The sequence below is a fragment of the Sinohyriopsis cumingii genome, chromosome 9, assembly GCF_028554795.1.
Source record: "Sinohyriopsis cumingii isolate HCF-2022 chromosome 9, ASM2855479v2, whole genome shotgun sequence".
NCBI lineage: Eukaryota > Metazoa > Mollusca > Bivalvia > Unionida > Unionidae > Sinohyriopsis > Sinohyriopsis cumingii.
In genome coordinates this window covers 12,530,997-12,589,691 of record NC_142969.1, presented here as the reverse complement: position 1 = coordinate 12,589,691, position 58,695 = coordinate 12,530,997, and the positions used below count along the sequence as shown (strand labels likewise).

The 58,695-nt window shown below is 36.1% G+C and overlaps 1 protein-coding gene across 1 annotated transcript; it reads right to left on the bottom strand.

Moving 5' to 3' along the window:
- Positions 1-15,879: 15,879 nt before the first annotated feature.
- Positions 15,880-57,686, bottom strand: LOC149791278 (RING finger protein 32-like). Its single transcript, XM_089969788.1, has 9 exons — positions 57,482-57,686; positions 51,153-51,309; positions 49,662-49,745; positions 45,272-45,414; positions 40,649-40,681; positions 39,485-39,609; positions 30,837-30,945; positions 25,512-25,676; positions 15,880-18,162 (listed from the first exon to the last, which is right to left on the bottom strand). Exons 1-9 carry the CDS (start codon positions 57,536-57,538, stop codon positions 17,713-17,715), a joined length of 1,323 nt encoding a protein of 440 aa, XP_089825914.1. The 5' UTR covers positions 57,539-57,686; the 3' UTR covers positions 15,880-17,712.
- Positions 57,687-58,695: the final 1,009 nt, after the last annotated feature.

Genomic DNA, 58,695 nt, shown 5'->3' with positions numbered 1-58,695 from the left:
TGGATAAATATTGTACTGATTATTTTTGTATTATGAATTTAAATGTAAAATGTTTCATACGACAGTGACCGGCCTGGTGTGCAGCGGAAATCGGTAAATGCAATGGAACTATCTTATTTTGTGGTCCCTCTCTGAAGTATATTAAAAAATATTAAGAAATATATTTTAAAAAGTATTCATAAATCCAAGTAGGAAAAAACCTCCTATATTGAAGTTATCACCAGAAAAAATATTTTGTTCGGATAATGGGGAAACAGTGTTAATATACAACTTGTAGATTTATTTCATTTTACTTCCATTGCGTTCCATTTTCCATTGTGTATTTAATTTTAAGTCATACCATCGACCGGTACCAGTTTCTTTTCGAGGACATTCCGATTTGGTCTGTTCACCTCCGGTTAAGGAAACGTAAGCGTCGCATTGCATCATTTCTGCGCAACCTTAAATTCTTCAAGATATTGTCGTTAGTGCTTGTAATATCAGATAAGCACTATTAAAAAAAGGAAATAACATAGAAAATATTTTTTCTCTCTCTCTCTCTATTAATATACTTCCATTTCAAAGGCTCTCGATTATGCAAGCAAGAAAACAAAGTTATTGTTTAAACTAAGTCAGCCAGTAGACCTATGGCAGATTTTTTTCAACACTATCAAAACTATCAAACATTAATGCACATACATTTACACATGGCTTTATTGATTTATCATACAGATTGTGTTTATTGAACTGCATTTACCAAATAAATAGTGTGCCAGGAGGAATAACACAATGTTAAAACTAACTTTACTTTATCATTGTTTTTTATTATTATCGTGCGAGTAAATTCTCTAACCAGTCAACCGAGGTATTTAATTTTCATTCAAACCTGTGAAAATTTTACAAATAGTATTGAACATATATATTGCATTTAATGACAGAGATATAAAAAAAAAATATTCGTCAATCCGAGCAGGAAAAACCACCTATATTCCATTTTGTGATTGTCGCCCGTTAAATAAGAACTTATTTACTTCCCAGTGAAGGAATGTTGTATTTCGTTTTAAGTGAATGCGATTTCGGAAATCCTTACATAAGCATATTGCTAATGTAGGCCACAGACCCACAATACCAGTTACATAAGCATACTGGTGATGTAGGCCACAGACCCACAATAATACAGTTACATAAGCATATTGGTAATGTCGGCCACAGGTCCAAAATACCAGTTACATAAGCATATTGGTGATGTAGGCCACAGACCCACAATACCAGTTACATAAGCATACTGGTAATGTAGGCTACAGACCCACAATACCAGTTACATAAGCATACTGGTAATGTAGGCAACAGGCCCGCAATACCAGTTACATAAGCATATTGGTAATGTAGGCAACATGCCCACAATACTAATGTTATATAAGCATATTGGTAATGTAGGACACAGGCCCACAATACCAGTTACATAAGCATATTGGTAATGTAGGACACAGGCCCACAATACCAGTTACATAAGCATATTAGTAATGTGGGTCACAGGCCCACAATACCAGTTACATAAGCATACTGGTAATGTCGGCCACAGGCCCGCAATACCAGTTACATAAGCATATTGGTAATGTAGGCAACAGGCCCGCAATACCAGTTACATAAGCATATTGGTAATGTAGGTCACAGGCCCACAATACTACAGTTACATAAGCATATTAGTAATGTGGGTCACAGACCCACAATACCACTTACATAAGATTATTGGTAATGAAAGCCATCCCGTAATACTACAGTGACACGATAATACTGGTAATATATACACATGCCCATAATACTACAGTAACATATCAATATTACAATGATGTAGGGGTCCATATAAAAATAAATTTAACACAATGAAGTGAAAAAGGATTAAATGAACAATCCAGAACCTACAATAGGAATATATAGGAACAATAAACAAAACTAGCAAGTAGTGTTATTATGGAGGTTTTGAATTTTTATTACTTTTCTAGGTCACAACCTCTGTCCCACATGACTTTTGCTCATTAGAGTAAGCAACCACACACCCTGTTCAGCCAGTGGACTATTAGCATTAAATAGTTCAAGAAAGTGAAGTTGCCCTTGCAAGCAGAGAGTCGCTTGGTGACGCGAAGCAATTATAGGCAAAATCCTACATTGCTCAATATTCCATCCACGTCCTCAATCGTAATCTAGTTCCCATTGCTAGATTTACAATCACAGAATCAGACAGTCGTTGATGAGCGGCATCGTTAATAATGTTACCAACCGCAGCCGGCATTGTTTCAGTCGATGGTAGAGTAACCGCTTTTGGTGATGTTCTAGTTATTAATCACCGTAGTCGATCTCGAAGTTATTGAGCCTCTTGCAATCCCGGTTTTTTCATCCGATCCACAGCAATGTTTTTAATACTGTCATAGACTCGCATTGCAAGTTATTTAGTAGTTGGTGCAGCGCGTAAAGACAATCCCGCAAGCAACGTTGGTGCACCTGTAAATAATTCATGGACAACGGCACCGAGGCCAGTTCCATACAATGTAGCGTGAACGGGTTTTCTTGCATTTAGAACACGTACGGGTTTTATACGTCCACGTACGACGGTCACTATTTATTAAATGTTAGATTGATCTCTAATGTACAGTTGTATCTAATTGTTTCACTCCGAAGATCTATAACGTGTCCGTCTTGTTCCACAAGGGTAAAACGAAAGTGTCTACTGATTAATATTACATGGAAGACACACAGGTGCCAAACGAATGTGTCAACTGATTACTATTACATGGAAGACACACAGGTGCCAAACGAATGTGTCTACTGATTACTATTACATGGAAGACACACAGATGCCAAACGAATAATGGATATCAAATCATCTGCCTCCATAGTTGGTGAAAACCCAAGTAGTTTACAATCATGAACTGCCATGCACGTCGTTTCAGTTCTGCTTTCATAATTATTAGTATTTTGGGAATATCTTCGAACAAATCAAGAACTGTATTCAACGACGACTCTGCACTGTTAAAAAAAATGCAGAGATTCAATTGCGATGACGGCACTGATAGTGGGCTCAAGTTCACGTATAAAATTTTAGAGTCTTTAACGGTTGACACCGAAATTCTTAATCGGGCCTCATGACTGATTGATGCAATATCATACACACCTATAGGAAGTTCTACCATACCCCAAGATGTTCCACGATCTTGTGAAAACACAAATGCGTTATTCACGTCTGTCAAACATTTTAGTAGTTTACTTTTACTTCGATATGTGCATATTTCTAAGGTCTACAAGTGAAGACGTACAGTCACAGTGATGGAGAAATGTACAGATTCACTTATAAAACCAAATTCATAATCAGAACAATATTTTATGTGGCAATTGAAGCAATTATATCATTTTCAGTACATGTGAAATTTCCCTCTTGATCTTACTGCATTTTGTAATTTGTGATATATACATCTATAGAGTATGTTTTACATATATCAGTCAGTGAGATAATGAATTGATTACAAACACTACCTTTTGATTTTTGTTCCATATCAAGTTCATTGGACTAATAGAAAGCATTTTCTTCAAAATTAAAATCTGAAAGATCATTAACCATATTAAAAAAAAGAAATCTTTAAGACTACCATTTCTACAATCGAGGTCTTGACCACATAAAAAAACAGCTTCAAGATACCAAGTCTCTATTATTATTTTTTTTGACATTACTCTTTCTTCAAATAAATTGATCCCATTTTCTTCATCATCAGTCAAGTCGTAAATTGGAGACCTTTATCGTCATAAATATGACAGCAAAATGTCAGAACTTTGTCCAGATCTAAATGATCTTTTTTAAAGTCCTTCAGCTCTAAATAATGCATTTACACAGTAATTTATTTTCCTGTTTTATTTTTTTACTTAACCGTTTTCTTTCATTAATCTCGCCATCCTGCTCTGCTCTCTTTTATTACGTCAAAGAAGGCCTGGTTAGGCATCTTCATAAACCGAAACTGCCAATGGCAGTCAGGTGGATCGCTTTACGAAAATCTTCCTAGAGAGTAATTTTATTCAGAGCGTATTAATTGGGGTTAGCATATAAAAATTATTGTAAATTTGTTGGAATAAAAAAACAAGGAGATGATAAGAATTGGACACAATGTGTTGTGGGTAATTTTGAGACCTACGTTGAGATCCACGTAGTGATGATTCTTGAATATTATCAAGAACATTACAATATGACAGATGTTATAAAAAAGTTATTAAAAAAACAACACAATCTGATTTTGGATAAGAATTATGTTGTAGGTTTATCATCCCTATTTGTGTACTACACAATCTGCAAAAAAACAAAAACCACTGACCCAGACCCGTTATGATATAATGTGCTGGTAGCTCACGATCAACACTGTTGCAGCTACTTAAGACATTTAGGTGAATAACGGAGACCCTGATCTACCAGAAATCAACTTTGTACAATGTAGATTGTGTCAATAGGATGGCCGTTTGTCCGGTGTTATACTGGGCAGTACAATTTTCAGCTCGTCTGTCCACTTCTTAACATGACCATATTTTGCGTGTGTGCAAAAAGAAGTGTCGAATATTTTTGAGCTCCATCAGATGCCCCCTACGTCTCACGGGGGCTCGTACCGTTGCTTACAACTGGCCTGTAATACATGTACAATGTAAAAACTACAAGGGAGGACACTTCTCTCCATTCTTGCGCGACCCAATTAAGAATAACGCTGTTATTTTGAAGCTACATTTCGCGTAGCGGAATATATTTGATACCGATGTTTTAGCTCAGGCATTCGACTTTGTATGCATATCCAAAGTTTGGCTTACTATAATAACTTTAAGGAATGCCCGACCATTTTCCAACGCTACTGCTCGACATGGTCGTGATAGCGCCCGCTTAATATACAAATGAGATCCCTCTGAATGGAATACTGTCCTCTCAATGGTTAAAAGAAAATGACGTCCTGCATTTATTTATAACTTAGTTTCAGTTGGCCAATGAGAAGGTAGTATTCTATTCAGCGCCTTGTTCTTGTATATTAAGCGGGCGCTTAATGTAGCTTGAAATAACAGCGTTCATTCTTAATTGGGTCGCGTGAGAAAGGAGAAAACTGTAAGCAACAATACGAGCCCCTGTGCTACATGTGAAAGATGCTATTAATTGTTCTCCAATTCTATACTATGCACCTCAAAGTTAATCGTTTTGTCAGATTTGTTTATATATATATATATATATATATATATATATATATATATATATATATATATATATATATATATATATATAGAGAGAGAGAGAGAGAGAGAGAGAGAGAGAGAGAGAGAGAGAGAGAGAATTTTTTTATATAGTGTTGATCATAATTTGTCTAAACCCATAATCAAAAGAACAAAAAAATGTGGTATATGTATTTGTTAATTTTCTAAAAACACTAATAAAATAAACAATATCCGTCTTCAGCTAGAGCTCAAGTTTTATTTACTCCCCCCTTGATAAAAATAAAAACTTTCTATACAAAAGAGAACCGCATGTTCCATAAACAGTGAACAATTCAATTGACGTTCTCCGTATGTACTGGTTACATATTATTACGGCACACTTTTCCTTCGTGAATAATAATGAGATCTGGTACGTTTGATGTACCTTGCTCAATTTTACAGCGTAGTGCATCAGTAGCTGAGCCACTCCCTGTGTCATTGTTTGAAAATTAAGGCTAAATGAAGAAAATCGTGAATGATAAAAATGTCACTTTTGAGCGTGAATGAAGAGTGATAATTATTTTACTACATTCACAAAAGCATATAGACGGAGATTCCAGTGATATAGATTCCATTAATGTTTTCAACCTGAAACAGTCAGTTAACCAACCCACCCATAAACATGGTCACGTTTTAGACTGGATTCTTCATGGACCTGATGATAACATTCTACGGTCTATCCTGGTCTCCCATGAACTTGCATCAGATCACCTCTGCATTATATGCCATTTTGACGTATCAGTCCCTAACCCTCCACCTTTATCTGCTATTAAGAGAAACCTCTGTATGATAAATAGAACTAAACTAATGCATGACATCCAAGAAAAACTAACAACTTGCTTACATCCTACAGCAGAACAACTCGATAACTGCCTGCGTTCATTGCTCGACAAATATGCTCCATCTACCATGTGCAGAGTATCAAGTCAAAAGTGTTCTCCATGGTATAGCAGTGTTAGGGACCAGCTTCGCACTGCTAAAAGAGACCGCCGTAAAGCTCACAGGCTTTGGCTTTCCACCAGACTCACTATTCATAAGCAAATCTATGAAGCCGCTAAGAAGAATGTCACAAATATAGTTCATGCAGCGAAATCAGCCCATTACACTACTAAGATCATGGAAAGTTCCAGCTGCAAAGAGCTCTTCGAGATTACTAACAAGCTAATGTCAAGGAACAAATTTACACCACTTTCAACTACATTCTCTCCAGTCGACCTTCCGGACATGTTTGCAAATTTCTTCCGTGACAAAGTACAAACCATTAGAGATAAGCTTGACACCACAATTTCAATTGACTCGTCGTCGCCATACAGTTGGGATACATACTTTGAGCGGCAACCATTAGCAGCATTTGAACCTGTCTCTATGGATTTCGTATGTACAATCCTGATGAAGAGTGCATCAAAGTCATGTGAACTTGATCCAATTCCAACATCAATGCTGCTTGAGTGCTTAGATCCAGTATTGCCTTCACTAACTGATGTTATTAATACCTCTTTCATCAGGGGAATTCCCATCAATTTTCAAAACTGCCATTGTAAAGCACCTGCCGAAGAAACCAACACTAGACCATAACGATTTAAAGAACTACCGCCCAGTTTCTAATCTCCCATTCATGTCAAAAATCTTAGGAAAGGTTGTTCTATCCCAGCTTGTATCTCATCTGAATTCAAACCGTTTATTTAGCAATCTACAATCTTCATATCTCCCTTGCCAACGTACTGAAACTACTCTTCTAAAAGTAGTTAATGACATTCTCTCTGCTTTGGATAGCGGAAAGATTACAGTCCTCACCCTCCTTAATTTGTCTGCAGCATTTGACACAATAGACCATGATATATTACTTCACCGTCTCCAGCATGTATTTGGCATTCCTGATACAGCCTTACCGTGGTTCAAGTCCTACTTGGTCAACAGGACACAAATTGTGTCTGCAAATGGAATACACTCCAGCCCAGTTGATCTATGGTGTGGTGTTCCACAGGGGTCTGTTGTTGGACCTGTTCTCTTCATTCTATACACTCAGCCGCTCTCAAGTGTCATAGATCATCATCCAGTGTCTCACCAATTGTACGCTGATGACACCCAAATATGCAAATCTAGCCACCCAACTGAAGTTGATGCTACCATCCAAGGTGTAGAGAGGTGTATTTCTGATGTGAAATCATGGATGACATGTAACAAGCTGCAGATGAGCTGAGACGCATCAGTTACATTCGCAAATATCTTTCAGTTGATGCCACTAAAACACGTGTGTTCATTAGTACTTTCAGGACTGGACTATTGTAACTCAATTCTGTCTGGTTCATCTCAATATATACTCCAAAAACTTGAAAAAGTTCAAAACACAGCTGCTCGGATCATACTTAGAGTACCACGATCAGAGCACACCTGCCCGCTGCTCTGTACCCTACACTGGCTATCCATTCGATCCAGAATCAAACAAAAATTTGTTCTCTGTGCTACGTTTCACTGACGGACTCTAGTCCAACATACCTATCCGACCTCACCCGTGTGTACACACCAGCAAGATACTTACGCTCCTCTTCTGACAATCGTATACTCATTATTTCCACTATGAAAACAAAGTCATATGGACAGCGTTCTTTTGCATACCAGGGCCCAGCAACGTGGAATGAATTGCCCACTGAACTTAGACACAAAGACACAGTAATCACATTCAACAGTGCATTCAAAACTCACTTATTTCGACTGCAAGAACAAACCTAAAGACCTAATGTTTCCTACCTTAAATATTCACAGCATGTTTTTTTCTCTCTACGTTTTCTAATTTGATGGTGTTTGTGTTTGTAATCATATCATAATATATGTTCTTTTATCTTATAGGTGTTGTCTAATGTTGTAAAGTGCTTAGAGCTTCTAAAGATTAGGCGCTATACAAAGTCCTCATTATTGTTATTATTATTATTATTATTATTATTATTATTATTATTATATGACCAGGATGAAGAAAGCCATGGAAAAATGAGCATGCCTGAGAGCAGTATGTTTGAGGCCCGCCAAGAGGCTCGCAGTTATCAAATATTGTGTAAGGTTCGCGATATTTAGTTACTCAGTCTTGACTGTAAGTTAGCACAAACAGACATGTAATCATTTTATTTAAATATAATTCTAATGGATTATATATCCACAGTTATGAGGGGACACAACAAATGCTAGTGGCGTTTGGTAATTACAGATAAAATATGTGACAGGAACTACATTTACGCGTTTTGCGGATTTCACAGACTAAAACGAATACAAGGCCGTAGTCTGCCTGTTTTCTGACGCTGATACGTGGTAGTGAGTAAGTTACGAACCCATCTAAGTGGGTCTTGCATTGCTCATAGAGAAGACCAAAACTGTTCCTACATTTAAATGCGTGTGCGATACATATATGGTCTTGTTGTTACAAAAACTGTCCTAGTGTATCCCTTGTAGAAAATATTCTGTTGCAGTAATACACATAAAGAGGACACAACCAGTACGTTTATTGTGCGACGAGTTCATAGCATTACGCCGAGAACCGCAGGGCTCTGCAGCAGTTACTGCAAAATCTGGACCACTGAAGGGCTGTAAATCGGCATGAGATGAAAGTTAAACTCAGCAGAGACAGCTGAAAATGAATTTGGCCACTTGTGTGCTATTGGAATCGAGAAACCCAATGTAAGCGAGAAGGATGAGTGGATGGTAGTCAACAATCATGACCCAGTGAAGACATAACAACCTCAAGAATGTTAAGGTGGTTGAGAATTTACGTTATACGAAGTCTGGACGTCGTAATGATATGATACAAATGATTACGAAACTACTTGCCTGCTGAAGGCAATAGAGTATGGTCTCACCTCATTCGACAGCCTGATCCTGACAACCTTGCTCTTTTGAAGGATGGTAACTGAACTGTATTGTGCAGCACATGGTAGTACACTTTGCAAATGACAACAGGAACTTATAGCCTAGCCCACAGCAGCTAGCGAAAAGTAAGAATCGAGTCCACCAGAGAGGTACAACCACCAGGGACGTGGTCAGTTGGAGAAAAAAAAAATATTCCCAAGCATTCAATTATCTTAAATGTCATTGCTGGTAGTGACATTTCCAGAAAAGTGGAGAGAAGTTAGACAAGTTCATCGCCCACATATGCCACGCCTGATTAAATACTTCCACCTTGTGGCGTTGTGCAGTGTTTAGTACAACGGTGGCTATATCTGGGACGCAATTCACAGGATTACGGAAGGCAAGCCAGTGGTAGTTTGGGTTCTTGGCGATTTTCGGCGGAAACAGATGAGACTTGGACCCCATGCTTGTGGAGAAGAAGGCGTTTGGCAATAGTCGGTACCTAGGAATCCGTGAGGAGCACATGGGGATTTTTGTGGCCTACAGTAATTTCACAGATAACCCCGACGAGTTGTCTACCAAAGGCCTTTGCTACTGCTAGTGTTGCCCCCTTTCTCCTCCGCGGCTATGTTGGAGGACATCCAGCCGGCATGCGTGGAAATTATATATATTAACTCTGGAACAGTCCCAAAGGAATTAATATTAATGTTTCTAAAATTGTGAATTTTGAAATGACCACCTGCTTTTGAAATGACCATCAGGCAAGTTTTGGGCATGGGAAAGTCTTATCCTATTATTTTGTTACGGTTTGGTCACCTGTGCAACGAGATGATCCGGGTGCCTATGAACGGACCACTCATTCAAGACCTCATGGGATTTGCACAGCTGCTCTAGGGCCTTTGCTCCCGACTGTCACCCAGTTTTCCTTGCCTGGGTTGGTCATCAGTTAGGCAAACCTGCCTGTAATAACACAGCTGGACTTCTATTGCGCTGTTGCAGTTTACGGTTGATACGGACGTGATAACGCACCTTGAGGTGACTCAGTTCATTATTTTCCACAAGAAGCTGACCAGAGTCGAGCTGCCAGGAGACAAGGAAATGGGTCGCATTACAATCAGAAAATTTATAACTAGAGGAGCATACAACCTATTGATGCCATTCACGAAAGAAACACGTCACTAATGGACAGATGATACACGCACCACTGTTTCGTGATTGGCATCAATATGTCTCTTGCCTGTGCCCAATAAGTCACATGGCCAGAGTATGATTGCACAATTCTCTGTATGTGGTGGTTGCCGTCAACACCCCAACTCACATCCATGTCATGTTTTGCCAAGTGTTGCAGCATGGCACCCACATACTGCTGGTGGGGCAACCTGATTGTGCCTCAAAATGACACATATTTTTTCAAGGAGAGAAAACCACCATTGATGGTCTTCATTTCTGTGGGTTAATGTGTTCCAAGTCAGACGACATTCCTTCATCTCTTTCTTCACAGCCCTTCTCCATGCTGACGCCTCTATAGTCACCAATCTATTGTCCAGCCGAGGGCTGTCCTAGACAGTTCATCTAGTGACATTTGGCACATATGTCCCAGCCATCATTTTCTTTTCCTTAAAATCTTTAGAAGAGATGTTGATTCATTTCATTGACAAAAATCTTAATTTTTTTACCCTGTTAGGCCATGAGAGGCAGAGAATCTTCCTCAGGCACTTGTGTTGAAGGTTTCAAACCTTGCTGCTACCCTTGATGTTAGCTTCCGTCATTTTAAGACACACATCAGCAATGTGAGGACACTGCTTTGGTAAATCCTAAAGTTGGTTTGATGCCAGTTATTTGGACGTACATATGTATCTCCATATGGAATGAGATTCATAAAAGATTTTAGTACAGCTATAATTCCAGCGGTAACAATTGAGGTTTTACCTGGTAATCTTGCTCCAGGTAGTGCCTTTGGATATTGCAACTGAAGCTCTAACCTTATCTCAACCCTTCCAGCATTCTGTATAAAGAAATGTATGGACATTATAGCAGGCATTGATACAGTCATAGACATTGAGTTTGCTTGGAACGATATTGAACTTCCCTTCAGAAAGTCTAAGATGAACAAAATTGGATCGTGTACAACCATTCTATCCTATTTATCTAATCCTGCATGGGACTGGTCTTCGGACTCAAATACCAAACCTTTTATGCTTAGAAACTAAATTTCATTTCACCTTTTTGACATGAACTTATCCTCACCTAGAAGGACCAAACTTCGGCTCTGAAATCACCACGATGGTGGTATGCGCATGTGCCGAGTTGTCCAACGTTGGCCACTTGCAAGCCCCCAGATACCTCAACAGCGAATTATGTGTGTATGAACATTCACCACAGAAAATAACTACAGTATTTCAAACCAGAGTGTACGATTCGTGAAGGATTTATCACTTTTAGTGAGCGAACTCACGTTCTATAGTGTGAAGTCACCGTGATACCAGAAGTCGGCTTATGTACATTCGTGCATTCAATCAAAGTCCAACAACACCTATGTTACCGCCTATGCATTATGTATGTATACCTGTAGTTATATGTCTAATTGCTTGAAACATCAATGCTCATATCCTATTACTATTAATGTCAATCCTCTTGAGAGTTATCCTTTCCCCAACAACTGCTTGCCACCAACGAGGTATCCATCTCTGGATTTTTCCTGGTATGTTTCCATGCAGCTTTCAATCACAGAGGAAATGCGCCTAAAAGATGTATGACTGGTCACTTACTCTATATACTCCCTTTAGTTATCCTGAAAACCGCTCCGGTGGCCTAGTGGTTATAGTGTCCACCTCGAATGCGGGAGTTCGTGGGTTCGATCTCCGGCCGAGTCATACCAAAGACACTACAAAAATGGTACAAACAGCTGCCTCGCTTGGCGCTCAGCATTTAAAGGTTAGTGTTAGGACTGGTCAGCGCGGTGTCAGGATAATGTGACTGTTTGGGACATCATGCTACATGTCTGCGGCTTTATGCCCCAGTGCTAGACATCACTATAAACTACCGTGCTGCAGACATCGTAGCAATATTACTGATTTTTTATATAAAGTTACGTTAAAAATCCAAATCACACACACAGTCATACTTATCCTGAATACATCTTATCAAACCCAGAGTAGTGAAATATCTATGCGATATATGCGGAAAGGCATGCACATGGTCAAAGAAGAGACCATCAGTTGCCTGTACATGCTGTGAGAACTGGTTCCATATAAACTGCCTGAAAATGTGTACTGCTGTATATAAACCCCTTTAACATTCAGATGTGAGTTGGTATTGCTGTAACTGCGCCGTGCCAGACTTCAACACAAGCCTTTTTGAGGAGTTAAAAAGCATCCCTATTTCATGTAGCAAACCCAGTTCCTCAGTCAACCAAATCATCAATCTCATCCTTCAACTTGAGCATTATCATTGGTCTGCCAAAATCTTCATCTTTGCCAAATACTCCTAGAAAGCCAGACCCCATATCCAAGAAAAGACTAAGAGTCCTGGGCATTAACTTTCAAAGCGTGTGTGCCAAACGAAAAACTTTCTGGACCATGCTAGAGTATTACGATCCTGACATCATACTTGCTAGCGAGATGTGGTTAAACCCTTCTATTGCTAAGAATGAACTTTTGCCAGATACATACAGATGTGTTGCTAGAATAGAAAGATCCATTAGTTCCAATGGCGGAGTGGTTATCATCGCTAGATCCAACACTGACACAACTGAAATTGCCATTCAGACTACTGGTAAATCTGGAGTTTGTAGCAGCTGCTTTTACATGCACAAACTTGAAAAAAACACTCATTGTTGAAAGTATTTATAGACCCACTGATAACAATATCGACTGCACAGAAGATCTATGTGAAGACCTCCACTCTCAATACAAGGACCATACATTGTGGATGGAGGAGATGCAAACCTACCTGATATTAACTGGGCAGATGACTCCATATCAGGCCACAATTACTCAATACCTATACGAAGCCTTCATTAATGTAGTGAACGACATTGGGTGGAAACAAATCGTTGACACAAATCGTTGACTTCCCCTATAAGATACAACATACTTGACATATTTTTGACCAACCACCCATCCCTAGTAATAAAGTGTTCCCCTATATCTGGGATCAGTGACCATAGCATAGTAATGATTGACACAAACGTTATTCCAGACAGAAAGAGACTCATCTACTTGTGGAAGAAAGCATATATCACTTCCATGTTTGTCAAGCTCACAGAATTTTCATCTACATTTATATCCAACCGATACTTAACCACAACTATAAACAGTCTTTGACTGAAATTTAAACAAACATGTATATGGGTGACTACTACCCATGTCCCCTCAAAGATGAAATCTTGTAGATTCAGTCAATGATGGTGTAACTGTCAGGTAGAAGGTTCTCCAGGAAGAAGAGAAAGGAATATAAGAGAGTAAGAAAGATAAACCATACAAAGAACTGTGATAAATACTGTCATATACAAAAAATTACTCAAACAGTCGGCCAGAATGCTTACAATGAGTATGTCAGTGATATGATCAGCGACACAAGAAATGGCAAGAAATTATACTCTTTATTGAAAAGTAAACAATGTTATGGTTCAGTGTGTCTACCCACTGAAGAAGGATGGTACAATCCATTCCAGTGCATCTGACAAGTTAGAATGCCCAGTCCTCATCAATCATCACTATTGAAGACACCACAAACATTACTAGCAACACTATGGCTGCCCCTCCCATCCAGATTAATGAAAAAAGGAGTTCTTAAGCTCCTCTAAAACCTTAACCCACATAAAGTGACTGGACCTGACCAGATTTTGTCAAGATTCTTGAAAGATATGGCACCATCAATATCTCCAGCCCTATCTTTCCAATTTTAAGCCTCATTAGTGCAGGACCTGACTCCAGATGACTGGAAAGAAGCATTAATCAGCCCATTGTTCAAGAAAGGCGACAAAAGTAAAGCCTTGAACTACAGACCAGTTTCCCTGACATCTATTTGCTGATGTCATGGAGTACATCATCCATAGTCACCTGATGCAGTTCTTCAAAAGTAACAACATCCTATATGAAAGACAACATGGCTTCAAAAGAAGAGATCATGCGAGAGCCAACTTATAATCATACTCCAGGACCTTGCAGCCGGTCTTAACAACAAACAACAGATAGATGCGATCCTGCTGGACTTCAACAAAGCCTTTCATAAAGTCCCTCATAAGCACCTTGCAGTGAAGCTTCATCACTATGGTGTCTGGGAAAAGACCCTTGATTGGACAAACAGCTGTTTTGATGGAAGAAACCAACAGGTTGTGCTAGAAAGCCAGTCATCTTCATCAGACCCCATCACTTCAGGCATACCCCAAAAACGGAAATGGGTCCTCTGCTCTCCTTGATCAACATCAATGATTTGCCATTGCGAGTCAATTCCCAAGTCTGACTTTTTGCTGACGACAGCTTGCTGTATAGAGTAATCGACTCGGACCAGGATGCAGATCTGTTACAAGCAGATCTAGACCAGCTACAACGATAGGAAAAAGACTGGCAAACAGAGGTCAATCCTGACAAATTTGAGGTTATCCGAATCACCAACAAGAGACTTATTGTCCCAGCCATATACATCATCCATGGTCAAAAACTGACAATGACATCCTAGGTAAAAAAAATTGGAAGTCACCATCGATAGCACCTTATCATGTAACAGCCAAATTGACCGTGTTACAAAGAAGGCAAACAACACCATAATGCTTCTTCATAGAAATCTGTCTACATGCCCCCGACAAGTGAAGTGCTATGAATCCTTAGTACACCCACAGTTGGAGTATGCGTCAACTGTTTTGGGGATGTATCTACCAAAACAAACATTTTCAAACTTGAAGCAGTACAACACAGGGCAGCAGGGTTTACTATTGGTGATTATCGACAGACCAGTAGTGTTTCCACCATGCTCCAACAACTGGGATGGGAAGAGCTTCGAGCTCAATGCCAACAAACAAAAGCTGTTATGATGTAACGGATTGTACACCAGCTAGTACACATCCTAGCAGCATAATACCTCCAACAGACAGGATCCTACACTAGAGAACATTTAAGCAATTTTTCTCATCCCCTTTACCAGAGTCAACGCATACAAGACTCCTTCTTCAATCAGGAATCTGGAACTCCTTACCAGCCACCCCAGTCAATGCCAATTCCATCAATGCTTTCAGAGCCGTGGTTGGCATGGGTATCGCTTAGTTCCAGACCAGGGATGTTTTTAGCTGCATGTGGACCTCCCACCACATGTACATAGTTGACACCATGTACAATTATGTTCTAGAGGAACCCAGCATATTATTGGAAGAAGAAGAAGCACTCCCCAGCAGCACAATAATATTCCATTTATGTCAGTTCGAAAATTACCTCAACTAATCTTCTCATTTTTCTGTCAATTAAAATATAAGGGATGTATCATCACAGGCAATGTTGAAGGGGCCATAACTCTTTAGTATAGAAAATCAAAATTGACTATCATACATTTTCTTGACTGCAATCATATTAACCTATATAATTTAAATTATATTAATTATAAACATTATGTTAATTATAAATATTATATTAATTATAAATATATTAAATAAGATGTTCTGACCAAAAATAAAATAAAATATACAAATAACAGATGCTCAAAGAAAACTACAGAAAAGATAACTTGATGTTATTGCCAATACCTGCACATATCAAAATATTATGTTTGTGGGGTGAGGAGTAGAAAAAGGACAGTTGTAACATTCACTTCTTATCAAATATTTATTTCTTTTTTTTGGAGTTAACAAGAATCAATAAATGAATATCACAGCAAATTAACATGCCATCACAATCTTTTGTCAACTAAAGTTTGCTTACTTAAATATAACATTGCAGGAAATTGAAAAAACAACAAAAGAGAATAGCTTACCTTTCATTTTCTAATGCCTACTTTACCAAACACAAAACTTGGAAAGATTCAAAAACTTACAAAAAACAATTGTTTCAAACTTGTAAACAGTTTTGAGAGGGTGGTGAATTTTTCTTTAAAATTTACTAGATACAATCATTTCAAAATTACTGAAATACTTGATAATCTAAGCATAGAAAAACAAGTTATGAATGTTTATTTTAAACATTCTCCTAGAAATTATAAAATACAATAAACAAATAAGAAACAAATAATAAATACATAGAACCTAATGAATAATACAGTGCTCAAAAAATCCAATAGCCCAGGGACCCTCAAATTTTAGATCAGGCCTGTTCTGTGTTCTAAGTGAGGTGCCCATTCGGCTTGTAAAAAAAAATCATATTTGCCTGAGGAAATTTTGATCGTGCTGATGAAATGTGTAAATGTACTTTCAAGAAATTGACATATCTGCCTTAATACTGGCAACCTAAATCAGATCACCACTGTCCTACGTGAAATTGAGATCTGATTTTAATCAAATTGAAGCATGTCAAGTCATGCTAAAAATATGAATTTGTACTCCGAAACCCACTTCCAGAAAAACAATTCTCAGTAATCTTCAAATACCAACAAAAAAAACCCAACCACTTTCAGTATATTCCGATAACATGAAGCATGTATAAATGGTGAACAGTCATGACTGGAGCTGATGTAAAATTATCTCTTAGGCAGTTTAAATAGTGGCAATTAAAGACAAAGAGGTCAGGTACTTAATTGGCTGACAATAGCTAGTGAGATGTGTTTGAATGCTGCAGTGGGTGAGCCCAATGAGTGAATTTGCATTGATAGGATCAGGAAGTGGAACAACCCATTATAGGTAAATCAGAAATGCTAGATGCATGTACAATATCAAAAGTTATTACATGTCACTACCTTGAATGAGAATGTTTAAGCCATATGTATTATATTTTTTATAAGTTTGTGAACAGCGAAAATGTTTATTTGAAGACAGATTTCACTGCAAAGCATGATCATTTCAGTTGTCGGAATAGTGTTAAAAAGTAATTCATTTCTGAAGTGGAATTAGGAAGCAATTAAATATTAGCAAAGCCCCCCCCACCTCCAATTTCAGAATTCTTGGTTGATGGAGTTTTACTTTTACGAAGCATGACAGCCAAAAAAAAAAGGATAAGGGAATGGGTCTATTAATTCTTGCACAAGCTGCAAACAACACATCAACATATTTCAGCATGGTTCTGATCAGGATTCACTCAGAGAATCCAGCACAGGAGTTAGAACACAAGGACCATCCATTCCCTAGTGAATGTAGTAATGAACACTAATGACACTTGCATTACCTTCAAGCCCCTTAGAACCCATTTGAACTTATATATTAAGTTTAGCTATTGCAACGTTGTTTGACAATATTAAAAAAGGGGAAAATCTGGGGCATGCTGAACTGTAGTATGGGCTTGTGGAATTTCAGTCAGGGTTTGTGGGTTTAGTTAAGTCACCAGCCCTAGGCCTGTGTCTAAATTTTTTTTTCTTTGAGCACTGATGAGTTACTAACAGTTATATTTGTGACTTTTGTTTATGCATTTGATTTCTGCATGCTGTCATTGTCAGGTTCTCAATCTAAAAACTGTCTGACAGCTGTCAGCAGGTGCGTGAAACATGGCAATTAGTCAATTACATGAAAATAATTCTCTTTTGATACAATGACCTACACACGGGACATGTATGTTTGCTTTCTCCTACATTTAGTTCCTCAAACATTTGCAAGCATGTAGCATGAAACACATGGGAACAAGAGACTAATACTGTCTGCCTATTTTTAGTCTCTCTTGATTCTGTACTCTCTGCAGCAGACTGGTTCACATTTGTATGTTCACAAGCATGCTCATTTGTTTGAAATGATGATGAGTCAGTCTGCTTTCTCTTGTCCAGTGATTTAGCACTGGACTGAGGCTTTATTAATGTTGTTTTCAGTGTCTGTGGTACATTCTGTCTGGGTTTTGTTGCACTGTTTAACTCTTTTATATTAGTTGTCTCCTTATCAATGGAACTTTTCTCTATGTAGCTTTTAAGAACTAAGGGTGTTAGGCATATTGGGCAATCTGAGTCTCCTCTTGTCACAGCCTGCAAAAAATTAAAAACATTTATGAATGCATACAATTTTAATATGACTCACTCACGAAGCCATGTCTTACCATCACATGGCATGGCAAAACTTTCTACAGGTCATTTCACCCATATATTTAAACACACACTCACCCTCCAACAGTGAGTGAAAATCAGTAAAATTCTACAATTTCATCCTTATTACTGATGAATACTAAATACAAAAGTTAAAATGACAATAGCCAAGGCATATCAAGTGAGATCCAAATATGAAATAAGAGGCATGATAATACTCACATGACTTATATAGAATAGATGACCATGTCATAAGCTGGTTTATGTAGTACTGTAAAAACATAGTTTATGTAAGCTATCATATAAAGTTGATTTGACCTATTTTACTATATCCTGATTGAAATTCTTGCACAAGTTAAAGGCATAATTAATTTGCATAATCCCTTAATTAATAAATAATTTGCATGATCCCTTGCTCATAATTTAAATCATCCAAGATCAAATGCAAGATCACCTCATTCATCATCGCACATAATCAAACTCATGCAAAATCTTCAAGACATACACCAATATTCCAGGTCTGATCAAATTCCAGTCAGAATGATGGCTTCCAGAATGGTATCAAGTTCCAATCAGATGCATGATCTCTTCATTAGTATGCGTAGATCTTGCTTATCAAACTTATTCAAGAACTTGATGATATAAGCATATATTCCAAATTTTCTTTAAAAAAAAGTTAATAAAACTTCATGAGTAGTAACAAAAGGTTATCCAATCAAATGCATCATCATCCTATTGATATGCATGGGTCTTGTTCATTACAGAAACTCAACTGAGATTCCAAGAGTCTCAGCAAAAAATATGGTCTCAAGAATGCGTTGTTGACAGTACAGACAATACCATAAATTTACTTGGCCTTACAACTTTTCTCCAAAGTTACTTTCTTTTAGAGTTACCAAGCAGAGTATGTAGAGTTAATGGCATACAGTTCTTCTGCACAAAATAAGTTCCACAAAATGTACCATATATTCATGACATGTTTTCTAACAGTGATGAAGAAACTGTGGGATAACTTAACTATAACTTTAGCATTAAAAATTTACTCCATGGAAAATCATATGAAGCCACTGAGTGTGACAATACTGTGAGAAGAAAATGAACCTCCAAAGAGGAATGCCCTCAACACAGACAAAACAATGCTCACAGTTTGTCAATGGCCATCAAGAGTCAACTATGATTTTCTGACTCCAAAAAATCAACAGGTTTCTTCATAACCCAAGTGCAAACCACCTACAAAGCCTCAAGGTAATTCACGTAGAACTTATGTCTACAACAGACATAAGTGCAGAAACCATTTTGTTCAGTACAAGCTACATAAACATTTGACTATTTTATATCCCAAAATTAATAGGTTCTTTCCTTATACTAGGTGAAAGCAATTCACAAAGTTTGGAAAAGTAGATGATGGAAAACTAAAGTTTCTGTGCAAAAACCATTCATCTTTTTTCAGTGATCTTGACCTTTAACCTTTTTACCCTGAAACCAACTAGCATTCTTCCTTACTCACAGCCTGCCTCAAAATGTTTAACTGTAGATAACGGAGAACTCAAGTTACTGTACAGAAACCATTTTCCTTCTCTCAGATGCAGAGAATTTTACTTTTGAGTTCCTGAGCAAAAACAAAAAGGGTTTTTCCTGACTCCAAGTGCATGCCATCAATAAAGTTTGGTATCTGTAAAGGGTGGACACCTAAACTTATTGTTTGGAAACTAAATTTGTATTGGATCATCTGGACAGACAGACAGACAGACATCATAACATAGTAAGTAGGTGGCATATGAAATGAAGTGTAACAAAAATGAGACAACCCCAAATTTTGGGCTGCAAGGTGGTACTGAGAGTGTGGACTGTGCTCAAATAAAAATAATAATGAAAGCCATGCATGCCAATTTGCACCTTTAATGCCAAAAAAGAAATATATCAGTCAGGAAGAATCTTACAAGAACACATAGTTGCCAGGCAACATTTTGGCATCATCTTCATTGTAACAACATAATATTGATGACATCAAGACTCAAGAGATGAACTCAAAACATATCTGCAAACAAACTGCAAGGGGACATGGTTTATGCCAGATGAATATCTACAGTCTCTATGCTGAAACAGTCTGGGCAGGCTGAAACTAAGTACCTAAATGCACATGTTGGGTACACTGTGTAACGTATCATCTGGGTATGGCTATAATGACGAGTATTTTTAAAAAAATTGTTGCACAGTGTGAATTACTTCTAATACAGTAAATCATTTCCCTGACAATACTTAACCAAACTGACTGGATCGATGGACAAGGACATTCATTAGAAACTACACTAATCATTTCAACATGAAAAAGTAGGACAATCTAACATGCTTTTAATGGTTGTAATAATTATTCATAGACATCTATCCACTTATGAGGCATGGTGACAAACGATGCAACAGTGTAACATAAAAAGAATATCTACCTGTTTTATATGCATAGTTTTGCATGTATTAATTGCAAATGCAAAGACATATTGTGATGCTACAACTGACTGTATACATAGCTCCTCTATGTATGTCTCTCTCACTGACTTCTTTGTTTCAAGTCTGTATGTAATATTTACCTGATAAATTGCAAGGAATCTGTTTTATCATGTTAAGAAGGCAGACTTCATTTGCACATGTATCCAATCAGAAGGATTTGTTTCTTTTTGTTCAACCTATTTAGTCCTACTTCTTTTTCTGCTAATTAAATCAATGACATATGTATCACATTGATTTTATCAAATCTTTTCTAAGAAATTGGAATTTCACCATAACTGAACAGCATCATGACATGGATGACATATCAGTGTCATACTCACTGAACTACAACTTTAATTTGTTTCTTGATGAGTCATCAACAATTGCCGGTAAACTATATTAAATTTCAAGCAATTTTTATAACAATTGTATATAAACCATAAAATAAAACTTGCTTGAAACTTTTTATAAAACTTAAGCATCACTATCTGAATACAGCATGTGTTAATTATTGTCCACAGTGATCCACCAAGGTTTTCAACTAATGCGCAACCTCGTGTTTTGATGCGTGGAATTAAAAATAACCCATTTTTTGAAGTGTGGAAGTTTCAACTTGTACATGTTTTTGATGCATGTAGATTTGGTCTGGAACATAATCTTAATTACCCTTGAGTTGCTTCCAGCTTAGTTTCATACTAAGAATATGCTGTCCATAACAAATTTACTGTAGGAGGTTCTGATTGATATCTGCTCGACAATAGTTTAGACCATGACAACCAATAATATCGCACCAATGGAAGAAATATATGAACTGGGCTAACAGATTACTGGAGTCAGGTTTAGATTCAAAAGAATTAGGTTGGATTGTTTTGAGATTTTGTTTGAAGTTTATGACACAGGAAGAGGAAACAATTGACATGAATGGAATGCCTTTCAATCAAATATTAGCATTGGTATGTTTGGACATCAAATTGTAATTAACTGGTCAGAACTGGAGTGTATCATTATGGCGAAGCCGGTTGTCAGTGGAAGTGGACCAACTTTAATTGTTTTATTGGCAATTTGCTTCATTTAGTGGGATGTTTAAAAGTTCAGAATCATTTATGACTTCACTGGATTCATTTCTGATCAAATATCAGCATTTGTTTGATTGCACTTCAAATTATAATTAGTTAGACAAAACAGGAATATATGATTTCTCACTAAGCCAGTTTTCAGCATGGGATTGGTTTTTATTGGCAATTAATTAAATGCTTGAATCGGCAAAATGTTTAAAACCTAAAACGTATTAATTAATGGATCATTCCGAGAAAAAAATGAATGGGCATAACACTCAGTGCATCTCAACTTTAAAATCACAATGGTGCAACGAAGTTTATTTTCTTTTATGTCTCTGTCTTGGAAAGATCTGCCAGTGACAAATTGTCTGACCCTGAGACTCCAAAGAAACAGAAAGATAGTGTCAGCTCTGATGAGAAGAAGAGTCAATCTTCAAAATTTGTTAGAAAATATATAAAAAGTGAACTGACAATTCTGTGTCATAGATTCTTAATATCTGAATAATATATAACCTTTCACAGTTGTATGGGTATATGTTCGCATAAAAAATGATTTGAGCAGTTGATAAGAGAATATGTGGAAAAGTTGAAAATATAAAAAAATAAAAACATAATCCTTGTGTCTGTTTCATATACAAAATATACACACAGTAACATATTGTAAGAAAGAGAAACACTTTTACAAAAATGAGATTGTATATTTCTTACAAAATACTGTACAGGTATTTCTCATTATTCAGCACAAGATGAGAAATCTTACACATCATTTGTTTCCACAAATAATGAGGAATCACAGCTATGGGCTCATGACTGTCCAAAATAATTGACTCTTGAGATTTTAGTTTTGACTCTTGAGATTTTCATTTTGACTACTGAGATTTCGGGGTTAAGGGTCAACTGACTCTTCAATTTGGAAATCTATTGAGATCCCTGATCCACTGTGGCCATAAGTGGTTGGCCCCATCCACCAAACATCTGCATGAACATGCATGGATGATATGTGAGGCAGCCCCACAATTTTCATTGGTAAAGATTTGATTTGTGTGGATTTGTTTTGCTGCATGAAAATTCATGGTTCCATAAATCCTTTCCATGTATTGGTCAGTGCATGCAATTCATGCACAGAACATATTGAACCCACAAAGACTGTACAGTAATGCTCCATGTAAAACATTTGTACGAAATTTAATTTTCTATTTTATGTTAATTTTGTACAGGAAGAAAGTGGCCAAGTCCAACAATCTGGGACAATAATTCTACTAAATGATGATGGTAGGTGCAAGAATAACTATCAATACTTAGCTGCCAACCTTCCAGGCTCACATTTGGTGAAAATATTCATAAAAAGTAGTGAATTTGGACATGAATTAGTGAAAAATACCATGACAATAACTCCATTAACTCTGACCGTCAATACTACTCTATATCAAGATCGCAATATAAAACTAAAACACTAACATATATGCAGAAATATTTATTTATCAAGACATGATACTGTGGCAGACTTGAACTTCCTCAACTGATTGATCCTAAATTTGTTTTCTAAACAGTTCAGACTTCTTGCCTGCTGGTTGATCTTGGTGACTAAAATTGCTGACAAATTTTCTGTGGCTAAGGAGGCTATGACGTCTGTCTTATTTTTCCTCACAAAAGAAAATACTCTTTCGCTGTCACTGTTGCTGTGAGGAATGCAAAGGAGCTACAGCACTTCTGGTTCTTCCACGGGAAAATTTGGAAGTTATTTTTGAGTCCGGGAACATTTGTTGGAACAAATGTTAAGCATTGTCTCCAGCTGATAAAGATCAATTGTGTTCGACAAGAAAACTCACAAATAATGCTTCAGCGTTGGTAGCTTGCAGGTCTTCCACCGATGGCTTAAAATATTCCAGAGCTGAAATCTGAGAATTCTTAATTTTCCTAACTTCTACGTGTTTTTTGCAACCGATGTGCTTCCTCACATCGTCTGTGCGATGGCACACACTGAGTGCAAAAAGCATGATGAATATCAATGTTTAATGGCAAAATGCACGGCCAATTTTTGATATATTCCAAATTAAACTTCACTTTTTGAGCAATACATTTCTTTTTCCTTGGTGGTGAAGACATTTTCAAGATCTTACATGCGATGCTAAACGGTAACTCAAATCAGTGTTGGTGACACATGCGCAGAGCAAAATTCCAGTTAGGCCCCAGTTTCTCTCAAAAGGATTTGTAAAACTACTCTTATACATATAGATTAAAATAGGCTAAAATGCTTGCTACTGGGCCAACTGTACTAATCGGCTGTACATCTACTAATATCGCGACCAGCAGTACCGGACCGTTTCGGCAACTGCGAATATCACGACTAGCGCTTAACGGGAAATCAGTTATTTTATTAAAGATTTAAAATAACTGAGAATTCAAGATTTCGTGAATTTTTGGCTTGCGGCGTGAATCGGTGAATCGCTGAAAAAGTTGTGAAATTCACGTCAAATTCGTGAGGGTTGGCAGCTATGTCAATAAGTTTTTAAAGAAAATTATTAGCAAAAGACAAATGACAGTCTAAAAAATGAAGCTCAAATTATATATGAAGCAAACTGACAACTCAAAACTGAATACTTCCAAAACCAAAACCATCTGTAAATAGTTTAGTCAAGAAACAAAATTATGCAAAAGACTAAGAGCAATGATGATGAAAGTTAACTCGTTTAAATTCTGGATATTCAGACATGATTTTGGTCTTCCAACAAAAAAAGATGAATTTTTTTTAAGGGGGGTTTGAGGGTCCTCTCCCAATGGGATCTTGAGGAGCAGTGCAAATATATTATACTTCTCTCTTTCATAACAAATCTGTAAAATAAACACCCAATTACATCAACTAACTTATATACAAATAATCCCACACATTCACTTGTTTTTTTATCTCCAATGGACATAACCTGTTGATATGCCAGTTAATGTGCAATCGTTTCTTTTCCTTCTCAATGAGAGCCTTTTTCCTTTCAAGCTGGTGCTTGTATTGGCGACATGCAGTGCGCATATTCTAACAGAGGGCTACATCTGTTCTCTCATGCAAAAAATCTTTCTTCTTATAGTAATTAACTGCTCTTTTTCCAGATGCCTTCTGAGTTTCAATTTTTACATATGCAGCTTCTTTTGTAGGTGCTGTTCCAAACTCTTCCAACTGCAATTACCGTAATTCAGATCTTTCTTGCAGAGGTCACAAAATGACAGTCCTCTAGTGTTCAGTTTTCTTAAAAACTGACCAACTAAATTTCTGTCAACGTTTTGCTCCAGCCATTCCCATTTCCAAACGTTTTTTAAAATTTCATCTAAACTTTTCGTGTCATGTTCTCTCTCAACAACTCAGGACGCCATGTTTTGCAAGCATGCTTGTTCTTTCCATTGCCATCAGTTTCCATTACACGAAGATTCACTGATGAATTTAAACCTTTGACCAATCAGAATACTCTTTACAAGAGACGTGTGCTAACTAACATATGGAACAAATAATTTACAAGGGTCATTGCGGAATGTGACCGGAAAGACCATTTGGAAAAAACCAGATCGAAGATGATATAAAAAATGGACTATATCAGGAAAAATTTGATTCAAGTCAGGAGAAAAGTAGAATTCCGCTTTAAAACTAAGGAAACTCATGTCTGGATATTAAAATATACTTAGTTTTTCTAAGGAATAAATAAAAAACTACAGTTGGATTCAGAACCAGGAGATCAGAAAAAATATTGGATCCATGAAATGTATTACCTTCAGCTGAATTTCTTCCCATTCCTCCTCACTCATCTGATGAAACATGGCATCAAAATGGCGGAAAACATCTCGGCTGGCTGCCAAACTATGATCAATATCACGTAGAAAATCATTTACATGGAAATCACATGACCTTACAATTCTGTCAGTAATGGACTTCAACTGAAAGTGAATTAGAAATTATTTATAGTTAAAGCATAAACTTAGATTCTGTTACCACAGAATTATTACTAAAACATGACAGGAATGAATTTATTCTAGTTCTATGATGCCAGAATATGAAAAACAAAAAAAGACCAAAATCTGGAAATCATGGCAGCCTCTAAAGTAAGTCAGCTATAAAAAAAACAAGCTACTAGATCATACATACTTGCTCACAAGTTGAGGTCAACTGCAAACTGCATTGATCCAGATCTGCCATCACATACTGCACATGCAACTCTGTGACTCTGCAGTTTGTTAGAGCTAATAAATAGAACAAACAGCATAGACCCTGATCTGCCCTGCATTATACAACAGCATAGACCCTGATCTGCCCTGCATTATACAACAGCATAGACCCTGATCTGCCCTGCATTATACAACAGCATAAACCCTGATCTGCCCTGCATTATACAACAGCATAGACCCTGATCTGCCCTGCATTATACAACAGCATAGACCGTGATCTGTCCTGCATTATACAACAGCATAGACCCTGATCTCCCCTGCATTATACAACAGCACAGACCCTGTTCTGCCCTGCATTATACAACAATATAGACCCTGATCTTCGATGCATTATACAACAACATAGACCCTGATCTCCCCTGCATTATACAACAGCATAGACCCTGATCTGTCCTGCATTATACAACAGCATAGACCCTGATCTGCCCTGCATTATACAACAACACAGACCCTGATCTTCGATGCATTATACAACAGCACAGACCCTGATCTCCCCTGCATTATACAACAATATAGACCCTGATCTTCGATGCATTATACAACAGCATAGACCCTGATTTGCCCTGCATTATACAACAGCACAGACCCTGTTCTGCCCTGCATTATACAACAATATAGACCCTGATCTTCGATGCATTATACAACAACATAGACCCTGATCTCCCCTGCATTATACAACAGCATAGACCCTGATCTGCCCTGCATTATACAACAGCACAGACCCTGATCTGCCCTGCATTATACAACAACACAGACCCTGATCTTCGATGCATTATACAACAGCACAGACCCTGATCTCCCCTGCATTATACAACAATATAGACCCTGATCTTCGATGCATTATACAACAGCATAGACCCTGATTTGCCCTGCATTATACAACAGCATAGACCCTGATCTGCCCTGCATTATACAACAACAGATCAATGTCTATTTTGTTTGCAGTTGGACCTGACTTACAGCTGATGTACATGTAACAGGAGGGTAGACAAATTCTAACTATCACGGCTGAGAATCGAACTCGGCTGGTCTGTTTCACATTCGGGGCACACATACCAATGAACTAAGAGGTCCAGACCAGCTAAGCTGGTTAAGAGTTGGCCTCATATACCTAGACTGCTACATAAATATGTTACAGTGAAGCTTGTCAAAAGCAACCCTTAAAATAACCACACAATTTTTAGCAAATTAAGAAACAGGATATGATAAATAACTGATGTTCACAAATGTATTAAGCTGTCAGCTAAGGCAAGTTTCAATGCATTCAGATTTAAACAAACATCAAACATATTCATGGAAGAAATGTAATACAGTTTGAAATAAGCTAAAAACCTAGTTATAAAGTCACGCAGACCTAAAGTTAAAATATACTTATCTCTTCATCCTAAAGCTATCAGGAAACATGACTTGGATAAGAGTGACTTTAGCAAGAGTATCGGCTAGACGTTTGAAGACATTAAAATCAAGCCATGTTAAAACCCTGGATTGGTTCCATTTGGGAACAGAGAGGGATTTTGGGCAATCGTGTCCAAAAAGGACTAAAAGATCTGTTAGGTCTATGTCATACCCAAAATCATGTCTGCCATGATGCTGGAATGTGTCCAATATCATGAGACAGTTGTCTTTGATAGAGACTGGGGCCAACTGTTTCTCCTCAAAGAGCCAGAGAAAAAGTTGTCCAGTTGAGGGATTGAGGTACACAGAGGGACAATGTTGTTAGTATAGCACCAGTCCCTGAAAACACACCACTTCTATGCCTTCAGAGTGGAGGGCCTTCATGTTCTTGAATTTTCTCCAGAATTGAAGGTTTGAATTGTTTGTCTTGCAAGGCTATCCTGATAAGAACAAGCAAAGTGAGAAATAGAAGAAGACAGTCTGGGCAGGCCATATTGCCATATACCAAAACAGCATATTATTATTACTGTGTACCCCTCACCAGATATCCCTTTATAAGGCCATATTGCCAGATACCAAAACAGCATATTATTGCTATTTTGTACCCCTCACCAGATATCCCTTTATAAGGCCATATTGCCAGATACCAAAACAGCATATTACGTGTCAACTTGTACAGTTTACCTGTAATTTGTACAGTTTTTTCCCCTTTTCATCAGTGTATGGCCGTACAACCGTTTTGTACGGTTTTTTTTGAAAACTTTTTAAATTTAATTATTTTTTTTTAAATTCTCGTTTTGTGTGCATCCAGGACTCTTGGCATAATTTTTTTAGCATGATAATTCAGTGACACTATGGTGGCCCGAAACAACCAATCAAATCATACTCAAAACCGCACGTTTCCTTTGATAATGAAATGAGTTTCATTCATGGTTCAACTCTAGTGTGTGATGATCTTCTTTATCGCTCGGAGATTAGAGGCTCACTCGGATTTCTAATATTGACTACCTGTGGAATAAGCATGTTTTCTTATTTTATACATTATTGTTTTATTATTTATACTTATTACTATCCAATACATAAAGTTTGCATCAATTTTCATACTTTACATAGTGTAGCAATCATGCTGGTGTAACCATAATTCGTCTGACTTTTCTGTGTGGAGATAAAGTCGATTTATTAAAAATTTTAACAATATACTAATTAAAAATAAATACTCTACTGATTTTAGCACCAGCATTTTATCAAGCTGTTATAGTTTTGAGTCAGATAGGTAATGCAAACAGGAAGATGCACTGCCAAAATGACAGACGTAGTACAGATACTGAGTGACTCAAAAATATGTAACACTGCCAATTTATATCAAGTTTGTGACCGAAATCGGCACAACATATAGTAAGTTCATTTTGCAAACACCAGATACGCAATTTTAATAGAATCGATCAACAGCTTACAAGGTATAAACTTCCAGACTGCTACTTTGTAAAACAATTATTTCTAGATTTAAATTTTGTGATAGCTCCTGGCGTAATGTCTTGGGGTTTATGGGGACAAATATAAATTCGTAATATATTTGTAATCGAGAGAACTTCCTCTATCACATGTCAAATCTAAATATTTAAAATTTTTAAATTTTATTTCTCTGATCTAGTTGAAATATTCCATCCATCAAATGGCTGAGCCTAACTCAAAGAAACGCACGCTTGAAGACACTGACTGAGGTCATGCCAAGTTTCAGGCTGATTGGATTGAAGTCCTCCCTGGCATTGTAGATGTATCCAAGTTAGGATCTTCACATGCTTTTTATAAAATATGCAGTAAAGACATTAAAGTGGTGGTGTCGAGCATACATGATCAAGAGGAACACTTCAGGACAAAATTGCATGAAAGGAATTTTGAAATGAAGAAGGCAGCATCCATCAAAAGCTTCTTTGCTTAACCAAAGCAGGAAGATGATAGTGTTATAAGTAAAAAGAATGAAATCAAGTTTCAGAAATCTAAATAATTATGTAAATATGTGTCATAATAATTTGTGTATAGCATTTGTTGTTTTAAAACTGTTAATCTTATATAATGTATGAATACATTTTTTCATGTAAGGTTTTTTTGGTCTCTGTAAGGTATTTATTGGTCTGGCATACAGGTTTTCATCTCAGAGGGTTGACACCTTTGATATTATTACTATTTTGTGCCCCTCACCAGATATCCCTTTATAAGGCCATATTGCCAGATACCAAAACAGCATATTATTACTATTTTGTACACCTCAACAGATATCCCTTTATAAGGCCACATTGCCAGATACCAAAACAGCACATTATTACTATTTGCACACAACCAGATGCCACCCTTTTTGTAAGGCCACATTTACTGTGACCAAAACAGCATATTTTCTGGACACCTTACCTGAGGCAAGCCCTTTTATGAAGTAGGAAACTTTCTATCCTATCTGTAATTTAGAAGAAGGTATAGCAGGTTTTTTTTGTACTTTTAGTAGAAGCAGCCATATTTTATAGAACATTGACATCATCTGTATAAATGTGAAAGGTCTTCAAGCCTGAATACTTTTTCAGTGTAAGTGTTGATATTTGATGGTGAATTGACCACCAATTATACAAATTTGAAATGGATGCATTCTATCAAGTTTGCTCAAATTCTATTCAGTGGTTTTGAAAAATAAGTCATTGAAAGGTATTTCTATTTTTAGCAAAACTGGGCATATTTGAGGTCAGACCTCAATAATGTGTATACATATTTACGGTCTTCATGAAAGGTTGATTTCTATCAAGTTTGGTAAAGTTTTATTCAACAGTTTTGAAGAAGTCATTGAAAGTTTTTCTATTTTAGTCATGGTAGCCATAACTGATGGTAGATTGGCATCTTTTGTAAAAATCTGAAAGATCTTCAGACAAGGATGCTTTCTATCAAGTTTGATTAAATTTTAATCAGTTATTTTGGAGAAGTTATTTAAATGATTTTCTATTTTTAGTAAGGGTGGTCATGTCTAAAAGCAGATCAACATTGTTTGTATAAATCTGAAAGGCCTTTATGCCAAGATGTTCCTTGGCAAGTTTGGTTGAAATTGGTCAGGCAATTTTGAAAAAGAAGTTGAAAATAGCAACTGTTGACAGATGCCAGATGGATGATGCATGAATGAGGAATAACACTTGGCCCGAGCAGATTTCATTATTTTACAATTCTGCACATGCATCTTGCTGGTGGAATGACTTTTGAGGGCATCTTCTCCCATAACTGTTTTGTTTCTAACAAATTTAAATCTGTAGTTACAACATGTACCCACATCAAACTTATCTACATTTATAACAAATACAGGGGCATCTCACAATTGGTCTCATGCTGACTATAAGGTTCTCTTGTATTTTGGAACTTAGAATTATGGGTCTCCAAATGTGGTCTTATATTTTTTTTTAAAATTCCACCATGGATGGATGTTCTGAATTCGATGTTCATACTCACTTTTTCTTCATAAAATTTCTGCCTCAATTTTGGGTCCTTTGGCGGATTTGCTTCCCTTAACTTTTGATACCAGCAGCGTACCACATATCCTCTCCATGCGGCCTGAATTCTGAAAAAAATTAACAATTTAAGCATTCTGAGGTATACTTATCAAAAATCACCATGTTTTTTTTAGTATATATCCCCAACATCCTCACCCTTTCCACATCTCTAACCCAGGGATCATTAACCCAAAAAGCCACACATACAGTATGTGTCTCATTATGCTGTGACTCCACATTTAAAATTTGTTGCAACGATATTCAAACAATGTCTGTGTAACTATGATTTATGTATATTTGACCTCTCACCTGCTCACAGGACCAAAGTGAAGATGTACAAACAATTAAATCCCTGTCACAGATTGTTAACACATGGGCAACCTATACAAAACGTTTGGTGACTTTCCACCCAATAGTTTAGTAGATGTGATTATGACAAGACAGACAGCTGGAAGATATCAGAATAAAGTGTGCGGATGACACAATATTAAAATGATTAGGATTATGATAAATTAATATTTGGAAATAATGACCTTCTGTCTAAAGATGTTTCAGTCAGATTTTCTGACACAAACTGAGTTTTTCCTACATTCAGTGGAACCAAGAAAATAGATATCTAGCATGGTAAAGCCAACACTGATTTTCTCAAGTCCTAAAATACATGGCCATTGATCCAATATCATCTCATTATAATGATGATACTTGTTTTTTATATCATGAGTAGTATTGTTAAATATCATTCACCTGTACTGAGTATTATGAATTACCTGTATAGAGTTGTTGTTGTTGTTGTTGTTGTGGGGTTTAACGCCATTTTTAAGCACACGATAGGCTATACATGGCGGCCAGTATTAATGGGGGAGGAAGAACCCGGAAAAGCCCGGAAAGAACCACCGACCCACGAGAAGCTACTGGCAAGCTTTCTCACATGCCCACATTGGCTGAATCTTAGACTCGAACCACCGCAGAAAGAGGTGAGATGGCAGTGATCCGTAACGAAGAGCGCTTTAGACCACTCGGCCACTTGGGGGCCCCCCCTGTATAGAGTATTATGAATTACCTGTATAGAGTATTATGAATTACTTGTACAGAGTATTATGAATTACCTGTAGAGAGTCTTAAGAATTACCTGTAAAGAGCATTGTGAATTACCTGTATAGAGTATTATCTGTATACAGGGTTCCTGCAGATTTAACAAAAACAAATTCCATGACTTTTCCAAAACTTTTCCACGGTCATTTCACAAAACTCAAGGACCACACTATCTTGCATTGTGAAGTAAATTAATATAAATAATGACATCTATCAATGAAAAATAACAAATAAGTTAACAACAAATATTTTTAATATGTCCATTTTAAATTTACCTGGGCTTGCACACCTTGACTTTATGTAGCAATTCATGTCATAATCCAATGTTCAATGTATTTTGTATTCAAAAGAAAAAAATAAACAAATCCTATGTAGTCTTTGTATGTGTTCCTATTTACAATACTAACAAAACACATCGCTTTCCAGTTGCTTTCTTGTATTTAGCAAGAAGCAAACTTTTTCTGCTCTATCTCCTTTTCAAGGTCCTTCAGAGTCTCTTGTTTCACTTTTGCAGTCTTTCTGAGAGAATTGGACGCAGTTAGCAGGCTTAGGCTATTGTCCTTTTCGGCTTTTTCAGCATTTTCATCTGCCAATTTGAGCAAATGCTGGATGTCATCCATTAATCGTATTCTTTTATTTAACATGTCACCCAACTCAAGATCTGCTTTTCTTTTTCTGCTCCTCTCACACTCCTCCATCTTTTTCTTCTCCTCATCCAAGTATAGTCTGATTGTGTGTCTAGCATTTGAAGCAGAACTTAACATTTCTTTACTAATATTTACATTTTCAATGCCTCCTACGCTCCGAATACTATCAATAATGATTCTTCTTGAAATGAGAGACAGCTGCTTTTGATTATCTCGTATGGCTTCTTTGTTAATGGAGAATCCTCGTTCAACATCTGCCTGGCCATGAGACAGAGTTAAAAGGTGTTTTGCAATTGGCCACAAGACAGCATATTCCTTTTTGTCTGCCATCAAGGAAAGAAAAAACGAATCTAAGCGGTCTTTCTGTCTGGAGAACTGAGCAAATTTCACAGAGTCTTCCGATTTCAAACAATTTTCCAAAAAGACTTTGTAGTTTTTAACCAGGGCATCACATTGGTTTGGATCTATTCTTCCACTGTTGACTAGAATTTTGACGAGTGATTGGAATGACTGAATGCTGGTCTTTATATCCTTCATCATTTTCTCTGGGTTCAAGAATGTCATATTTATTACAAGGGCAAAAGTCACTGGTGACTTTGTCAGCAATTTTGTGACAACAGCTTGGAGGAATTTCCTGCAGTCAAGATGGAAAGCCAAAATGTCCCTATCTGTCAATTTCCCTGATTTTTTTAAGTCAGCAAACACAGTCTTTGTCACAAAGCCAATTTCAATACTTGCAGAGTCTTTAAGGTGTTTGCAATTTGTTAAATCAAATTTAATGAGCTTTGATGCCTCTGTGATACAGTCCAGATGATCTTGAGCTACAAATCACTCCATAAGACCCCTGATCATTTTGAAAATGTCTTCTGCAAGGAAAGGCAGCAATGGAGCATCTCCTTGAAATTCCTGTAAAAATGGCTCCATCTCTCTAGCCACTGAAAGGAAAAACTGTGCTTGAGGAACGAAGAGACGAGACTTAACCACTTCCTTGAGACTCTCAAATGATTTTTGGATGCTTTTAAAGTGAATCAATATATGTTGCTAGATATGGAAGGAGGGACAGGAATTTCTCTACAACTGTGATGTTCTCAAGCCACCTGTGCTTACAGAATTTTGGTGGCAGCTCCTTGATACCAGATGCCTTCTGATAGTCCTCTATTCTGGCTGGAGAATCTTTAAAGAAGTAATAGAGATTGCTAAGTGTCTCCTCCAGATTCCACTCTGTGGCAGCGCAACCATCCCTGAACGCAATATGAATTATATGTAGGGGCCCCGAGTGGCCGAGTGGTCTAAAGCGCTCACCGTTACGGATCACTGCCATCTCACCTCTGTCTGCGTGGGTTCGAGTCGCGGGTTCGGCCTATGTGGGTATGTGAGAAAGCTTGCCAGTAGCTTCTCGAGGGTCGGTGGTTCTTTCCGGTTTTTTCTGGGTTCTTCCTCCATCATTAATACTGGCCGCCATGCATAGCCTTTCTTGTGCTGAAAAATGGCGTTAAACCCCACAACAACAACAATTATATGTAGGCTGCAAGATCCTGTTGGCAACAACGACTTTCCAGGGTGTGAACGATTAAGCTCTGCATTCAACATGTCAAACGTTTTCCAGTTAACATTAGGTCCATCCATTGAAATTTGTAGGAGGTTCCTGGTTCCAAGATCTTGGATGATTGGACACAACTTGCCAAACAGATCTTCTGCTGTGGCATGTCCCAAAAACTCTGATGTCAAAAATCTTGTTTGCACTCTTTCTGCACCCTGTTCCCAAAACCTGACATGAATTTCACATTGCTTTTGATGCAATTGTTTGTTCAAACTTTCATCGAACTGCAAAACATATCCATTACACTTGTGTATGCTCTCTTTTAAGGTTGATGCAAAGTATGGAGCTAGGCCATGAATAGCAAATATAACATGTTTTGTCCTCACCGCAAGTGAATTTGTGTGCAATTGCATAAAAGGAGCTGTGGGTATTCACTGTCCTTAGGGTCCAAAATATTTCTGCCTTTAATACATCATTTGATGATGTATATGAAGTTAATGTTGGGGCAGGCTTTGGCATAACTTTAGGTGATGGTGAGGCTGAATTTGAAATAAAACCAGAGATTGTGTTGTTCTGAGCAGATTTCATTATTTTACAATTCTGCACATGCTTCTTGCTGGTGGAATGACTTTTGAGGGCAGCTTCTCCCATATTTGCAATATCTATAATTTTGCTACAAGCTCTGCATTTAGCAGTCCTTTTGTCTGAAGCATTCTTCTCCACCCATTTTTCATAGTTTGGGTTGGTCAGCCAACTGTTATTGAATGTGCACATACCAGGCATGTTGGACTAAACCTAAAGCAATATAAAATGAAAGATTTTAAGACTTCACTATCATCATGAGATATTGTGTATTGTATTATGTGTTCAGAATTTTCTAACAGCCCAGTGTTCATTAAGTAATTCATTTTCATCACCTATTGCCTGACCAGACTTACAATCTAAGATTTATTCATTTTCATATTACATAGAGTCTTGGAGATTTAAAATTAAATCCAATTTCAGACAATGACAATTCTTTTCTTTAACTTTAAAAAAAAAAATTTCATTAAATATACTAATAACAGCAACACTAAAAAAGTCGTCAAAGTTTACCAGATACAGAAAAATGATTGATTAAAGTTAAACTATATTGACAGTAAACATGTTTCATCCTAACCTAACAACCCTCTTGAAAAATGGAAGTCAAAATTCCCACACTGTAATATTAGAGGAATTTACTGAAGCCTTCTTGAAGATTTTTGAATTCTGAATTCGAACAGTTTTCTTGCTCTAATACACGATGTATTATAGTATTTATTATTTATTTTTATTGAGGATTTTGCAAAATCGGGATATTCAATTGGGTGACCTAGACAGGTCTAATATTAAAATGATTCTCTGAATTTTTTTTCAGATGGGTTCTCAGGTTATCTAAAAACGGCTTCTGAAAAAAAACTACAATTTTCAATATTCTGAAACTAGAACTAAAGTAACAGCCCAAAACAAGAATATCAAATCGACAATAATGATTATAATCATGATGTACCCTCCAACTTAATAAATGACTGACTATGCTGCATGAGATGTTACGACAGACCCGAAAAACAAGTGAGGAATATAAATGAAATCAAATTAGTACTTACCTTGTACGTTATATCGAAGAAATAACAGACTTTTTAGGAAGAAATTAACTTCATTTTGACAGGTCGTCAAGTGGTAATTACTCAAAGCGGCACGGCTGACCATTTGAATTTTCCAATCGAACTACACCGGAAACCACATGATATCTACTGTTAGGGGAACTTACTCTTGTTATATGAAATGAAACCATTTATCTATCGTATTTTTTTTATCGTGTTTTATTTAACTGGTGCTCTGTGCTCTAAGAAATTTGAAGTAATCAATTTCTTTAACTCCCTTGTCAGAAATTCCATGACTTTTCCAAAAACTTTGCAAGATTTTGACAAATTCCATTACTTTTCAAGGCCCTTGAAATTTATTTTTTAAATTCCAAAACTTTTCCAGGAATCCATGACCTGCGGGAACCCTGTGTATAGAGTATTATCAAGGCATGTGCAACTTATGGCCCACAAGTCACATCCAGCCCATGGCCAGGCTCTACACTATCAAAAACCACCACCCCATAATTATATAGAACAGCCTATATTTAATCCAAGCAGAAACCATAAAGGATAAATAATATTAACGTGTTTAATCAAACAGATAGTCCACCGACGTTGAATGTATGGCTGCATCAAAGAAATAAGCTGCATAACTTTCAAAAGTTTGTCTGTCAGTCAAACAGGTCACATGTCAGACAAATTATTAATCAAGGTTTCACCCCACCCCCCACTATTTCCTATGCATACATACATTATCAGTAGAACCCCCCTCCATTCGTACATACTAAATGGACGGCCCTTAAGATGATCAATTCATCAGATGTGTTATCATCTCATTAAAATTTATAAATCCTGCTCATAATAAAATTCTTTGACAATCTTGATGATATTAAGTCTATTTACTTTGACAATCTTGATGATATTAAGTCTAATTACTTTGACAATCTTGATGATATTAAGTCTATTTACTTTGACAATCTTGATATTAAGTCTAATTACTTTGACAATCTTGATGATATTAAGTCTATTTACTTTGACAATCTTGATGATATTAAGTCTAATTACTTTGACAATCTTGATGATATTAAGTCTATTTACTTTGACAATCTTGATATTAAGTCTAATTACTTTGACAATCTTGATGATATTAAGTCTATTTACTTTGACAATCTTGATGATATTAAGTCTATTTACTTATCTAAAAAGATCAGTTATAGTCTCTAAAACGGTAACCAGTTCAGTTAATCTGAAGCACGATCATCTCATAAATAACTAAGAAATTAATCTTGCTCATTTTTGAGTGCTCCCTCCCTATAATTCCATTCATTATTATCAAAAGGCAGGTATAGTCATGGATCCCATTATGTAGTAGTAAAATCACATGACTAGTATACTTCATTGTAAGGCAGTATTCTAAATGGCACTCATAGACAGCACTGTAATGATGGAGGGCTGTATAAAACCAGTATCAGATCTTGTCATATGAGTTATTGGATATTCAAGGTTTTATCAAAATCAGATGAGAAATAAGACCTCCAGAGTAGTACCAAGGTCAGCCAAGCACATGCTAAATTACTTCATTAATATGCATAAATCAGAATCATTGTCAAAGTCATCCAAGATCCAAATGATATTAAACTATCTTTCATGTTGGATCAAAATTGGGTCAGTAACATGGCCTCCAGAATAGTAATAAGCTCATCCAATCATTTGCACAATGACTTGACTAATATTGGAAGATCTTGCTGCCAATCAAACTTATCCTTGAGTGTGTGTGTGTTTTGGATTTTTAACGTAGCTTTAACAGTTTTTCAGTCATATTGCTACAATGTCTGCAAAGTGACAGTTTATAGTGATGTCTCGCACAGGGGCATCATACCACAGACATGTAGCATGATGTCTCACCCAGTCACATTATCCTGACACATGGCCGACCATCGAGGGAGGCAGCTGCAAGTATAAGTCTTTGGTATGACTCGGCCGGGGGGTTGAACAAGCAACCTCCCACATCTGTGGCTGATGCTCTATCCACAAAGCCATTGCATCAGTCTAAACTTGTCAACATATGCCTACATACCAAATCTGACTAACATAGAGTAGTAATAAGCAATTGTTGTTTAATGAATGATGCATGCTCAGTGTTGCAGATGAAAGAAAGTTTAACAGGGCAAACCACCATAAAAATAACAATCAGGAGAAAGGTGGAACTCACCAACTGACCACGGCCATTACAAAATGCTGGATCTGCTTCACTATTATTAAGTACTCCTGAAAGTGGGACAGATATAAGGTGAACTTATGACTTGAATGAAATTTTACATTTTTCAAAGTAAAATAAGAGGCTGAATTATGCAAAATCAGAGGGGCACAATAAAGGGCATCATAACAACTAGCACAATATCAAATGGAGGGGCACTCATCAGGGTTCTGTGCCTCTCTAAATACAGCAAGATGAAACACTGATGATGCTTGATGAACAATGTATGGTGAGACATACCATTATCTCACTTATGGCAAGGAAGTTACAAAATTGGTATCTCACAAACGATAGTAAAAACTTGATCCTATTCTTCATTAATTCAAATTGGTCATTGTTTTTGAAAATCTGACATCTTACAGTTATTAACAACTCATTACAATTATTTATATAAGTTCTTATTACTTTTTAATTTACTTCTAACAAAATAAAAAGTACATGCCAATAATGGATGGTGCTGAACTTGCATTACATGTAGCACATGACATAATTATCAAAAACATGGCTTCCAGCATGGTAACAAGTTTAGCCAATCTTGTACAAGATCACCTAATTAATATCAGTGGATCATTATCAAGCTAATTCAAGATCTCTCAATGATCTAAGACCATATTTCAAGTCAATCAAAATCCGACTAGAATTAAGGCTTCCAGAATGGTAACAAGATGAGCCACTCAGATACAAGATCACCTCATCTATATGTGAGGACCTCACTTATCCAGGAATCTCTCACCTCATTTATATGTGAGGACCCCACTTATCCAGGATTCTGTCACCTCTTTTATATGTGGCTCTCACTTATCCGCAATCATGCCACCTCATTTATATGAGAACCTCACTTATCCAGGATTCAGTCACTTATATGTGAAGACCTCAATTATCCATGATCCTGTCACTTTATTTATTGTGAGGACCTCACTTATCCAGGATCCTGATCATATAAACATACATTCCAAGTTTGATCAAAAGCGAATAATTGAAAATATGGCTTCCATAGTGGTAACAGGCTCAACCAATCAGATGTAAGATCACATGATTAATATGCACAGATCTCCGATTCAAACTCATCCAAGAGCTTCATAATAAAAACTTATGTTCCATATCTGATCAAAACTGGATCAAGTACATCACCTCCAGAGTGGTAACTAGCAAACGTTGATGGATGGACAACAGACTCAGGGAAACACTGTAAAGCCCCCTTTTACTTAATAGCCAGGTGAGCTAAGACATCACTTTTGTAGGTATTGTTACATAATTTATGTACTGAATGATTATGTATGAATAATGATCATAAATATTTGATTAGCACATAGACAAATACATCCAACAATTGGACTCAAACCAAGCCTTCTACTTCCATCAAGTGTCTGCACACAGCTAAACTGCATACAATTCCTTATCGTTACTGTTGTTGTTGAACTGTACTCCCCTTACTCGAATGTACTTGAAAAACAGAGAGTGACCAACCTGACCGCACACTTGTGTTTATAGGTTTTGGCTCCTTCATGAATGACTCTTGTCTGGTATTGTTCTTTCCTGCACATAGGACAGGTTTTTCTTCCTGAATATCTCTCAAAGGCTTGAAGGCAGGCCTGTAAAAATGATGGCAAAAGATGTCAGAGCATGTGTTCAGGAGGAAAATGCAAAGATTACAGAAATTATCTATGTATATAAAACCCCACTGCAAACAAAATAAATCTATATCTAATTCTACAAGTGAGGGTCTACACTTCAACAAGACTTCCTGCATGGCTCCACGAGATCTGCACAATACCAGGGTTGGTAAACTTGCATACCACTCTCTATTTACTAACAGTGCTTTGGTAAAACTTTGCAGACACTTGCAATTCTTTAAAACAAAAAATGAAAACTTAAAATTTACATCATTCAACATCACATTATAAATGGACATATATTGCTAAAGGCACGTCTCAGTCAACCAGAGAAACTGAAATGTGAATTCATCTCAATATCTTAATGATGTATTATATCACCTCATCTCATCAGCCAATCAAATCACTTTTTGAAATTTTGAAAAGCGCCATTTTGGCACTACAATGAAAACTCTGAGTTTACCAGACCATCATTTGACAGAGATCTCTCGGAATCACATGACAGTCTGGTTGCATGAGACTAGCTCAACAACAGTTGCCACAAGAAACCAGTTACTTAATGGTCATTATATATAATTCAGTGAGATAGTTTTTCAACTTCCAGGCACTAAATGTACCTTACATTACACAAAGAAGTTTTTGCTCTGCTAGTTTAAAATACACTGCACAGACAATAAGGAACAATTATGCATATGGCAGCACGGACTTTCCACCTACTTGGCTACCAGAATTATGCATGAGGCAGCCCAGACCTAGCACCAACTGGGCCACCAGAATTAAGCATAAGGTAGCCCAGACCTTCCACCAACTGGGATACCATTATTAAGCAAAAGGCAGCCCAGACCAGCACTTACTGGGCTACCAGTAGTTAACAAAAAGGAGCCTAGACCTTCCACCTACTGGTCTACCAGATTAGGCATATTGTAATTCCAATCCAGCCCTCTGGTAGCCCCTGTGTTACATGGCACATGATTTGTTGGACCCTGAACTTAAACTAAAACTTTAAACTATATCTTACCTTATGAAAGACATGGGAACAAGAGAGGAGGACCTGAAAAAAAGTAAAAAGTACACTAAAAAGTTGCAAATATAATCAGAAACAGATGGAAAAACTGTACACAGTAAAAGAATTTAATAAGCTGGAGCTCTAAGCTAGTTCTAAATTATGCATTTTTGCCACAATGTATAGCAATATATATTAAGCTGTTGCCAACCATGATATGAGGACCTAGAAATATCACACAGAATTAAATGCAATCAATGTTAGACCATGCAAACTTTCCATTACCTAGAAATAAAACAAATTTAGATCTGTCTATGTACCCCACTGCAGTCCCAATTAATAACCTAGATCTGTGCATGTACCCCACTGCAGTCCCAATTAATAACCTAGATCTGTGCATGTACCCCACTACAGTCCCAATTAATAACCTAGATCTGTGCCTGTACCCCACTACAGTCCCAATTAATAACCTAGATCTGTGTATGTACCCCACTACAGTCCCAATTAATAACCTAAGTTCAAAGCTTTCAAAAATTCATCAATCAGATTTTTAAAATCTACAAATTATTGCGAAAAAATCTAATAAGATCTATAAAAATCAATGAAAATCTGTAAATCTATAAAAATCTGTAAATCTATGAAAATCTGTAAATCTATGAAAATCTGTAAATCTATAAAAATCTGTAAAACTATGAAAATCTGTAAATCTATGAAAATCTAGTCAGATTATTTATATACACATACAACCATGCCTACTAAATTTTACTTTTATAAGTTAAAATTTCTGGCACAACTTCGCTAACAAGGTTTTATCCATCAAAAACAATTTAATTTGAAATTTTTAAAAAATGGAAATATTTATTACAGAGCTGTCAAAATTTTGGGAAATTTCTACTGTCAATCCTAACAATCAGTTTACCGGGTAACCGATCAAAGGAAAAAGATATTAAATATGACCCTGAACTGCTTTGTTGCAAGTTCACACATGCCAACCCCCAAGAGAGGTATAAGTGTAATTTATTACTAATACAAGTGGCAAAAAAGCGTAATCTGAGCATAAAAAAAGCAATCTATATGTTACATGCCATAATTACAGAAAACTATGAAAAATGTACATATTTATTTTATTTAACGTAAATTTATTTTTGCTACTTACCTGGATCTCCGGTTAAAATTTTTATCACAAATCGGCTAAATCCATGGGGATTAGTAGTTAATACAAGAGTATAGACACAAATTAAATGGATACATTATTTATTAATAACACTCATTTTAACTAGCCTACAGCAACTTTTGCTAATAGTCGAAAAGTCCACAAATGATGACTGTTGTAGTCTCCTTGACCTGCCATGGTGTGTCCCTTAATGATGGTCCAGTGCAACTTGTTTTTAAGTTTAACAAAATCCCTTTTCTCTAACATTTTTCAGTCACATAATATCCAACAGTCACATCGATACAGCCCATTTTTGATGCTTTTTATGATATCTGGCGCCATTTATTTTCAATTTAGACTGGTCAGCTAAGTATGTGGTATCAAAATAGAATGAATCTGTGACAAGTAGTTTCATATTCAAGAATCCCACCTGATCTCTTGAAACTGTTTCATGTAAAATTAAGCAAAAAATACCATATTTATATTTATTTGGTCAATATTTTCAGATTTTTTTCAGTATCACTAAATAAAAAAAGATTTCCCTTATATTTAAATATTTTAGTGAAAAATTTAATTCTGTATAGTTGTCCATTTCATATATATTTTCCTAACATGTTACGGTAACCAAGTTTTTTTCTTGTTGCCTTTGCCTTGACAAAAATATCTGTCTTGGGTTTCCTGCTAATAAAAAAGGTCCAGTAAACGAATATGTGAACAGCAGCCCTGACTTGAACAGCTAATACTCACTCCTGGGCACCAGACTTGAGGCAAAAATGGCATTAGTTAAACTGGACATTTATACTGTGCATTCTTTTATTTTGAATTGTAGTACATATTTACATTTTATTTTGTCAAATATTTTGCTGTTGCTGTTGACGAAAGGTATTGACCAAGTTAATGTCATCAGGATCTCAAAACAAGCACATTTAAGTCACAAGAATAATGGCACATGAACCACGGACAGACACAAAATTTGGACAGTCTAGCTTTAAATATCAGCGTTGATTCTTAAATAGGTTGTGCGAGAAAGGAGAGCAGTGTCCCCTCTTGTATTATTTTATACAGTACGACATGTATGACAAGTAAATTGTAAGCAACCATAGGAGGCCCTGTGATGATAAATAAATGCACACATGACACGAGCCTCAAACTGTAATCGTTATTCTGTGTCTCAATCTGAACATGGAATACTTTTTTTTTAAACGGGTACCTGGTTGTTCTTTTTATTACCCAGGTTATTATCAACGGGTGGGTACCGGAGTATCTGGGTACCCGTTGGCAGCTTTATTAGTGACATGACAATCTAATCAGGAAGCTAGATTAAGACCAACAAAAGTTTATTTTTACAAGCAAAATTTTTTCTCCTCATCTATACTAAGTAGGCTTTAAACCACCAAACTAAAGCTCAAGAACACAACAATTTATTAAAAAAATAAAATTTCTTTCATGGCATCAAAATCTTATCAGGTCATCCACATATGCATACAGATATGTATACCATACTTTACTGGTCAACACTTTTGGAGTAATCAAGCTACCAAACTACCTGGGATAAATGTACACATGTATGGACTGAGATACTGAATCAAGCTACCAAACTACCTGAAATGAATGTACACATGTATGGACCGAGATACTGAATCAAGCTACCAAACTACCTGCAATGAATGTACACATGTATGGACGAGATACTGAATCAAGCTACCAAACTACCTGCAATGAATGTACACATGTATGGAACAAGATACTGAATCAAGCTACCAAACTACCTGCAATGAATGTACACATGTATGGACCGAGATACTGAATCAAGCTACCAAACTACCTGCAATGAATGTACACATGTATGGACCGAGATACTGAATCAAGCTACCAAACTAACTGCAATGAATGTACACATATACGGAAAGAGATACAGCTCAAGATGCCTCCTCTGCAAGCTAATTGGCCGCAACAAAAAGTTTTTTCAGTTGAATAGATCAGAATAAACGTATCTAACTTTTTAAAATAATAACTATAGTGTACTGACCCATCAAGTTAATCATACTACACATGGTAAACAGATGCATGAAAATGAAATGTATACCATGATATTTAAAGAGCCCCAACACAGGCCTAACTTACATTATAACCTTTCCACATGTGCTAGTTAATCAACCCCAACAAAAGCCTAACTTGCAGTATAACCTTTCCACTAGTTAATCATCCCTGACAAAAGCCAAAGTTGTATCAAAGCATTTCCACATGCACTAGTTAATCATCAAACAAAAGCCAAAGTTGTATCAAAGCATTTCCACATGCACTAGTTAATCATCAAAAAAAGCCAAAGCTGTAACAAAGCATTTCCACAGGCACTAGTTAATCATCAAAAAAAAGCCAAAGTTGTATCAAAGCATTTCCACATGCACTAGTTAATCATCAAAATAAAGCCTAACCTGCATCAAAACCTTTTCACGTGCACAAGTTTATAAGTCATAACAAAAGCCTGACTTGCATCAAAACCTTTTCACATGCACAAGTTTATAAGTCATAACAAAAGCCTGACTTGCATTAAAACCTTTTCACATGCACAAGTTTATAAGTCATAACAAAAGCCTGACTTGCATCAAAACCTTTTCAAATGCACAAGTTTACAAGTCATAACAAAAGCCTGACTTGCATCAAAACCTTTTCACATGCACAAGTTTATAAGTCATAACAAAAGCCTGACTTGCATCAAAACCTTTTCACATGTACTAACTGATCAGTCCCAACAAGTGCCAACTTGCATCAATACCTTTTTACATGTACTAGCTAATCAGTCCAAACAAATCTAATATGTGCACTAGTTCATCAGCCCCAACAAAAGCTTAACTTGTATCTAAACCTTTTCACATGCAATAGTAGTTAATCAACTCCAACAAATGTCAACATTATTTACTTGCCCATAAGGTGAGTCCCATTGCAGACTGCACAGACCCAGATCTGCCTTCGCATAATGCACTAGCAGATCTAGGTCGATGCAATTTGTTAGGAGTAAGCAGTAAAATAAACAAGACAGACACTGATCTGATGGTGCATTATGCATTGACAGATTCGAGTCTATGACATTTGCAGTTGGACATTACTTATAAACAAGTATATATACTAACCTGCATCAAAACCTTTCCACACACAACACATCTTACTGAGAATTAGATGCATGCAGTTGCAGAAAAGTAACCAAGCTAGCTTTCATGCATTACATACATTATCTCTTGCTGGAAATCATGTAACCTGTCTTTTTAAAATCATTAAAAGTGCACACAGTCATCTAAATATGTTCAAAAACTTGAATATCCCACATTCCTTTCAATCTGATTGTACATTATAAATGTTGAGTTTTATTAAATATTTAGCAAGGTTATCCTTTGATTAAATACAAACACACTATGTACTTCTCATTTTCGATTGTTATATTTTGGTTTTGTCTTTGATCCTGAATCTTGTTCCAATGTCACACTCACCTGATCTTGAAAACCGAAATCCTCTTTACAAATGACACATGGCATATCCGAGTCATTTCTGTCATTTGACTTAGCTTTTATACCCTGCCACTCTAATTCTGTAAGAAGCTGAGCAGGAGCATCCACCAACCCAAGTTTTTGAGCTGAAAATAAAAAACAAAACAGCACTTTTAAAGCCTGAATAAACAGGTCTAATGTTACTAGTACATAACTAAACCCTGAAAAGAAAAAAAGAAAATAAGAATAAGCCAAAGATATATTTCATTACTTTATATATATATATATATATATATATATATATATATATATATATATATATATATATATATATACAAGTAAACCACCAATTTTCCAGCACCCTTGGTTCCAAAAGCCTTGCCAGATTAACCAAAGTCACGCATCGCAGACCGTTTTTCTCCACACACTTTATGCATGGAAATTCCATGATGCTTCTTGAATCTTTGAAGCCATCCTTCACTATAGTCACACTCTTGTTCAACTTTAAGTTCTTTATGAAACAACTGAGCCTGGTCCATTACCATCCTGCCCTACAAGTTCACTCCGTCACTCCAACATTGTCAAAACCATTCCATCATCACTCGGTCATGCTCAGTACTCTTACCATCTTTCAGAGTTTTTCTAATGTTCATTCGCTTCTTGGAAAAACTGTCTGATAGAATTTCAATATTTTGTCCCTCTGCTTCTTTATATTGTAAACAGTTGATGAATACCATATGTGTCACACAGCTTTTGCATGGAAACACCACGGTCCAGTTTTTTCAACAGTTCTACTTTATTCTGTATCAATATTGACTGGTGTTTAGGCTTGACACCACCACTGACACTTGAATCTTTCTTAGAAGCCATAGCTAGGGTTAAATGTAAGTAAAATAAGCTAAGAATCGCACAAAATACAAGTATCACCACCAACAACAGCAGCATAAACAATCCAAGTGAGTGCGTGCCCAGTAAACTAATTTTACAGTGTCAGGAATTTCAAGTGCCCTCTCATAATTTGTCCGAATTAAGAGGTGCCAGACTATCCATTGCCGGAAAATCAGTGGTTTACCTGTATAAAATTGAAGATGACAAATATTTAAACTTTACAACAATCCAGCAGTAAAAGAATAAATATATTTAATTAGAACCTAGAAATACATACAGCACATTCACTAATTTTTGGGGTTGGGTTGGGACAATCTTTATGGACTGAGGTTGCTACAATCAGATAATAATAAAACCAACAATGATCCTTCTGGAGTCACATGGACTCAAATCCATGAAGTTAAAAATCAACAAAAAATTACCCTTCCTTGCATCTATACAACCCCAAACCATTAAGTTAAAAGCCAATAAACAATGGTCTTTCTGTGGAATGACCCAGATTCCAATCTTCTTTGGAATCATAACAACCTCAATCTTCTGTAAACTCACCACTACCCCAACCTTCCGTGGAATCATCCAAACCTCAATCTTCTGTAAAATCAACCCTACCCCAACCTTCCGTGGAATCATCCAAACCTCAATCTTCTGTAAAATCTCTCCTACCCCAACCTTTTGTGAAATCATCCAAACCCGAATTTTTGTAAAATCATCCCTACCCCAACCTTCTGTGGAATTATCCAAACCTCAATCTTCTGTAAGGGGGCACTCACCAGTTATTATGTACTTTTTAGAGAGTGATGTATGTAAGATGAAGTTGTTTTTCATTTTGAACATGCACAGTGGAGAGAATGTTGGCATACCTCTATGCTACTTTGATGTAATGTGGCTGACATTTCTTTGGATATGGTACTTTTAGAAATTGTAAATGATCTAAGCACACTGCTAACTAAAATGACTGCTCCCTTGTGCTCCAAAAATCAGCCTGAATTTGTCTAAAGTACACTATCCTTAGCAGCTATTAAAATAGGGAAAATGAATATTGCCAGACTAGACAATACCAGCTTCTGAAAGTGCAACGAATGAATTACCAAATATATAAAATGTAAAAAAAGTTATTGGCTCCTTTTTTATACAATTTACCTCTGAAGTTAAGGAAGTGAAAATGACCAAGTGGAGCTTGCACCTTTTTGAAAGGTGCACATCTGGAGTAAGGCCAAGCAGTATACTCTATAAACCACATTACACCCATCAATCATACACCAAAATAAAGGGAATTAAAGGTTCTTTGAATTATACCCAAGATATACAAGGTCTTTTTTAAATAGCCAGTATAAGCAGTGAGGAAAGCCAGTGAAATTCTTTTTCTTTAAGATTCTAACCCTATGCAAAATGCAAAACTGTAGAGTGCCACCTAAAATCAACCCTACCCCAACCTTCAATGGAATCATCCAAACCTCAATCTTCTGTAAAATCACCCATAACCCAACCTTCTGTGGAATCATCCAAACCTCAATCTTCTGTAAAATCACCCCTACCCCAACCTTCAGTGGAATCATCCAAACCACAATCTTCTGTAAAATCATGCCAATCCCAAATCTTCTGTAAAATCATACCAATAACAAGTCTTCTGTGGAATCTCCCCTACCCAAATCTTCTGTAAAATCTCCCCTACCCAATCTTCTGTGTTCCACGGAATCACAACTACCCCAATCCATGATGCTAAGTACTAACAAAAACATTTTCCATAAAACCACAAAAATTGATACTAGTGTTAGGAATCAGTTGAAATTTAACTGATCATCGATTTTAATTGGCTGGAATTACCTTTATATGTTTTATGGATAAATGTCATTTTTGCATACAGGATAAGATGTCTCTATCCCAGAAAGTCTAGCAGTTTAACTGCGCATTTGTCATCTGCCATTCTGTTGGTGCTAGGGTTGTCATAAAAAATTGAAAAGCTATATTAGAAGCTTTTATGCATATAGTTTACCTTTCCTTGAAACTTTCATCAATAATAGTCCAACAGTTAAAAGTTTTGAATCTGACAGTTTGATTAAATTATTCAGATGTACATAAGCAGTTTATATTATCTAGAAACCATTTTCCAGATCATGAATGAACCAATACATGCCCTTCACAACGAACCAATATTTATTTATACCAACTCTGTCGATGTTTGTACCGTCATTACTTGCTATTTATACCAACTCTGTTGGATGTAAGTATCCTGATTACTTGTCATTTATACCAACTCTGTTGAATGTTTGTACCGTCATTACTTGCTATTTATACCAAATCTGTTGGATGTATGTACCCTGATTACTTATTATTTATACCAACTCTGTTGCATGTTTGTACCGTCATTACTCACTATTTATACCAACTCTGCTGGATGAATGTACTGTCATTACTTGCTATTTATACCAACTCAACCATTTTTCCCAAAACAAAACTTTCAGTTACCAGAGTTTTATACTGAAGATGCAAATCTTTAAGATACTTACTGAAATCATTTCCTGAAAAACATTTAAACAGATTTATATCCAGCTAATTCCCAATTCTTTATAAATGTGACTTCTCCTGTTATAAGTATCTTAACTGTATTGTCAGGACCTAAAATGGCTGCCAATAATAACAAGTAATTCAATTCATACTGCATTGTAGAAGTTTCAAAGATGAAGAAATTTCAGCAATTTAACAGTTTAAGAAATGGGAGCTGACAATAAATGCTGCCGGAACTCCCATCTCAAACATTATAATAAGTGGATAATCATCAATATATAAATAGTCTAAATTGAAATGTACTTTTTTCAACAAATTTTACATCCCCAATAAATAAGCACTACACTGTAATCTACTGATCAATATAAGCATTTGTAACTCACTTAAATAAAATAAAATGATCAAAAGCTCATACATGTGATTTTTTATGATAGTTATGAAATTCATTTCATCATATTTGTCTTAATCTCAGGTATATCCACGTCATTTTCTAACAGCCCTTGTTTTGCATACATCAAAACGTATAGTATCATACAGACTCATATGTAAGTCAAGTCCAACTGCAAACAATATGGACCCTGAACTGCTGTTGCATAATACACCACCAGGACTATTTTTTTTGTTCTACTAATTACTCTTAGCAAACTGCATAGACCCAGATCTGGGTCTGTGCAGTTTGCATTCGGACTTTACTTATAAACTAGTAACATAAATGCTGGGTACATGTGATTTTTGGCCAATGTATTCAAAAGCTGACTAATATATGGACATAAGTATAAATACATAACGTAGAGCTTTCAGACAAAGGTAATTCCCAAACATATCCAAGATCAACTTTGGTCAAAGCATTTTTTTGAAACATTTTATGATGAATAATTTGTGTAACTGATGGTATTGTTTTTCATAACAACAAAATTAAAATTAAATTCCAAGAATTTTTCAATAAAACTAATTGTTCAATTTAATTCATTTTTTCCCCCAATCTGATGGAGTATATTACCAAGTGTCAATGGTGGAGGCTTTGGATCTAACACATATTCGTGATCCACTTCATCTGGTTTTTTGCTGGATTTGGTTGCTCTCTCTGTGAAAGACATGAATGCATGTAAATGATCGCTGTTTGGAAACTATCTCTAGACTACTGATTAAAACAAGTATCGCAGAGGGTAACAAACTGGAATCTTCCTTATGTAAAATCTATTGTACAGCATAACTTTACTAACTCTCAAACCAAATATCTGGAGTCCATGGTCTAGAAAACCAGGAATCAATTGTACAAAAATATAAAATCTGAAAATTTTATTGGTCCCTACATCTTTTGTAATTACCATATTTTCACCATATTTTAAGCACATTTTTTGGATAGACACCATCACTTTTGTGGCAAAAATATTATTTAAAATATCTTGTACTTTTTGGATGTTGACTATATATGACTATGATTTTTTCTTGAATTTAATGTTTTCCGATACAATCCAAGAAGATCTGCTGTATTGAGGTTCAATGTATTTGTCACTGATTTATGAGACAAAATTTGCTTCATTCAGTCAGCAATAAATGTTTAATGCAATCATGAACTTCCATGAACCAAAATATCTTTAAATAGTTGGTATCAACTGTCATTAAAAAATTCAAACATCTGAAGAAAATTCCCAGTCTTTGGTGTCTACTGTAGGACACACGACTGCAGTTTCATACTAATGTCTAAATTTCTAAGATTCTAATTTCTATATATATAAAAAAAAGAAAAATCAAACAAATGCATGAAAGTAGCTTATTGTATTTTCAATACCTATTGTTAACTTTTTGTTAACTCCTTTTTGTCAATTCTGATAATTAAATTCCAGTAAGAGATCAAATATGCGTATGATAATGAATGTACAACAATATCTGAAAGACTTCAGTATATTCATCATATCAATTTTTCCCCCTTTCTAGTGGTTAGAGCATTCGCCTCGGATGCAGGAGGTCACAGATTTGAACCCTTTCCAAGTCATACCAAAGACTTATCAAAATGGTAATAACGGTTGCCTCACTAGGCACTCATCATTAAAAGGTTAATGTTAGGACTGGTCAGCCTGGTATCAGGATAATGTGACTGGGCGGGACATCATGCTACATGTCTGCAGCATGACTCCCCAGTGCTAGACATCACTTTAAACTGCTACACTGCAGACATCGTAGCAATATGACTGCAGAATTGTTAAAGCTACATTAGAAAATCCAAAACACACATACACACCCCTTCCAAAAAAAATAAGTGCAGAGATTTTAGGCCAAAAATTAAAAAAAAAAACTTTTTTAGATAAAAAAAGCAGATAGATAAAAATGCATGGTCCAATTCAATCAGACATGTGTGACTCACCAGCATGTTACCTTATAAATAGGCAACCACCAAATGATATCAATCAATACACAAATCATTAAATTGCCAGCCAATACACAGTCCATAACCTGTAAGAAGAGATATCTTGTGAAAATTTGAACTCACTTCTACCCGTATCAATAACAGGTCTAGTAGGCTTCTTCAACTTGGCCTTAGCTGCAGGTCCCAACCCAATCTTTCTGGGGCCAATAATGTCCCCTAGGCCATAGGTCTTTACGAGGTGGTCCTGAATGGCCACAGCTGTCAGGGCAGTGTTATCACTCTGAAATATTTGGTGGCAGAATTAATTCACAGCTGTCAGGGCAGTGTTATCACTCTGAAATATTTGGTGGCAGAATTAATTTACAGCTGTCAGGGCAGTGTTATCACTCTGAAATATTTGGTGGCAGAATTAATTCACAGCTGTCAGGGCAGTGTTATCACTCTGAAATATTTGGTGGCAGAATTAATTCACAGCTGTCAGGGCAGTGTTATCACTCTGAAATATTCGGTGGCAGAATTAATGAATGAATGCCGTGACAACTGATCAATGGAAAATGTTAAATGTTACTTCAATACCAATCATGTAATAATGATACAAATTATCAAATTTTCTCAAAACATTGGACTGTAATTTCTTAAATGTAATCCAAATGTTGTCAAAGCACTGAATATACCTTTACACAAATCCAAAATATTACTGCAAATGTAAGCCCAACAATCCAAGATATTCCTGCTGATGTAAGACAAAAAGTCCAAATCTTCATGCAAGTTAAGCTAAAAAATTTACTTTTATTTGTGCGTATGTAAGATTGTTGTTGTTGTTGTTGCTGTAGGGTTTAATGCCATTTTCAGCACAAAATAGGCTATACATGGCAGCCAGTAAAACTGGTGGAGGACGAATCCTGGAAAACCCTTACAAGAACCACCAAACCACGAGAAGCTACAGGCAGGCTTTCTCACATACCCACGTCAGCCGAGCCTGAGACTCAAACCAACACAGACAGAGGTGAGATAGCAGTGATCCAGAATGGTGAAATGTATGTAAGACAAAAAATACAAAATAAATGAAACCAATGATCATAACACTTGATCTGATAAATTTGACCCCAAACCTTTAAATGAAATGTTAGTGGCTAAGACCAAAATACATCAACATATAATAGAAAAGTTTTGAGGTCTGAATTATTAGACTCTTTGATATTCAGCTTCTACCTCACTTTAACACTGCAGTATGACAAAAATCTTTACTGTAATGTTTAAACTGCAGTATGATGACACATCTTTACTGTGATCTTTAAACTGCAGTATGACACATCTTTACTGTGATCTTTAAACTGCAGTATGACACATCTTTACTGTGATCTTTAAACTGCAGTAGGACAAAAACATTTTTACATGACAAAAACATGTATGTAATGTTACACTGAAATTCACATAAAAACATTTACTGAAATGTTTATAGCCTAGCATGACAAGAAAATTTATCTTTAATTATCTTTATAATGAATTATGACAAAAACATTTCCTGTCATGTTTACAAAGCAGTATGACAAAAACATTTCCTGTAGTGTAATTTTTACACTGTGTATAACAAAAAGTTACTGTATTGACTTATGTGTGTAATTTTTCAAACATCATCAATCCATAAAAATTACATTTATTTCTTTGTTGTAAATATTTAGCACTGAAAATGTTCTTGTTCAAATTTTTGTAAATTATGGGTATCTAAAAGGTAAAAGTGTTTTGGATGTCAGTTGTAAAATTTACAAAATACAGAAAAATCTAATTTTTGCACAAAATTCTACTCTTGCTAATGTTTTTGCAAAAGAAATTCCAAAGAAAATAATGAAAAGCTGTCTTCCAAAGAATATGTTAGTTGTGTCACCACTAATCACCCCACCCCCCACATCAACATGATAACTGGAACTCTGTAGCATCAACTGTTTGAGATAGCTGTCTCCAGGTATTACTTTTTGAGCAATTTAGACAAAAATAATTACAATTCAAAAGATATTTACAATTGCTCATTTAATTAGATTAAGCCAATAGTGTAGAGCAGCTAAATATGAATTTTATGAGATGGTCAACAGGAGTCAATTACATTTTAACAGCATTATTACTTCTAACAAATGGCATGGAGATATACCCTTGCAAGGTAACCCTTCCTCCTGATGATACCCTGAGGACCCAGTATGGAAACTGCCCCTCTGCAATTTTAACCACTAAAATTTAGCTGATTTTATCCAAACCAATCAACATTTCATTGATAAAAATTACTTGTTATCAACAACATGCAGTTCTGCTTTACAAAAAAAAAAAATGGATCCAATATGTGCAAGTTGTTAAAATTCAAACAACAAGAATTGCTAATAACAAGAAATACAAACTAGAAAAACCAGCAACAAGTAATACTAACAAGAAACACTAACAGCAGTGTTGCAATCACTGCCCAATCTATAAGCAGTTTTGCCCTTAAAAGTGGTTTTATATTCAACTGCTGTCATAGAGAAACTGCACTTCTACGTAATTTTCAACTGTCCTCACTGAAACTCAACCCTTGCCTTGGTGCATTTATTTTTTGATAAATATTAATTTATTACAAGGAAAAATGGAGATAATACAAATCTTCATGTTTCTTCTTTAAAACCATACTGTTATCCATTTTAAGCCATCCTGTTATACATTCATTAGACCAGTATGGTAAACTGGTTTAATTTTAGTTTATTATGGGGGTCCAAAGCACTATGGCATTTATTGAAAATCATAGCATAATGAAGGGACTTAAAACAAGTGAGAGTTTATATTTTGGTAAATCATTCCTCCTTTACATCACATGGCCTATAATGTAAGATGTCCAATCAGATAGTTTTTATATGGGTGGGAATGTCAATATTTTACACCTTAACTAAGTCCAGCCCATCACCTCTGCATCAATTATTTGAAATAAGCAAAGCCATCAAGAAATGAATGCAACTCTAGGTATGCATATACTAAGACACCATGGTACTTCACAGTATGGTTGAAGAATGCACTGTGACGACAACAACTATATTGAATGATTTTATGGAAATGTTTTCAATAAGGGCACGTATAGATTTGTTGCCAATGCATGGGACATGTGCATTGCATGTGATCATTTCCTTGATATGTACTGAGAGTACATTTTATATTAATTCAGTTGGCAGGAATGCGATGGAAGCTGGGAATGCGATGGAAGCTGGGAATGTAGGAATCAGTTAAAAGGATGATAAGTAGCTTGAATAAAATGAAGCTGTCTAAACACTTTCTCAATATTAGCATATTTTTATTCATTTTGTTAAAGAAACAGACTTCCATTTAATCAATTTCAGCATTCCCATTCCAGACATCCTTCATATTCCAGCCAAATGAAATTTAGGTTAATTAAACTTGAAAGCAAGTCAATTTGTTTCTGTGAGAATTTGAATTTATTAGAAAAAAGACATCAGACTAATTCAAGTCCCTTGAAAGCTTTTAATCCAAGATTCCTCTGACCCTAGCCACCATTGTTTGATATTTGGATATTTATGTTGGGGTGAAGGGTCAGAGTCCAATGCCTATCTAAAAGTTGGAATTCGCCGACACCATGCATCGAGATATACTTACATGAAATCAATAGGAATATGATTTATTTTCTCAGAAATTGCAATCATTGTGTTTGTTATGTCTTTAATCCACTAACAGATGAGAAGAAAAAGTGTTGAGGAAATTTGACCTGGAACACACTATTTGCATTATTAGTCACAGGATTACACAACTCTCGCAACCTACATGTCAACGACATCAGAGGTGCAATGGTCACATGATATCAACAAAACAAAAAATTTCCAAATTGGGTGGCTAGGGTCAGAGGAAGCTCGGATTAGAAAACAATATGACTTTAATTTGTAAAAGAGTCTATATAGGCTGCCAAGTATGTAATACATTTCCGAAATTTTGACTTCTCGTTCCAATGTTAGTCGACCTTGGAGCACACAGCACTGCGCCATTTATTTATGCAGCATGATGGCAACCTAACAAACAAAAATATCAGGATAGGTGTCTTACAGTGTAATTACTTGCATCTATAGTACAAGGTCCTAAAACTTCTATAATCAAATATATGAATGCAAAAAAACATTACAAAGTATATTTGGATCATATTTGGGTCTATTCAGATCGCATACGAGTGTAATTTGGTATACAATCCAGGGTTTTCAAAAGATGCATACCCACAGGTTTTGACGCGTGCAATTTAAATATGACCCATTTTCAAGACACACAAATTCCAACTTGTGAATCTTTTTTATGAACATAGAATTGGGCTGAAGTATTATTCTTAATTATCTTTGATTCACCTCTGGCTTAATTTCTTATTAAGAGTGCACTGTCCATAACAAATTTACTGTAGGAGACACTGACTGACCTTTGTTCAAGAACAATTTACACCTTGATGACAATAATATCACACCAATGGAAGATATGTATACCATCTTGGCAGAGCTAACTCTTAGGTGCAACTGAATTCAGTTGAATTGTTTTGAGACGTTTGAAGTTTATGACAGAAGAAGAGGAAACAATTAAGACACAAATGGGCAACCTTTTGATCACATATCAGAATTAGTATGTTTGGACATCAAATAATAATCAACTGGTCAGAACTGGAGCATATGGCGGCTCACAAAGCTGGCTGTCAAGGTGTGAACCAACTTGAATAATTTTATTAGAAATTAATATGCTTCATTTGGCGGAATGTTTAAAACTTCAGAATAGTTTATGACTTAATTGGAATCATTTCTGAAAATATCAACATTTGTTTGATTGCACATTAAATTAAAATCAGTTAGACAAAACAGGATATGGATTCTCGCAAAGCCTGTTTTCAGCATGGGATTGTGTTTTATTGGCGATTACTTTGCTTCAATCGGCAAAACATTTAAAACCTCAAGCATTTTAATTAAAGGATCATTCAGATAAAAACTAAACAAACATAACACTCAGTGCATACATCTGAACTTTAAAATCACAACTGTGCAAAGAAGTATATTTTCTTTTCTGTCTCAGTCTCATAAACAACCTGCCATTGATGAATTTTCTGACCCTCAGACTCCAGAGACACAGAAAGTGTCAGCTCTGAGGATAAGCAGAAGGAGAGTCAATCTCCAAAATTTGATAGAAAACTTAAGAACGAGTGGAAAAGTGAACTGACAATTCAGTAATGTACATTCTTGATATCTGAATAATATATAACCTTCATAGTTGTATGGGTATATGTTTGCATATAAAATGATTTGATCAGATCATAAAAGAATATGCTGGTAAGTTGTAAATATAATGAAGCATAAAATAATCCTGTCTGTTTCATATACAAAATGTACACACAGTAACAAATAGTTAGGAGAAACACTTTCACAAAATTCAGACTATGTTTTTTTACAAAATACTGTACAAGTATCTCTCATTAATCAGCACGAGACTAATCCTACAACGTAAGACACATCATCCGATATTTTTGTTCTGGGGGGTGTTGTGTCTTACTGCCTAACTAACAGCACTGTGTTGCATGTTTTGATGTTGACTAACAGTGCAATGAAAGTCAAATTTTCAGGAATATCACACACAACTGGCAACCAATAATGACGCTTTTCTACAAAGTAAAGTTATAATTTTTTGTCATACTTTACTTACCCTGATGTCTTTTCTCTAATAAATTCAAATTCTCACAAAAGAAATGGACCTGTTTTCGAGTTTCATTGGCCTACATTTCAATTGGCTGGTAAGCTACGAAAGCTGGGAATGCCCAAATCGGGTGAAATTTAATTTATTCTTTAATGAAACAAATAAAAATATATTATTCCTACTGAAAATATAAGCAATGTCTCGTTTCAGTCATGAAACATATCCCCTACATGAACCAACTTAAACAATACTTCGGCATACCTCAACTACCACTGCATTGCAACAAATTCAAATTATGTCAACAGAACATAAAAATGCGTCCATTTGCTAGTGTCATTTTTTTATTCCGCCAGGATACAGACAGCACAGGAAGTATATTAATTACACATAAATTAGTGGAAGAGTGTCGATATAGGCTGCCATGTGTGTGATATATTCCTGAAACTTTGACTACTCGTTCCAGTGTCAACCGACATCAGAACACGCTATACAAGGCCGTTATTTGGATAGTACGACACAGCACTAAAACAAAAACATGTGCTATGTCGTACAGTGTAGCATTATCACGAGACAAGAAATAAACATCATTTGTTTCCACCACTAACAAGGAATCAGTTATTATGGGCTCATGACTGTTCAAAAGAATTGACTCTCGAGATTTTAATTTTGACTCTTGAGATTTTGGAGTCAAGGGTAAACTGACTCTTCGGATTTGAAATATACTGAGAACCCTGTAATCATCCATCCAGTTTGTAACTTATCAATTGTAACTGAACCTGTTTAGTCCCCTGTGGAACAGTAATTTTACTTCCATATGCTTTTGGGTTATTCATGACAATGTTTCTTCGTTACTGTCACCAAGAATGTGCATATATATTTAAATAGATAACTGTAATCGCGAGTATTTATATTGCATCAAAGTTGATTCATATTCATTTTAACGCCAAAGACGTAACGCAGTTTAGATTATCTCTCACTCTCTCCTCGTCTGGTTCCCTATCTGTTCTTTGGCACACCACTCATCATTAAGTAATCATTGAGAGTGTTCTGAAAACCAGTTTATGTATATTAAAACCAATCAGAATATATCGGTCTTTTCCCTCGCAAGATAGAAAACTAGTGGCATCGAAAACAGCCGATATATTCCGGAATCTCCCCTTGGCGTCTAGTTGGCATGGTATCCGGGCACTATGTAGCAACCCGCCCGTTAATATAGGTGAAAGTACTACAGGGGGAATAGCATATGCTTCTAGTCTGATTTCCGGCTGACATTATTATTTAGACTAATCCCCAATTGTCCGTATACATATAAATAAACTTCAATTAATTACTTAGTCAATATGCACGCATACTCGCAATGTAGTAAACTATATTATACTCGACGCTATATTATCGCGGTCAACGGGATTTTTCGAATAACTTTGGATACGCGATGTCTAGCGGTTGTTTACAGCTGTAAAGCTAAAGGCAGTAAGGACGCAAATCTCATATAGCACAATTTACTCTAAAATGTTTACATTTTTTATAAGTTTAAATTGAAAAAGAATGAACATACCTTTTTTGTAAAGTGCATGCAATTCCGCTGATCATCATATACAAAACACAAACTATATTCAGTGTATCGTCTGATGTTTGATGATTTCAGTCATACACTGATGGTGATGTACATGTCCTTACAAGGTTATGGTTGCAATTTTTATTTCATGGTAGCCAATATGGACCAAAACTGACAAAATATTGACTATGATATTACTTCTCGTACGTAAATAAGAATACAGTGACAGTTAAACATTCTTGAAATCAGTAATATAATAATAATAATAATAATAATAATAATAATAATAATAATAATATTAATAATTTCCTATATAATTATATTTCTTTGCCAACATTGCCTTTAAATTCATATAATGTCAAATAATATATGCTTTTAATCTGTAATGTTGTTATTCATGAATTTCCAATTTAATTACATTTGTGAGTTCGATTT

Excerpts from the sequence above, each read along its gene's own strand:
- LOC149791278 (XM_089969788.1), bottom strand. The coding sequence starts at position 57,538 with ATGAATAACCCAAAAGCATATGGAAGTAAAATTACTGTTCCACAGGGG. Across the intron at positions 40,682-45,271 it reads ATTTCGGTTTTCAAGATCAG|GTCCTCCTCTCTTGTTCCCA; the intron begins GTGAGTGTGACA and ends ACTTTTTTTCAG. Across the intron at positions 25,677-30,836 it reads AGAAATTTTATGAAGAAAAA|TTGAAGTCCATTACTGACAG; the intron begins GTGAGTATGAAC and ends ATTCACTTTCAG.